Source organism: Benincasa hispida, chromosome 1 (assembly GCF_027475165.1).
Source record: "Benincasa hispida cultivar pf3 chromosome 1, pf3_genome.v1.1, whole genome shotgun sequence".
In the NCBI taxonomy this organism is placed as follows: Eukaryota; Viridiplantae; Streptophyta; class Magnoliopsida; order Cucurbitales; family Cucurbitaceae; genus Benincasa; species Benincasa hispida.
Window position 1 is genome coordinate 74892073 of NC_143478.1, and position 52587 is coordinate 74944659.

General features: G+C 32.8%; 2 protein-coding genes and 1 long non-coding RNA gene across 4 annotated transcripts; 2 read left to right on the top strand and 1 right to left on the bottom strand.

The window, feature by feature from the left end:
- The first annotated feature begins 20634 nt into the window (after nucleotides 1–20634).
- Nucleotides 20635–23444, top strand: LOC120070712 (ubiquitin-like protein ATG12). The gene is made up of 5 exons (XM_039022565.2): nucleotides 20635–20766; nucleotides 20984–21042; nucleotides 22262–22330; nucleotides 22427–22489; nucleotides 23079–23444. Exons 1-5 carry the CDS (start codon nucleotides 20730–20732, stop codon nucleotides 23136–23138), a joined length of 288 nt encoding a protein of 95 aa, XP_038878493.1. The 5' UTR covers nucleotides 20635–20729; the 3' UTR covers nucleotides 23139–23444.
- A 937-nt stretch (nucleotides 23445–24381) lies between these two features.
- Nucleotides 24382–25431, bottom strand: LOC120070704 (transcription factor MYB114-like). The gene is made up of 3 exons (XM_039022553.2): nucleotides 25110–25431; nucleotides 24873–25002; nucleotides 24382–24752 (listed from the first exon to the last, which is right to left on the bottom strand). Exons 1-3 carry the CDS (start codon nucleotides 25291–25293, stop codon nucleotides 24476–24478), a joined length of 591 nt encoding a protein of 196 aa, XP_038878481.1. The 5' UTR covers nucleotides 25294–25431; the 3' UTR covers nucleotides 24382–24475.
- A 14152-nt stretch (nucleotides 25432–39583) lies between these two features.
- Nucleotides 39584–42236, top strand: LOC120071974 (uncharacterized). 2 transcript variants are annotated; one of them, XR_016527156.1, is made up of 4 exons: nucleotides 39592–39883; nucleotides 40028–40122; nucleotides 41570–41746; nucleotides 41885–42236. It is a non-coding gene; the product is annotated as an uncharacterized LOC120071974 (long non-coding RNA). The 2 variants fall into 2 exon arrangements; XR_005480381.2 differs by having other exon boundaries at nucleotides 39584–39883; nucleotides 41570–42236.
- The last annotated feature ends 10351 nt before the right edge of the window (nucleotides 42237–52587 follow it).

The following is a 52587-nucleotide window of genomic DNA, read 5'->3' on the forward strand; positions in this document are numbered from 1 at the left end:
GCATTACTAACAAAGTGCATGAAGCTATCCAGCAACGAGTATAGAATGATGCTAACATGGTTGCCCTCATCGATGTATGACCTATTCATCTCCGCCACATTAGTGGTGATGGAAAAATAGGCAAACGCAACGAAAATGAGGATCAATTTTACTCTAATTTCACAAAAAAAACATACAACCCTAAATTAATTAATTAGGGGTTTTTTTTTTAAATATTACCTTTGAAGCTCCCGAAACTCTTCTATCCCCACATGAACACGAATCGGACAACCACTAGAGCTAATCTACTATCCTCTAGACTCAGAACCGGGTTGTGGGACCCGATGGATGAAGAACCCGAGACAGAGAAAGAGATGAAAATAGAAGATGGATTTTTGGGTTGGGTTTGGGTTTTCAATTTTTCTCAAAAAATAGCGATTTTTTCCAGCCCAAATTTAGAAACCAATTTTGGAAAATTTTCAAAAGTCTTTTCTCCAAATTGAAAGCTCAAATTTATAGAAAAAAGTCATGCAGAATTTGCATGAAACAAATTCATAAAAAACCCAACATCTCAAAATCCACTATCTAAGTGGGCTTGATGTCTCCACTATAAGCCAACACCTAGCTCACTATCTTGTTAGTGGAATTATCCAACAAAAGTTTGATTTTCCCACTAACTTTAGTCAAAGGGCAAACTAGTGATTTTTTCCGTGTTGACTAATTTTGACCTTCCAAGCATGAATCCGTATTCATCTTCTCGAAATTCAAATTACATTTGAATATAAGGTCGGTCAAAGTTTGACTTTTCAAAGTCAAAAGTCAACTCTTTGACTTTTTACATCTTTGACCATTTCCATTATTTCCGAGCTTCCGAATATGAACGTATTCATATTCTTGATATTTAAATCACATTTAAACATTAAAGTTGTATCCCTAAACTGAAAAACCGACCATTTTCTCTCTTTTCACCTAATTCGAACAATTCGAATTATTCTATCATACTGTTCTAAGTTTATTTCATATGAGCTAGTAGGGGAACCTAATGGACCTATAGATCATGGGCTCCAATGATCAGAGATTAGCTGGCTAAACTCTTTAGATGGAGCTAATCAACATTCATTAACTCACGTGTCATTTCACTATAGTCCCATAGTTGCACTCCCCTCACTATAGATATATTTGTGTCCATATGATATAACCATGATTAGTAAGCTAATCCTTCACAGGTTGTTCGTAATCTCAGTTGGATCATAAAAACCGTTTTACCCCTGAGACTATATTTTATTCCTTAAGTTCCACTGATCCTCTAATGAATAATTGGTTTAAGGTCCAACCTATAAACCGAACCCCTCTCGAGCCAAGGAGAGGGTAGAGCCCCTTGTTCAAGACCTAGATTCAGTACTAAAGGGAATAACCTATCTACTATCTCTATAACGGGTAGGAGTGAATTCCGTCTTGTACCCTATGTTCCCAGCTATCCACCTGATCTTACCCTTAAAATGGGAGGCTTATTGGGCCAGCGATAATGAGCTGCCCTCACCTATGCAGATCTAAGGATAATTTCGAGTGAATAGGAGTTCATAGTTAGCTTAGGAATAAAATTAAGTTACCTAGGTCATCAATTAACGAAATAGTCAGTTTTGTATATTAAACGACGTTTAAAACGTAAAAAGTGACTATTTCATGGTTCAGTCTTATGTAAACTCTTTACATAGGATGCCCCTATTTTTATGTCTCCACATGAATGGTTTAGGATCACATCGTTTGTACTAACTACAAAATGGGCCGCATCTATAATGTCCCCAGAATAAGGCGTCAACCTTATTCATATACTATAGACCATTTTGGCTATATATTTGAACTTGATCCACATTTAAGTCACTACATAAAGTTCAAACTTAAACTTAATAGCCTCGGTTCCTTAGTTTATTGGATTCATGAATATAGAATTTAAATTTACTAAAGATTTTCAATAACAGCTTTATTGAACAAGAATATGATATTAAAACTACGAGTTTTAGGACATAAAATCCAACAAGTGGACCATCATATTTAGCACATGTTCACGAATAGAGGTGCCTTCCTCCATTTTGAAGTAAAGATGCATTTCAGAGCTTCATGTTTGAGTTGCCCAGACGGTTGTCCGAACATTCCCCACAGGGATTCCATGATCTCATGCGCTGAGACCATAAGCTCATGCTTCTTGGCCAAAACATCATTAAGACTAGCCAAGATATAAGCTCGAGCCTTCTCGTTCGCCCGTGTCCAATGCTCATAAGCCTTCCGAACATTTCGAGTGGTGTTTTGAGGTGGAATAGGAGGACACTATTCCATAAGGACGAACCTTGGGTCATCGATGATTAAAATGTATAAACGATCGTGTTGCTTCACTAAACAATCAAGCATAAGTCTATACGATAGACACAAACCTCTCCCACTTGCTTAGTCATTAAATACGATCATTGTTTCCTCCTTCCCTTTACCCAATCCAACAGAGCCCACACCTCCTGCATTTTCACTCCAAGAATACCAAGGTCTCTGAGTGGTGGTGTCTAAGTTGCTGCTTATTCTGGAGAAGTCTGTTTGTGTGTCGAGCGACAGTGAGAGATTTGGGTAGATGATTGGTTTGGCATTGCAGCGGTAGCGAGAGGTGTTGATCCAAGCGAGAGCGAGAGATTGTTCCTTTGTATTTATTTGTTGGTAGCATGCCGTAATTTGTTCTAAAATACATAACTTGTATATATGTTTGTGAATGCTTGTAATTCTATCACAATGAATTTGGAACGATCTTACTTCTGCTCATAGGTTCTCTTTGATAAGAGTTCCTTAAATTGGTATCAGAGCCAGGTTCTGATATTCCAAATCCATTGATGTATAGAATAGCATTTACATTCTTTACATTCTTGGTGGGTGAAGCATGTCTGCATTCTGTTTAAGTGTTAAATAGTTTTGTGGATGCAGATTAATGGAGCTTCTGGGATGATGCCTCTGGTTATTTAATTCTTTTACATTTAAAATTAATTGTAAAGGCCCCTGTGTTTTTTGGCGTATTAACTTGCTATCAAGTCTGTAATTCAAAGTGTTTGAGATTGTGTGAGTCGCTCGTGATAAAGTTTCAAGGCAAGAAGTTACTCTGTACTTCGAGGATGAAGAGGACCAAACGTTGGTCAGATCGTTAAACGATGGGGTAAGCGACAGTTGAGTATGAGATACTCGGCAGCAAGGTGAACGCACGCGCACTAAACGATCGTGTAGCTCAGCAAGCTTCATCGCTTAGTCATTGAATACACGATTGCGGAGTAAATGTTACTTAAGCGCTTGCTCTATGATCGTCTAGACGATCATGCTTCACAGCAACGTCATTGTTTAAACGATCATTTATACTTGCGCATTTAATGTTAGTGCGCTAAATGATTGAGTGCCTCATGCTTCGTCGCATTGTAAATGGTACTCAATCGTAGTTAAATGATCATGGATACTTGGCCAGTTTACTAAACGATCAGGATGGCTTCACCCGGGCTGTTCAAGACCTGGTTTGCCAGTGAACCGGTTTGCTCAATGGAGTTATGTAATAGATAGAATTTGATTTTCGGTTTTGAGGCTGATCATCCTGGTCCATTAGTCTTTGGTGAATGTACATAAGATGTATGCTTGATTATATGTCATATGTATGCATATAGTTGAAATCCCACCTCAGGTTATACAATGGTCATACATCATCTCTATATACCTTTTACTTTTATCGTTTAGTAAAAGGTATACAATCATTTAGTGAATCTTGCTCAGGCGCGTGATTAATTAGTAAAAGCTACACGATCGTTTAGGAAACAACGTGTGTACATGATCGTTTAGTCAACACTTGAAGCTGTCGTGTAGGCTCTCGTCAGCTAAACGATGGGCAATGTACAACTTATCAAGGGATACAAAGATTCTTTTCAAAATGAAAACTATTTTCATTTTATCCTTTCAGTTATGAAAACTAAATGCAACCTCCCACTTTCACGCACGGTTATGGAGAAAACCACCAACAATTATCTCATAATTGTTTAATTACAAATAAATATAATAACTAACTTATCATATTATATTTATAACCTATAGTTTTAATATCACATCATATGCAACATTTAAACCATAGTTCTTTTCTCCTTTTCTTGATATAAATCATATTTATATCCATTTGCTCTAATTAATGTATCTCATACATCATGTCAATTATATCATATATAACTGAACCAGTTTAATCATATCATATATAATTAAACTCTCTCTTGTCAATTTAAACACTTCAAACTGACCCAAAAACTGATTCTCAACTTGAATCCATTGAGCTCTCAAGGTGAACCTGTAGTTTGAAGCTCCAACGGTACGTGAATAGCTAATTAAACACTTTAGCCACGAGATCCACCATCCATTAATTGTTGGACATTCCACTAAAGACCGACAACTACACTCGAATATAACCAATCAACAATATGATAATCTTTCACAGATGCTCGTAAGTACAGTTGAGCCAATTTATCGTTTTGCCCTTGTAGTTACATCTAACTTCTTAAGTACCACTGATCCCTCTAATGAATAATACATCATAGTCCTACTATGAGTAGACACCTCTCGGGCCATGAGAAGGTGTGTAGTGCCATATCGTTCAAGCCCCGAAATCAGCCCTTAAGGGAGCAATCTATCTACTTACCCCTACTTCAGGGAAGAAGTGAATTCCATCTTGTGTAGCTGAGTTCCCAGCTCCCGAATCAGGGGAATCTCCAAAGTGGTAGATTTGAATCGGAAATCTAGCCACTCGCACCCATGCAAATCAAAGGAACACCCTTAAAGGTAGGAGTTCCCAACTCACTCAGGATTGAGGTCATGTTACCTATGGTCATCCTAGTGAAGTGATGTCTCTATCATGAACGACGTTATATAACGAGACTAAACACTTCGTGGTCTGGTCCTATACAAACTCCTTTTATAGGACACCCTCGCCCGCATGTCTCCACATGAATGATCAGGATTAGACCATCTGTAGCACGTCACAACACTTGTAACTATCTACAAAGCGGGCCACATCCGTAGTGTCACTAGGATAAGGTTTCCCTTCTATATTCATATACTACAGACTATTTTGGTTATCACTTAAGGCATGATCCACCTATATGTCTCCACATACATGCTTAAGTTACAACGACAACCAGGGATCATAGTTTATTGGTTTATGGTAAAGTAAATAATAGCATCTCATGTTTCATAGACAACAGTGAAGAAAATATCTCATATTATTACATCACAAGCGTTTGTTCAATACAAGTGTTTACAAACTACAGAACCCAATGAGAGTTTAGAGCATCATCCCCAACAGAGTGGGGGTATCTTATACAAAGAGTTTGTAGAAGACCTGACCATGAAATGGTTAGTCTCATTATATAACACTATTAATAATAGAGACTTACATTTCACTAGGATGACTATAGGTGACATGACCTGAATCCTGAGTGACTTGTGAATTCCTACTCATGAAGGTGGTCTTTTGATTTGTATGGATAAGAGTGACTAGATTTCCAATTCAATATGCCAACCATTTTGGAGATTCGACTGATTGAGGAGTTGGGACTACAACTACACAAGACGAAATTCACTTATTCCCTGATGTCGGGGCAAGTAGATAAATTGCTCTCTTAAGTGTCGATTCTAGAACTTAACAATATGGCCACACCCTTTCTTGGCCCGAGAGGGACTTCGTCATGGTTGGACTATAACTCATTGTTCATTAGAGGAATCAGTGGTATTTAAGGAGTTAGATGTAACTATAGGACAAAACGATAATTTTGGCTCAGCTGTACTTACGAGCAATTTGTGAAGGGTCATCACATTGTTGAATGGTAATATCTAATGGACACAAAAATATATCTGTAGTGTGAAAAATGCAGTTTGTCGGTCTTTAGTGGAATGACCGGTAGTTAATAGAAGTTAGATAATTTAATTAAAGAGTTTAATTAATTATCCAAGTACCATTGGAGCTTCAATCTACAGGTCCATAAGGTCATCTTTGTAGTTCAATAGGGATTTAATTGAGAATTAATTTTGGATTAATTTGAATTGTTCCAATTAATCGAGGAAATTTAATTATATTTGATATAATTATTTAAATTAATTATATGTGATATAATTAATATAATGTATTAGATACATTAAAATATAAAGTACTTTCAGAGGAATTTGAATATGATTCAAATACTAATTATATGAATGAGATTCATATAATTAAATTTCATATAAATATTATTTGTGTTAAATACCATAAATAGTTGAGAGGAATTAAATATTTGAATATGATTCAAATGTTAATTATATAGATGAGATTTAAATAATTGAATTTAGTATAAATATGATTTATATTAAATGTCATGCATAGTTGAGGGAAAATAAAACTATAGGTTATGTGTTATATTTGATATAACATATAGTATATATATATAATAAGGTAGTTATTATATATATATATTATCAATTTAATTTAATTAAAGGGAGGGAGTTACAACTCCCTCTTCTAATTTCTCTCAAAACAGACGTGCAGTGTGAGGGTTGTTCAGGGAGAACAATTCTCCATCTTCTTCCTCTGAATTACAGTGAAGAGGTCTCTGAGAAAAACCTCTCATCCTCTTATCCCTCTTCCAAAGAATTGTACAGAGCCCACCACTCCTACCCAATTCTCATCCTTAGAGAATACAGAGGGTTCTCACGTGGTGATGTCTTGGTTTGGAGATCGGATTGTGATCATGGATCGAGGGATGACAGAGAAGATTGGCTTCAAGGATAAGTGCTACTTCTTCCTCTCTTCTTCTCTCTGGAAAAGCATGCTGTAATTTTTAATTTTTAATGCATAATCTTCTCTGTTTTGATTTTGTAATTTTATCAATTATGTGAAACAAAAAATGGGAACGATCTCCGCTTCCGCTAGGAAACCTTTGATGGTTTCCCTTCAAATTAAATATATACATTAAATTTGGTTTAATGTATACTTATTTAATTATTATGCAAATTAAAATTAAATAAGTGTTATTTAATTGGGTTAATTAATTAAATAAGTGTTATTTAACTAAATGGGCTAATTTATTAAATAAGTGTTATTTCATTAATTATAAAAAAAGAAAATATTAGGAAAAGGTTTAGCTCATCTCTATATAAAGATCTCCTTATGATCATTTGGGAATACACTAAAATAGACAACACAATACAAAATACCATAGAATTATTGTGCAGAATTTTTCCCTAAGCCATAAAGAAAATCCTCTCTATTCTCTAAAACATTTTTCTCCTCTCCCTCTCCCAATAGTTGAATACCATCTATCCCTCTATTGGAATCCCAGAAAATAACGAAGTTTCTCTCATGGTAGTGTTCGAGATTATTTAAGAAATTTTTTGTGATCAAGATCGTTGGAGATCCGTTCGTTGGAACTAGGAAAGGATTGTTCATGGCACTGGGAATTTACAAAGGTAAGAATTGTTCTAATCTTTTCTCTAATATATCCTAATTTACATGTTTATATTCTGTTTTAATTCAATGATTATGTAAAAATCGGATTGCGGGATGCAAAACATTCTAATAAAACGCTTCCACTGCAACATTCGATTTTCCCTTCATCTGAGTAAGCAAGCATCATAGGCAATCTTAGATATGTTGTTGATTACACTAGGCCTGGTATAGTTATGTTGTAGGATTACTATGTAGGTTTACAAGTAGACCCAGGATAGAGCGTTGGAATGCTGTAGAAAAGGTTATGAGATACTTGAAGAAAACCTAGAACCTAGGATTACATAATCAAAAGTATCCCGCTTTCCTGGAAGGGTACAACGATGCAAATTGGAACTCCCTCTGTGATGACTCAAAGGCCACTAGTGACTATGTTTTTAATATAGCAGGTGAAACTATCTCTTGAAAGTCTAAGAAATAGATTATTTTAGCCCATTCAACGATAGAGTCAGAAATGATAGCACTAGCAACAGTTAGTAAAGAAGTAGTCTGACTTAGAAGTCTAATATAAGAGATTCCTTTATGGGAAAAACTGGTACCAACCATATTTACCCATTGTGATAGTACTGGAGTAATAAAAAAAGTTCCGAACCTTTATTATAATGGAAAGAGACGAAAAATACATTGTAAGCATAATACCATTAGAGAGTTCCTCACTACTGGTGCAGTTAGAGTGAATCACATACAGATTGATGAAAACTTGGCAGGTCCTTTGACGAAAGGACTAATCAAAGAGAAGGTTTTCAAAACCTCAGAAAAAATGGGACTCATGTCTATAGAAAGATGAATCACTTGTGAGGAAAATCCAACCTGTAGGTTGAAGATCCTAAGAAACAGGTTCAAAGGGTAATAATTGATCATAAATGATATGAAGTGAATCATGGTAAAAATAATATAACATTTTTATCCTATGACCCAGAGTCTTAGCCTAATATCCTAAAGCGTATGAAAGGTTGAACTCAGTTCTTAATGAGATCTATACTTGATGTTAAGTGGAGTACCTAGCTACATGAGTACTCTTGATAAACTCACCTATGTGATTGTGGAAGTGGGGCCGCTTCCTATAAAATTTTAGGCAAATTCTCTAAAACATTCACTAAACTGGGATACATTTGCTAGGTCTTAAAGCACGGGCTTTCAAAATACATCCTAATAATGTTATGTGTGAGATGTTGTTAGAGACAGAGTTCAAAACCAAAAGTTACTCTAGTATTTCTAAATCATCTTCATTATATAAAGGTTCAAGTCATAAGACACATTTGCTTATGCACTGTTGGGGTTGATTTAAATCTTATAAGGTCCTATAGTTTGTATTTGTAATGTACAAACTATTTATTTATGTAATAAAATATTTGATGTTTTATTTCAAAATTAGTTGCATTAACCACAAATCAATAAACTAACATCCAGGTATCTTGTAGCTTAAACATGTATGTAGAGACATATGGGTGGATCATTTTCAAGTGATAACCTAAATGGTCTATAGTAGATGGATAAGACTGGATACCTTATCTTGGTAACACTATGAATATGGCCCGCTTTGTAGGTGTTACAATTGTTGTAAAGTGCTACAAATGATATGATCCTGACCATTCATGTGGGAACATGTGACCGAGGATATTCTACACAGAGGAGTTTGTATAAGACCGGACCACAAAATGTTTAGTCTCATTATATAACACCGTTCATAATAGAGACTTACATTTCACTAAGATAACCATAGGTAACATGACCTGAATCCTGAGTGAGTTGTGAACTCCTGCCTATGAGGGCGGTCTTTTGATTTGCATGGGTAGAGTAGCTAGATCGTCGATTCAACAAGCCTACCATTTTGAGGATTCATCTGATTCGAGAGTTGGGAATACAGTTACACAAGATGGAATTCACTCTTCAGGGTAAGTAGATAAATTGCTTCCTTACGTGCTAATTCCGAGGCTTGAATAATGTGGTACCACACCCTCTCCTGGCTTGAGAGGAATATGATCATAGTTGGACTATGATTTATTGTTCATTAGAAGGATAAGTGGTACTTAAGGAGTTAGATGTAACTACAAGGGCAAAACGTTAATTTTGGCCCAGCTGTACTTACGAGCAATTTGTGAAGGGTCATCGTACTGTTGATTGATTATATCCAATAGACACAGAAATATATCTGTAGTGCAAAGAGTGCAAATGTTGGTCTTTAGTGGAGTGCCCGACAGTTAACGGATGGTAAATAATTTAATTAAAGAGTTTAATTAATTATTCATGTATCGTTGGAGCTTCAAGCTACAGGTCCATGAGGTCCCCTCGGTAGCTCAATGGGATTAAATGAGTATCAATTTTTGGATTAATTTGAATTGTTCAAATTAATTGAAGGAATGATATAATTAATTAAATTTTAATTATATGTGATATAATTACTATAATGTATTTGTTACATTATAATATTAAGTATTTATGAGAGGAAATAAATATTTAAATATGATTCAAATATTAATTATATGAATTGGATTTATATAGTTAAATTTAATGTAAATGTGATTTATATTAAATTTAAATGCTATTAGTGAGAGAAAAGAAACTATAGGTCATATTGTATATGATACAATATTAAAACTATAAGTTATATGTTATATTTGATATAACATATAGTTTAACATATAAGTTAGTTATCATATAAATATATATTAAATTAAATTAAATAATTGATTATATTAATTTAAAATTAATTTAAATTAACTAGGGGAGGGAGTAACTCCCTCCCTTTTTTTTCCTCTCCACTTTTATGTGAGTGGGATTGGTGGTTTTGGGGTAATCTTCTTCTTCCTGTAAAAACTCTCACAAAAGAGTTATGTGAAAGAGACAACGTAGAGAAAACTCCCTACTCCTCACTTCTTCTTAAAAAATTCTTCCCTTCCCTTTCATTTAAATTCACTAGAGCTTACATCTCCTGGATTCTCACTTGAGAATACTGAGGTTTCCTATTGGTTGTGCTCATTTGGCCTTACAATTTGTACTTGTTTTTTCACAGAAGGGGTTTTAACGTGAAGTGTTGAGATCTTCAAAGGTAAGTCCTTCTGAACCTTTATGTATATATTGTAATTTCATAAGCATGTTGTATTTTGTATGATTAATTGCATAATTTCTCTTTGATTATTTTGAAAAATTGGTTTTGGGACGATCCATCGCTTCTGCTTATGATCTCTTCACTGAGATCCTTCAATTGGTATCAGAGCACAGTTGATGATCCCAAATTTTAATTTTTTTAATTGATTTTACAGTTTATGGTGGGTATGTGCAATTTGTAATTTCATGTGATGGTTGTTTAAGAATGTATGTTTTTGAAATTGTTGGATTTTTTTCGGGATTGGCACTATTTCACTACTTTAATTTACTTTTTGGTATATAAAGACCCATGTTTTGGGGCATATTCTATGCAATCGAGTCTGTATTTGTTAGTAATTGAGTTGTTTGTGGCTTTTTCGGTGTGGATCTGGAGAAACAGGACCAGTTTTGGCGGAGAATTGATGGAATTCACAGCAGTATAGTCGGGACTGTACCGCAGCGTTGCAACGCTGCAATGAAGAACAACGTTGTGTTCTTTCTGTAGCGTTGCAATGTTGATGCAGAAATAACCAACCAGTTCTGATCCGATTCAGTTTGTGGTTCACTTGGCAGCTGCGGTTCAGTTATTTCGATCGATTTGGGTTCGATTCAATGGCTAGTTGGTCTGGCTCGAGCAGTTCAAGGCCGATTCGCTTGTATTTGAACTGATTGAAATTTGTTCTTGTAATAGTTAGTAGTTTGGTTAATTAAATTAATATAAATGTCATATTAATTAATTATTGTTTAGTGTCCAATCTCGGTCCAATAATTTTTGTTTATTAATTATATATGTGATGTATATTTTAATTATATATATATATGTCATATAGTATGCCATATAGTATAAAATCCCACCATAGTTTGTGCATTTAATTTCATGCATCATTTTATATTATAAGTGTTATAATACATGTATATGCATGATTTAAATTATATTACATGCTCATGCATCATATAGTATAAATGTTATAATATATGCATGCATGCATTAATAGCATATCCATGCATCATTTATATTATAAATGTTATAATATATAGTTCAATGTATGTATGGATGTATGCTATTGCATGTTTCATTACTTTATTATATAAATGTTATATATGTTAGTAATGAAATAAAATTGCATGAAGCATGACACTACTTTAGGTTAATTTATAAATGTTATAATTTATTAAAGTTTGTCAAAGCATGCAATGTATGATTTAAATTTATTTCATTTGTTTATGATTGTTATAACAAAATGAAATTAGAAATTAAAATCAATCATTAAGAGTAGCATGCAAACCTTAGGTAATAATCATCTTTAAAATTGTTTTAAAAATATGATTGAGATAGACATAAGATCACGTTTCTAATGAGATTAGAAATCTTAGTTTGATTTTTTAATCGGTTTAATAGGATTAAATTGATTTTAATAAAAGATTAACATTGTAACAAATATATGTATAAGAGACCTTTTGTCTAAGGTGAGTTCTGTCTAGGTTGTGGTATTTAAGTTGATGGAAACGTAACACCCTTACCTGGGAACTTACTTGAAAAGGTGAATTAGATAGATTTGTTACATGCATGCAAGTTTGATTAAAGTTTATTAAAGATTTTAATAGCTCTTAATCAAAATTGTTTAACTATCCAAATATAAATATTGTTTTTGGGCAAACTAAACAAACATTTAGATAAAATCAGTAGCCAGATTTTTCTAAGTTAATTAACTCTAGGTAAAACACTCAGTGGGAGAAAAATGAAGTATATGATACTTCATTTTATCCTCTTTACGTTTCTCCTTAAAATTTACACCATGAGGTCTATGCTCGACCTCGAGGCACCATGGATGTCCCCTTACGGATGGCATTTGTATAGATCAATATCAAGGTGAATAGAGAGAGTGTTTATAATAAGTGGGAGCGAGACATGTGACAACACATCCCTCGGTATCTCTCATTAGGTTGAAGTAAAGTTTTGTGCATGGTCTCGTGGCACCGTGGGTGTCCCCCTAAAGGATGGCATTTTTGCATGATGCTTTAATTGATCTCTAGAAATGGATAGAGTTATTTTAGTTTCATGTCCCAATCGATTGTTCCCTATGATTAGCTTATTAGGGCGGAACTCTAGAACCTAAAATGAGGGACTACACTTACAAGAATTGTTAAGCAAGTTAACAAATTTTGGACCGAACAATGGTGACTGTTAGTTATAATGAAAAGATGTTGTTTCTGTCTAATGGTTGAGAATGTCTCATTTCAATGAAGGGGCACATGATCACCCTACGATGACTGTTGTCTTCCTCACTAAAACATCATTGCCAAATAGATGTCACTTAGGGTACACTAGACTATTTGCTAAAAATTGATCGGTTGTCTTAATGGTTTAATGTAAATAAACTAATTATAAATAATTTGTATGTTTCAGCAAATTTATTTCAATGGCTACCGCGACTTTAAATTTACTCGCCGCTGATAAATTAATCGGCGAAAACTACATATCATGGAAAAACACGATCAACATAATTTTAATAATCGATGACCTTTGTTTCGTCCTGATGGAGGACTATCCTCCCATTCCAATTCCCAATGTTGCTTGAAATGTTCGAGAAGCATACGAGCGATGAACAAGGGCAAACGAAAAGGCCCAAGCGTACATCTTGGCTAGTCTTTCAGAAGTCTTGGCCAAGATACATGAGTCCATGCTCACGGCCCATGAGATCATGGAGTCCTTAAAGGGAATGTTCGGACAATCTTTCGCACAACTCAGGTATGACGCTATCAAACACATCTTCAATGTTCGTATGCAAGAACAGGCATCTGTTCGAGAACAATTTCTCAACATGATGGTCCACTTCAACTGGCAGGGATGAATGAGTCCATCATCGATGAAGCCAACTAGGTTAGCTTCATTTTGGAATCTTTATCTCAAAGTTTTTATTTCCAGAGCAATGTTGCTTTGAATAGAATTGACTACAACCTAACCACCATCCTTAATGAGCTATAGACCTTCCAGCCCTTGATGAAAAGTAAGGGACAGAAGGGTGAAGCAAAATGACCTCTGGGACAAAGTATGTACCTTCTTCATCTGACAATAAAAGTAGTAGAAGAAGAAAGGGGGAAAAGGGAAAGCTAACCCACTGGCCATTGCTTAAAAGAAAGCTAAGGCTGCAAAGGAAATCTGTTTCCATTGCAACCAAGATGGACATTGGAAGAGGAACTGCCCCAAATACTTGGTAGAAAAGAAGAAGGCCAAGCAAGATAAATTTGATTTGCTTGTATTGGAAACATGTTTAATGGAGAATGATGATTATGTCTGGATTATAGATTCTGGTGCCACTAATCACGTTTGTTCTTCATTTCAGGGAATTAGTTCTTGGCGAAAACTTGATGATGGTGAGATGATGATGCGGATTGGAATTGGGCACGACGTCTTGACTGTGGCAGTGGGAGGTCTCCAATTGACTTTATAAAAAAAATTCATTTTACTAGAAAATATATATGTAGTTCCTGGTTTAAAGAGAAACTTAATTTTTGTAAAGTGGTCGCTAGAACAATCATATTGTATTATTTTTCTTATAAAAGTGTTTATTTCTAAGAATGGTGTCAATATTTGTTTAGCTAAACTAGAAAATAATTTATACGTGCTAAGGTTGTTAGCTACTAAAGCCCTCCATAACACTGAGATGTTTAAAACTACAATAACTCAATATAAAAGTCTTAAAATTTCTCCTAAAGAAAATTCTCAACTTTGGCACCTAAGACTAGGACACATTAATCTCAATATGATTAAGAGATTTGTGAAGAATGGAATTCTAAGCGAGTTAGAAGAAAATTCTTAACCTGTGTGTGAGTCGTGTCTTGAAGGCAAAATGACTAAAAAAACTCTTTACTGGAAAAGGTCATAGGGCCAACGAACCTTTAGAGCCAGTACATTTAGACCTATGTGGTACGATGAATGTAAAAACTAGGGGAGATTATGAATATTTCATCACTTTTATTGATGATTATTTAAGATATGGGTACATTTATTTAATGCAACATAAGTCTGAATCTTTTGAAAAGTTCAAAAATTCAAGGCTGAAGATGAAAATGCATTGAGTAAAACAATAAAGACATTTCGATCTGATCGAGGTGAAAAGTTTATAGATTTGACATTCCAAAACTATTTGATAGAACATGGAATTGTATCCCAACTCTCGGTACCTGGTACACCTCAGCAGAATGGTGTATCAGAAAAGAGAAATTGAACCCTGTTGGACATGGTTCGGTCTATGATGAGTTACGATTCCTTACCTGACTTGTTTTGTGGTTATGCAGTGGAGACTACAGCATATATTTTGAACTGCGTTCCATCCAAAAGTGTTACCAGAACACCTTTGGAGTTATGGAATAGTCATAAAGCTAGTTTACGTCATTTTAGAATCTAGGGTTGCCCAACACATGTGCTTAAGGCTAATTCTAAGAACCTGGAATCTCGTTCAAGATTGTGCCTATTTGTAGGCTATCCCAAAGGAACGAAAGGTGGTTACTTCTTCGACCCAAAAGAAAACAATGTGTTTGTATCAACAACTGCTACTTTTCTTGAAGAAGACCACATAAGGGAGCACAAGTCCCGCAGTAAGATTATGTTGAACCTTTAATAAGAGTTGTTGAAGAACCCAATACCTCAACAAGAGTTGTTGAAGTTGGATCATCTAGTAGGTCAAATCCACCTCAAGTGTTGAAGGAAACTCGATGCAGTGGGAGGGTTGCGAACCCATCTGTCTGTTGCATGGGTTTAATTGAAATCCTAGCTATGCTAGCTGATGAAGATATTGAGGATCCATTGTTTACAAGAAGTCTATGGAGGATGTTGACAAAGATGAGTGAATCAAAGCTATGGATCTCGAAATGGAGTCAATATACTTCAATTCAGTATGGGATCTTGTAGATCAACCCGATGAGGTAAAATATATAGGTTGCAAATGGATCTACAAGTGAAAATAAGATGCTGATGGGAAGGTGAAAACCTTCAAGTCTAGACTGATGACAAAGGATTATACCCAGGTTGAAGGAGTCGACTATGAGGAGACTTTCTCGCCTGCTGCCATGCTGAAGTCTATTAGAATCCTCCTATCCATTGCCTTATATTATGATTATGAGATTTGGAAAATGGACATCAAGACTGCCTTTCTTAATGGCAATCTTGAGGAGACCATTTATATGGAGCAGCCTGAGGGATTTATAACCCAAGGTCAAGAGCATAAAGTTTGCAGGCTTAGTCGGTCCATTTATGGACTGAAGCAAGCTTCTCCATCTTAGAACTTAAGGTTTGACACTGCGATCAAATCTTATGGCTTTGATCAAAATGTTGATGAGCTTTGTGTATACAAGAGAATCATTAACAGTTCCGTAGCTTTCTTAGTATTATATGTAGATGATATCCTACTCATTGGGAATGATGAAGGTCTAGTGACTGAAGTTAAAAACTGGCTAGAGACCAATACCAAATGAAAGATTTGGGAGAGGCTCAGTTTGTTCTAGGAATTCAGATCTTTAGAGATCGAAAGAATAAAACGCTAGCTCTGTCTCAAGCATCGTACATTGATAAAATGCTTGTCAAGTATTCGACGTAGAACTTCAAGATAGGCTTTCTACCTTTCAGGTACAGAGTTATATTGTGTAAGGAACCATGTCCTAAGATACTTCAAGAGGTTGAGGAAATGAGACGGATCCCCTATGCATTAAATATTGGCAGCCTGATGTGTGCGATGTTATGTACGAGACCTGACATCTCCTATGTGGTGGGGATAGTAAGTAGATATCAATCTTATCCAATATTTCATCATTGGACTGCCATTAAAAATATCCTCAAATATCTATGGAGAACAAGGGACAACATGCCCATGTATGGTTCTAAGGATCTGATCCTTACTGGATACACAGACTCTGATTTTCAGACTGATAAGAATTCTAGGAAATCCACATCAGGATCAGTATTCACTCTTAATGGAGAAGCAGTAGTCTGGAGGAGCATCAAGCAAGGGTGCGTTGCTGACTCCACTATGGAGACCGAGTATGTAGTAACTTATGAAGCTGCTAAGGAAGCTATTTGGCTCAGAAAATTCTTGATGGATCTAGAAATTGTTCCATACATTCAAAGCCCATCACATTTTATTGTGATAATAGTGATGTTATGGCTAATTCCCGAGAGCCTAGGAGTCATAAGTGTGAGAAACACATCGAGTCGAAGTATTATCTCATCCGAGAGATTGTACATCGAGGAGACGTGATCGTCAGACAAATAGCTTCGGAGCACAATGTTGTTGATTCGTTTACAAAGGCCCTCGCGACTAAGGTGTTTGAGGGTCATCTACAGAGTATGGGTCTATGGGATAGGCCACATTTAGACTAGGGCAAGTGGAAGATTTTGTACTAGGCGTTTCATACCCTAGTTTATTGCTTTATGTACTTTGTATTACAATTTGACATTTACAATGTATACTCCACTAGCTTTATGTCAAGTGGGAGATTTTTGTTGTTGATGCCCTAAATCTCATAGGGTCCTATAGTCTGTATTTGTAATGTACAAACTTTTTATTTATGTAATAAAATATTTGACGTTTTATTTCAAAATTAGTTACATTAACCACAAACCAATAAACTAAAATCTAAGATCATCTTGTAGCTTAAACATATATGTAGAAACATACGGGTGGATCATGTTTAAGTGGATAACCTAAATGGTCTGTAATAGATGGATAAGGCTAGAAACCTTATCTTGGTGACACTACGAGTATGATCTGCTTTGTAGGTATTACAATTATTGTAAAGTGCTACAAATGATCTGATCTTAATCATTCATGTGGGGCATGTGAGTAGGGATATTATATACAAATGAGTTTGTATAATACCAGACCATGAAATGTTTAGTCTCATTATATAACAGCATTCATAATAGAGACTTACATTTCACCAGGATGACCATAGGTAACATGACTTGAATCCTTAGTGAGTTGTGAACTCTTGCCTATGAAGGCGGTCATTTGATTAATATGGGTGAGAGTGGTCAGATCACCGACTCAACAAGTCTACCATTTCAGGGATTCGTCTGATTGCGGAGTTGGGAACACAGTTACACAAGATGGAATTCATTTCTTCCCAAATGTCGAGTCAAGTAGATAAATTGCTCTCTTAAAGGCTGATTCCGGGGCTTGAACAATATGGCGCCACACCCTTTCTTGGTCCGAGAGGGGTTTGATCATAGTTGGACTATAATTTATTATTCATTAGAGGGATCAGTGGTACTTAAGGAGTTAGATGTAACTACGGGGCAAAATGGTAATTTTGACCTAACTGTACTTATGAGCAATTTATGAAGAGTCATTGTACTGTTGATTGGTTATATCCAATGGACATAAAACTATATTTGTAGTGCGAAGAGTGCAACTTTCGATCTTTAGTGAGTGCCTGATAGTTAACGGATGGTAAATATTTTAATTAAAGAGTTTAATTAATTATTCACGTACCATTATAGCTTCAAGCTACAGGTCCATGAGGTTCTCTCAGTAGCTCAACGGGATTAAATGAGAATCAGTTTTTTGATTAATTTGAATTGTTCGAATTAATTGAGAAAATTAATTATATATGATATAATTAATTAAATTTTAATCATATGTGATATAATTACTATAATGTATTTGATACATTAAAATATTAAGTATTTATAAAAGGAAATAAATATTTGAATATGATTCAAATATTAATTATATGAATTGGATTCATATAATTAAATTTAATGTAAATGTGATTTATATTAAATGTCATTAGTGAAAGAAAAGAAACTATAAGTTATATTGTATATGATACAATATTAAACCTATAGGTTATATGTTATATTTGATATAACATATAGTTTAATATATATAAGTTAGTTATCATATTAATATATATTAAATTAAATTAAATAAATTAATTATATCAACAAATTAATTAAGGGAGGGAGTTAACTCCCTTTCCCTTTTTTCTCTCCCTACTTTTATGTGAGTGGAATGGATGGCTTTGGGGTAGTCTTCTTCTTCTTGTAAAAACTCTCACAGAAGAGTTCTGTGAAAGATATCCCCGAGAAAACTCCCTACTCCTCACTTCTTCTAAAAAAATTCTTCCTTTCTCTCTCATCCAAATTCACCAGAGTCCACACCTCTTGAATTCTCACCTGAGAATACCGAGGTTTCCTATTGGTTGTGCCCATTTGACCTTACAACTTGTACGTGTTTTTTCACAGAAGGAGTTTTAACATGAAGTATTGAGATCTTCAAGGATAAGTCCTTCTGAAACCTTTATTTATTATTATGTTTTCTTTTTTTAATTTCATAAGTATGTTGTATTTTGTATGATTAATTTCATAAGCTATCTTTGATTATTTTGTAAAATTTAATTCTAAAAAATTGGTTTTGGGACAATCCATTGCTTTCGCTCATGGACTCTTCACTGAGATCCTTTATGCACAATGTTGTACAGACTGATATTGTTTGATGAAAATATTTTATTGTGTTTTTAAAATTTTCAAGTGGTGGATTGTTGTAGAAAATTTCTTATTTTTTAAATGAAAGAAAAAGAAAAGTGGAGAATCCCACATTGGTTGGGAGAACAAGATGTCTTCATATTTACCTCTACCTTTTGTTTTGTAGATTTGGGCTCCAAAGGGTACCCAAGTTTTAGAAGGAATGAGGAGTTAGGCAAATGAGGATTTGATGGATTTTCCACACATGCGCGCCGCCACTGTCCGTCTAGTAGGGCATGGTGTGGCATGTGGGATTATAATTTTTTCTTTAATTAAGTTTTTAAATTCCTCTAGGCAAACCATCCATTTTTGCCTTTAACACGCGCACGTTACTCCATTTTGCACATTCACCGTTGGCCTTCAAGGCTTTTTAATAAACAGTGTTTCAGTTCTTGGAAAATAAATAATTTTGAAAATAATTGCAATTATTTTGTGTTTTCTTTCTCAACTGCATGTTTTTTCCTATGTTTTCCGAGCACAATCTAGAAGGTGTGAGTATTTTCGATTGATTTTTGGTGCAGTTCTGATCGAGACAGATTTAATATGAGCTGTTTTATTTTGGGGGCGGCGTGACATTCTTTTCGAACTGCTTGCGCAAAGGACAAAGTTGCGAAACGTCTTAAGAAGAGCGTGATCCATGACTCAAGCTTTCACAAATTTCTTTTTAGCAGGTTTTGTTTGCTTCTGCTAATTTCTGAGTTTCCGTTCTTATCACTTTTCGTCGGGCAACCATTCCAACATATCTTTAGAACTTAATGCGGTTGATTGACATGTTTAGGATGCTTTACGTCTAAATGTGTTGATTGATTAGGTATTTTGGATTTCCATTTTAGCATTATTAAATGTGTTAGCTAAGCATATATATGCAATAATAGAAGTATATTGCATGTATTCTACGATCAAGTGAGCAATTGGGGTACCTCGAAAACATAAGCTAGACTTTCAAACAATTGTTCTTTCACACACTTTCTTGTCTACATTTACTTTTCACACTCTTTACTTTTCAATCATATTCAAAAGCATATCAAAACCTTCCATTTTCGACTACTTTGGAACTTTAAGCATATTCTTTGAGCAACACTTTCGACTTTCTGTAGATCGACCAATACCACTTGTATTCCAAAAAATTAAGGAGTATGATATTTTTAATTGATCAACAGACTCGACAAACCTTACTCTCAATCATGGTAGCTAAAAGTTGAAATAGTAAACATTCTTAGCTATTCCTCATCTTAGAATTTTTTTTGAAACTCGGTAATTAGTTATGATTTGATACTAGTGTATATACAAGAGTAAAATGGAATTAAAATCTCAAAATTCCCTTTGATTGTCATAATTCCGAATAACAAAATGTTTTAGCCATATTTCATTACGGTTCTTTATTTTAGTCACTAGTCAGCATTTCTGTTTACCCTATTCGGGTCTTCTTGAAGGAATTTACAGGTTGGCAATGAACCAAAAATTTGAAGCCCAGTGGGCTTTTGGGCTTGCAAAGCCCAAACTCAGGCCTCGAACTGTACAAAATTGCCCAAACAAGATCTTTAGATCGAAATCAGAGACCGTACCCACAAGGAGGGGTGGCGATTCTGCAGTCCACGGCGGAGGAAAACGATGGCTTCTACAGAGTCGTCTAGTTCTGCTCGAAAAGGTGAGCTTTAGAGGACGTATGAACAAATCCATCTTCAATCACTGTTTATTTTTCCATGTTTGATGAATTGAACGTTCAAACTTTATTCAATCTTCAGACTTAGTTGATCTGATACGGAAGAAAAATTGTTTTACAATTTCTGTTTTACTACGGTGCTTTCATAATGACGCTTTCGATCAAGATTCATCGTGATTTATTTTGGTTTCGTTTCTGGCAGTGGTTGTCCTGCTGAGAGCTACTGGGGATGCTCCTATTCTCAAACAAACCAAGTTTAAGGTTTGTATTACGTCAATTTTCTTCAGTTCATGGATTTAAAGGTTGAAATTTGTATTGTACTGTTTAAAAAGTAAAATGGAAATCAATCTTGATCCTTGTGGAAACTTTTGATCATTTGATTAGGATCATAAAACTGAAATATAACCGACTGATTCTAGTAATCGTGTATGCATATGTAGGTAAGATTGTGTGTGTGTTGTGTGTGTGAGCGAGCGAGCGAGCGAGCTAGATGGACTAGGCTAATAGGTGAAGTAGACGATTAATCCAAGAGCCAAATGAATGAAGCTTAAACTTTGTTGTTACATAAGTATTAGATCTCATGGATGCAATGCCACATCCTTATCCCATATAAAGTTCACATTGCCATCAAGATATGATTTTTGTTGAGAATGTGGCCAAAGTCCCACATTGCCTAGATAAGGGGAAGACCATGAGTATATAACTGAGAACAACCATTTCCAATCGTATGAGGCATTTTGGGTGAACTAAAAAACGAAGTTATCGGAGTTTAAGCCCAAACTGGACAATATCATATTATTGTGAAGATATGTGGAGTGTCGTTGTCCCAAATAATTTTCATGTGTTGTGTAGGAGGGTGCAACAGTCGCTGCAAAACCTTGAGCTTGAGCTCGGGCGGAGCGGCCGTCGGTGCAAATCCTAGTGGTAGTAGCAAATATTCAAAAAAATAATTTTCATGTGGCTAATAGCAGAAACTTTGTAAGAGTTTTTGTAGGATGTTTGGGATCTTGTTAGATTTTCTATTGCTCTTTGGGCATCACATCGGTGGAATCACATTTTACTTGATTGGAGCCCCTTCTTATATAGCTTGCTCTCCTTTTTATGAGCTTCTTGTTTGACTTTTTTCCCCTCCATTTTTTCCTCAATGAAAGTTCAGTTTTGCATCCCAAAAAAAAAAAAAAAAAAAATTATTGATTATAACAACTTGAAGAAATTTTCATGGGGTAGATGATGACCAAATAATATGATTAATTTGGGGAGGTGGGTATTATCTCTGCTATGCAGTGAATGTTTTTCTGTACAAGACTCTGCTATTTATAAAATCTGGAGCAAACTTATGGAATCACCGGTCTCAGAATGTATGGTTTTACAAAATTTTATACAGCAGCTCATCTATTAAAGTTTATCCTTTTGGAATTTGGTTTTCTATATTTATAAGTTCACGGAAAATGTTCATTCACATATTGCATACATTTGACAGATGCCCGGAACAGACAAATTTATTAAAGTTATTGATTATATACGCCGGTCAATTCAACGGGACACCTTGGTATTCATCTGACTTCTGGAATAGTCTCTCTTCCATTTGCCAATTGATTTGAAATTAATGACACTTCTCTATGCTAATTGTTTATATTCTTTGAAGTTTGTGTTTGTCAACAGTGCATTCTCACCAGGTCCAGATGAGACAGTTATTGATCTATATAATGTGAGTTGATATTGACTCATTTTTTCTCTTTATGTTCAAGTTGCGTTTGCACACTGTTTTCATTAACTTTTAGAAGAAGAAAAGGCGGGGAGGGATGTGTGTGTGTGTGTTGGGGGAGTGAATCGGTTGGAATCTATCTTAAAAAGTATCTATGTATTGGCCGGTCAAAAAGTGTCATCTTAACTGGGGGTATATTCATTGAAGGTGTAGTGTAGCCTTCTGATGTTGATGTTGGTCATGAATCATTCTTGAAAATACCCATCATTGTATATTCTTATGAGGTGAAGGAAAAAGACTTAAGCAATCAAAATTTGAAAACTTTCTGAAGCATGATATCCATAAGATCTCTTAGATTATCTGAAAATTAAATATAACATCAAATCAGATGAGTCCCTTCAATGTTTTTTCATCACCCTTCTCTGAGGGTTGGGTATGGATAAAATTATTCCTGACCTCATAGCAATTTCTCAATGTTTCTTTACCTAAGTATAAATGTATGGTTTTTCATATCCACATGCGTTTAAAGTTTTCTCAAGTCCTGATGGCTAGGTATCTTGTTGATTATTCTTTTTTGTGTGCCTATTTGCAGAACTTTGGAATTGATGGGAAATTGGTTGTAAATTATGCCTGCTCGATGGCTTGGGGCTAATTTTCAGCATGGTAATGCTTAGTGCTGAGGCTGTAAATAGTATATTGTACAATTCATTCTAGTACTGTGATTTTAAACTCATCCATTACAAACTGTAGTGTTAGAGTTTCCTCCATATTAGCTGCTTTCCCTGACGGAGAAACAAATCAGTCAAGTTCTAGAGTCATGCTTGTCAAGGTCTAGAGTTCTGTAATTAATTAATTATTTATTTGATAGACCTCTTTAATTAATTGTTTTAACGTTGAATATTGAAGCTAAAGGATATATTGTTCCAAATAGTGATATGGAAACCCAAATTCTTGATTACCCTACTCAGTTCCATATTTTTCTTTTTACATCATTACAGTTATTGAGACCAATACAAGTCCTCATAAGTGCCATATTTTGTCTGATGAAAGAGATCAGTTTGTGTGTCAGTTTGAGATTACATTACTTCGTGTTTACTGTTTAGCCTTCATAACTATTCTGGTACTCCACGTTTATCATGCCGGATAAATACAAATTATCTTTTTGTTTCTTTTTTCTCCATGATAAGAACTAGCTGGGAACATATAATTCTAATAGTAAGCTCCAAAGGGGCCAATTTAATGGTTTAGGTTGGAGGAAACATAAAAATACAATGAGTTGAGCGATGGTCTGGGTGTTATGTATATTAAGTACATTAGTACTTAAACTTTGCTGTAAATTTGTACACATCTGTTTTGTTTGGGTAAAATCCAAGATTGACAAGATATAGACGCTGACCAAGACCATATCAGGCTGAGTGTTATGTGGTGGAGGAATGCTGGTCTGCACTATTTGTCTGATTCTGACCATCTGAAAATTTGGACTAAACTCGTGACAGAAAGTGAACATTTTGTTTTTCTTGTCTATCAGAATGATTCTTTTCATATCCCCACCACAGCATCGGATTATGAGGCAAAATCTAGAAACTCTCTTAATGAGTGCACTAGCAAACTCCCTCTCTCTCTCTCTCTCTCTCTCTCTCTCTCTCTCAACTTGGAGGATTACTATATGTAGCACAAGATCTCTCTCTGTCTCTCTGTCTCTCTGTCTCTCTCTCTAAATTTAGGAGATTACCATATTCGCACTAGATGTCTCTTGCTGATTCCCTAGAGAAGTGTAAAGTATTACAATCTTTGGAATATGATTTCGTTAGTCGATGATAGCCGGTAGAGTAGATAGCACAAGATGAAGTTAGTAGGAATCTGTTCATCTGCAACCAAATATTTGGCTAAGGCTATGAGTGAAACGATTAAATTTTAGATAAATCAGTAACGATTTGCATGAGAGTGCACCAACAACCTAAGCTTATAGTTGCTGCTTATGATACCCAATTACAGGAATTTACTCATCCACTCTAAATCAGGTCCCTCATTGGAAAAATCAAACAAGTTATCGACATCATACTCCAAGTTTGAGCTGTTTTCACATTCTTGAGATGTTTCCTCTTCTCTCGACTCTGTGTCTACTTTTCTTTTACACCCTTTTCTTTTGAGAATTTCACTTTCTTTTTCACTCTGTTGGTTCATTTTCTTGCTCAAATGAGAATTCCAGTAGTTCTTTATCTCGTTATCTGTTCGCCCTGGCAGTCTCCCAGCGATCAAAGACCACCTGAGAAGATCAATCAGGCACCACCGGCCCCAACCCAGAAAACCAAAACTCTTCAGCTTATGAAACAGAAGTTAATAAAACCAAGAAAACTGCAGAGTGAAAAGGAAAAGAAAATGTGACCTGTTGCCAAGAAGTTTATGGAGCCGGAGAATCAAATCTTCTTCTTGATCTGATATATTGCCTCTCTTAATGTTAGGTCTGAGATAATTGAGCCATCTTAGTCTGCAACTCTTCCCACACCGATTGAGACCTGCAAAATTCAGAAACCCATTAAGCTTAAATTTGCTTTGCATCTCTCTAAAGAAGTTGGAATTATAGGAAAAGTGGAAAGAAAAAGGAGTGAAACTTGAAAGGCACCTGCTTTGGCTGCAATGGACTTCCACCTTTTTGCACCATGAATGGCAATAACTTCAGCCAATTTTTGATCTTCTTCTGCAGTCCAAGCGCCTTTATTGACTCCTCCATTTCTCATATTTTCAGCCTCATTTATGTCTCCTTCAACTTGTTTCACTTTTCTTTTCACAGACTCTTCTTCAGTCATTGGAACTTTAAAGAGATAGAGATAGAAAGAAGGAAAGAGAGAGATTATGGTTTAGAAGAGTGCTTTATTTCTCCTCTTAGAGGTGTGAAAATATAACAGAGATCTCAGCAAGCAATTAGAGATATATATGAAGAAATTGGAATAATTTTTGGGTTGGCAGTCTTTCAGGAAAAGGACACTCTGATCATGAGGTCGATGATTGAGTGAGATATAAAGTCTGCTTCTAAATAGTTGCACACTGTTTTACAACTCAACAAACAACAGCTAGCAAAATATCCTGTTTAAGAAAAAAAGGCTTATTATTATTATCATCATCATCATTATTATTATTATTTCCTCCATATCATTCTATGCATAAAAAAGTCCAAGACTCTGGATTTAACAAGCATCTATCTATCTATCTATATATTCTTGATTGATTTTCTTTGATTGTAATGGATGTTTTACTAATGGAAATATAATCTCAGGAGAAGATGAATACCAAAAATATAGTTGTGAATAAAAATTTCTTGAGATATAACCGTAATGTGAATATGCTTTTCATGGTGATTTGTTTTTCTTCGAAATTTTAAAATTGAGTTGGAAATCATATTCTATAACATTATTTACATAATGATAGCATCAAAACCCTACTAATTTAGATTATATCAAAACCCAAAATGAAATTTTAGAATCACACTCTCCCTCCCTTCATCGTTAATCCAATGGATTAAGCTGTTTTCCTCTAAATATTGAAGTCTAATTAGTGTTCGTTCTATTTTAGTTTTTATATTTTTAATTATTCAATTTTGATCTCTATACTTATAATAAATCTTACATAGTCATTCAGTACTAATTTGTATTGAGTTTGATTAAATAATAATAATAATAATAATTTTAATGCAAAAAAAGACATGAATATATTTTCAAAATTATAAAGGAACAATTAATAGAGACATCAAAATATCAACACACTACAAAGACTATTTAAAAAAAAAATTAAAATAAATAAACTAAAATTAAATACTTAAAAATACAAAGACAAAAAATATATCCACTAAAATGGTATCTTAATCCATTTTATTGTATGAGTTATATTATTCTTAAATTTTTCTTGTACTGTATGATGAACAATGAATGTTGTTTTTCTAAAATTTTTAAAATAGTGTTGTGTTGTACTCAATGGATCTTGTTGTTATATTTTGAATAAATGAAAGTCAAGAACTCATGAAAATCACAAAAAAAAAAAAAAGAGTTTTTTTTTTTAGAGAGAGAAAGACCTCGAATTGAGTGAAGAATCTACAATAATGGAAAGGAGAAGAGAAAGGTAAGAAGGAGATTATTTAAGAGAGAGAGAGAGAAAAATGGGTAATGGCTACAAGAAGGACAAAGTGAAAAAAAAAAAAAGCATAGAACAGAAAAGTATGTCTTGAAATAATACAACTTTTTCAGAGCCATAGAAAGCAGAGAAAAATCATAAACTCTTTTTTTTCATTTTTCTTTTTATGATCAGTATGCAATGCATGAATATCCATTTTCATTGGTTTCAAACTTTCATATTCCTATTTTCTCTGTCCAAACCTGACTTAACAACTACTGTGTTTTTTTTTTTTTGTTTTTTTGTTTTTTTTTAAACATTAAATATTTTTTAATATTATTTTTTTAAAAAATACCTGTACTTTCTATCAAAACATTAATACAAAAGGAAACTGTTAAACAAAAAGCAAAATTAGGTTTAAAGTAAGTTTACTTTAAGTTGGGATTAGGTAGTGAAAAATTAAACCATATCTATTTTCCATGCATAACTTTTACGTACTTTTAGTTTTAATTAATTATTCATGAAGTCTAAATTTGTTTAATATCATAATGTAGCTTGGACCTTGAAAAATTATCAAATTTGAAGTATTGTAAGGAGGATTTTATCATTAATGTACTGGAACATATTAACAAACTTAGAACTTGTCATAAATAAAATTTCCGTCACTACATGAATTTTGACCTTTTTTTAAGGCAAGAATTCATTGAAAAAGTTAAAAATTGTTGGTATAATTCATAAGGTTTTCGTGACGAAAATCATGGAAGGTTCTATTATAAGAATTTTGGACTTTTTTTGATATTTTTTCAATTTAAAGATATTGTTAGAAAAAATCAATAATGGTGACGCATTAACCACAAGTTTCAATATTTCCTACTTTTGTTGATGCTAAAAATTTACCGTCGACAAAAGTAGTGTATTTGCTAACAATTTTTCATAATTGTCAATAAAAACACTACTTTTGCTGATAGTAAGGACTTCAGCGTTGGCTCAAATGGTGATTTTGCCAACCATTATAAAAATTGTAGATAATAATATGACATTTGCATATACTTATGAAAAAAGTGGACAATTTTTTTGTCTTATGGACACCATCGGTTAAAGTTAACTTTTTTCAACGTTTCGTGTTTTGTCATCAACAAAGAGTCTTCCAACAATGTTTTATCGAGAAACTACATTGCCATTTTTTTTTAAGTTTACATTTTATGGTGCTTTTGTGTGGCAAAAAAGGATTGAATTTTTGAAGTGTCTGTCAACAAATAAATCTTTTGTTGACACACTTTTAGTCCATGTCAACAAAAGTGTATACAAATTAATCAAGTTTTTAAAAAATTATGGACTAAATGTTTTCTTGTGAAGTAATAAAATAACCTTTTTTATCTTTAGAAAATCACATCATAATTGCGGACAAAAAAATCTAACCTTTTGACACAAAACAAAAATCCGTAAAAATTTTATCATTTTGAATTATATTCGAGTCGGTAAAAACACAATTGGTCTATCGATGATATATATATTATTTTACTTTTGAAATACATATTGAGAACGAACAAGAGGCTTGGTTTAAAATGTGGACCTAGATCTTAATTTGTAAATATTGTGAGGAAAAAAAAGAAAAAAGAAAAGCATTATGTATTGATTATATATTAAAATCCGAAAATGAGATTCAAAATAATAATTAAAAAAAAAAAAAAAAACACCAAATTCAAAGCGAGGTGGTTTGACTGTGTCGTGAAGAATCCTTCTTCCAACTTTTGGTTAATGTGATATTCCTTTAAAGCTGAAACATAAATTCGGATCTCAAACCTTAGATTTTATCTGTTTGTCTTTTTACATTAATGCACACCTTCCATAGATCCACCTCTATTTTTATTTCTTTCTTGTTTTTTTAAATCATATCATACTCTCTTTTTTAAATACATCATATCACACTCTTCCTTAAATTTTAGTGCCCTTATTTGAATTATCTGTCACCGAGCTTAGCTCAACGATAATTAGTTTGATCTTCCTTCTTAAAAGTTAAAAGTTTGATCCTCCATCTCCATAGTTATTATACTAAAAAAATTGAATTAACCACTCCAATTTATCTATTTTAGTTCGTTAAAATGCCTTGAATTTATTTGTAGTTATTTAAGATTATGTAGTGCAATATATAAACTCTTTGACCCTAAATGTGTCATTTGTGTATTCAGAAAACATTCTCTCTAAATAACCATGTATATATGTTGATTCTTTATATGTTTTTCATATTATTTAATTGTCGATTTCATAACTAGAGCTTTATTTAAAAATGTCTATTTTAGTTGTTAAACTTATTAAACATAAGTATTTTTGTCCTTACTCTTTTAAAAAATTAATAGTGTAGCTTTGAATTTGTGTACTAACATCTTATATATGGACATAATTTCAAGTCAAATAAAGTTAGAAATGAAGGCCAAAATGATTGTTTTTTCTTTTTAGTTTAGAAACGAAAATAAACATTTAAAAGTTCAAGGATCAATATAGAAGAAACTTAAAAAGTTTAGAGACTAGAGCATACATTTTTTAACATTTGAGCTATGCTTAGATTGACAACTTAATTACAATTTTTTTTAATTAAATTATATATGGGATGGGAGATTCGAACTTTAATTTTGATCTTGTTAGTCAATAGTACATGTTTGATGAGAATTAAGCTATAACCTAAAAGAGCCTTAGATTACACCGTTCTAGATCTTATTAGTGACATAAATCATTTTGCTGAGAAACAGAAATTGTAGATAGCTAAGAAAGGCAAAAAGAAGATGAATGTCTTTCCTTCCATTTATAAATTTGGGCTGACAGCCAATTTAATGGAGCACAGAGAGGGTGATGGGGGCAAGGAAAGACTCAATTATTTTTCATTTTCACTACATTTTGCCCAAATCAAACACAATCTCAAACATATAATTAAGGAAGGGATTTCTTTTACTTAATTTAACTGAAAAAAACTGATATTGATAATTAAAGAAAGGAAAAAAAAACCATCTTTTTATAGTTATGGTAGTTTGGAAAATGACTAAGCACATTTGGTATGATTGAATTGGTAGAAACTTAAAATTCATAGGTCTGATTTCTCTGGATTTTCTTTCCTTCTCATAAATGATTCAAAATATGTGTTAAATTATATATATCTATTGGTTAATGAATCTATAATTTGCAATCAAGATCAACTCAACATAATGCAATGTCAATTGACATATATTTTTCTTTTCTTAGTTGGAGATTCAAATTTTCTTACCTCATATTTGTAATACTCAAAAATGAAAATTGATATCAAGTATTCATATAATACAATAATGTTTATAGATTTGGTGCATGATTTGAACACAATTATACATAAATCGTGTCGCAATATTTTGATTATTAATCCAAAATTTACCAGAACTTTGTCCTATTAGATGTGAGAGATTGTATTAAAGTAATTTAAACAAATTTCAAATTCAAATTAAAAAAAAAAAACCCAAATCCCATAAAACAAAAGATATTTTAAAAAACAAAATCAAAATTAAAGAAAAACAAATAAAAAATATTCTTAATTGATTAATGAAATTGGCATGTAGTTGAACTCAAAAGCCCATTTACATGCACTCTCAACAACACCAATTCAGAAGAAAAAGTATAAATATATGGGTCTCATTCTAGTAATAAGGTAACTCCACTCTTTTAATTCAACTAGACATTATTCTCTCCGGTGACCACTGTCGGCCATCCTCCGGCCACCAACTCTGGAACCCCACTAGTGAACATTTTTTTTCTAGGTCATTCCAAAGAGACTCTCAGTTTAATTACAATAATAATTTTTAAAATATACTTGATTTTTTTTAAAAAAAAATATTATTATCATTAGATTATTTTTTAATTCTCTATTCCCTTCTTTGTTTAAAATGATTGTTTCTTTCATTTTATATTTTATATTTTTCTTAGTTGAAAATCGATTACCTATCTATTGAGATCTCAAGTAATGTCAATATACTAATAATATAGTGGAAAATGTAAATATACATTGCATATATCATGGTTTATTTTTTGGCATGTTTGCAAATATACTAAAAAATATTAATATACATCGAATATATTATTTAGTATATAAGATAATATATTAAACAAATTGTATTGTTCATGCACTTATCAAATATACACTAATTTATTTATACAAGATTCAAATATAAAGTGCTATATATATCAAATATATCTCATTTTCTCTTTCAAAACTTCTCTCTGATTTTTGCTTTCATTTATGAAGCAACAATTTTGGGAGTTTTAGAGATATATTTTCCTAGAGATATATTTTCCTTACTTATATAGGTTCTTAAAAGAAAATTGTTTTGGAAAGTTCAAAACCACAAGAAACTTCCCTTACATGTTGAAAGCTAAAAAAGTAATATGGGCTATATTTTTTTTAATGTAAAATAATAGCTCACTAAACTACAAATGATATATTTGTTTAGGCTAATGTATAGAAAATCCTAATTTAACTTAACATTTTCATTTTTTCGTTGGTCAATTTAACTAGCTCGAAGATTTAGAATTATTTTTTTTTTAAATATAAAGGATTAAAATGTCAGTAATAACTTAACACAAAATAAAAACTAAAACTAAAACTTTATGATTTTTTTTAATTTCCTTAAATGTAATTGGGTCATACTTTTATATAAAATAATAGCCCATTAGATTACAATTGTATAATTAGGTATATTTATTTAGGCTATATATATAGAAAGTCCTGATTTAATTTAACATTTTTCATTTTTTTGGTTGGTCAATTTAACTAATTCGAAGATTTAGAATTATTTTTTAAACTTAAAGTATTAAAATGTTGGTAATAACTTAGCGCCAAATAAAAATTTGAACTCAAACTTTATTTTTTTTATTCCTCAAATGTAATTTGATTAAAAGAATTATAATTTTTTAATAATTGAATTTAAGATTAAAATCTTAATTAATTCAATTTGAAGTTAGCATGTTACGGTAAAAAATCGAACATTTTCCGATGAAATTCTAAAGAATTTTTACTTCAGAGTAGTTTCAAAACCTTTTTATGAAAGGTAAGGGCAATATTTCAACTTTTATTTTAAAAGACAAAGTTCAGGGTTTTTTTTTTATTATTATTTTTAATTTAGCTAAAATATTTTATCTTTAATGAATTATTATTATTATTTTATATATAGACACGCTATATATATACACACACACCCCATATCTTTCACATTTTTTTTTGACGTCTATTCCACATTTAATTATTTCTTCATATAATGTTTTCTAATATTTATATAACAATATCTAGAAAAATATACAACTATTATAAATATTAAAAAATAAATAGATGTCAATTGCTTGTCCTAAAAGCGATGTGTCAATCGTCATGTTATCTATGTGTTTGTAGTTATTCATGCTTGATGTCCATGTAAGACTACATTCTACTTATCACTTTGTCTATAAATAGTGGCATTTGGTGGATAAGTCACACACATTAGTGAGAAATCCACTTCAAATTTTCACTAAATTTTCATAATTTTAGTTATTTTATTTTATTATTATATTTATTTATTTTATTATTATATTATATTTTCTCCATATCCATTGTGCTTCGTTGTGTTTCTCAATTTCACAACACGTTATCAGCCCGAGCTCCTATTGAAGGTAGATCGATTTTTTCCTCTTTATTATAATTAATAAATTAAATGTTATTTTTCATTATTTAGTATATATTAAATTAAAAACAATATTTGTAATAGTGTTGTCACCACAAACCTTACAAAATTGGAATTCGTAGCCCTTGACATTATTGGCAATAATTATTTATCATGGGTGTTAGATGTCGACATTCACCTGAATGCTATGAATTTGAGAGAAACAATTAAAAAAGGAAATACGACATCTAGTTAGGACAAAGCAAAAACTCTAATTTTCTTTCGTCATCATCTTCACAAGGGATTCAAAATGGGGTATCTTACAATAAAAGATCCCCGTATCTTGTGGAAAAATTTGAAAGAAATGTATGCTCATCAAAAAATAGTTATTCTTCCTAAAGCTCATTATGAGTGGATGTATTTAAGGCTACAAGATTTTTAAATTAGTAAGATTTTAAAATTTCACATTTGCTATATGGGTTTAACTGAAATCCTAGCTATGATAGCTGATGGTGAGGTTGAGGATCCATTGTCTTACAAGAAGGCAATGAAGGATGTTGGCAAAAATGAATGGATCAAAGCCATGAATCTCAAAATGGAGTCTATGTACTTCAATTCCGTATGGGATCTTGTAGATCAACCTGATGGGTTAAACCTATAGGTTGTAAATGGATCTACATGAGGAAACAGGATGCTGATGGGAAGGTGCAAACCTTCAAGGCTAGACTGGTGGGAAAGAGTTATACCTAGGTAGAGGGAGTCGACTATGAGAAGACGTTCTCGCCTGTTGCCATGCTAAAGTCTATCCGGATCCTCCTATCCATTACCTCATATTATGACTATGAGATATGACAAATGGATGTCAAAACTGCTTTTTGAATGGAAATCTTGAGGAGATCATATATATGGTGCAGCCCAAGGGATTCATAATCCAAGGTCAAGAGCAAAAGGTTTGCAAGCTTAATCGGTCCATTTATGGACTGAAACAGGCATCTCGATCTTGGAATATAAGATTTGATATTGCGATCAAATCTTATGGCTTTGATCAAAATGTTGATGAGCCTTGTGTATACAAGAAGATCATCAATAGTTCAGTAGTTTTTCTAGGTGTTGGGATGTCCTAAAAACTCGCAGTTTGTAATTCGTGTTAAATATTCTATTTATCAATAAAATATTATTGAGTATTTTATTCAATAAAGTTGTTGATATTGCATTCTATTATAAAAATCCAATAAACAAATTCATGGCTATAGTATGAATACTTTAACTTTATGTAGTGACATAAATAAGATCAAGTTATAGTATATAGCCTAAATGGTTTATAAGTATATGGATGAAATTGAGTATCTCATCCTGATAACACTATTGGATGCGACTCATTTTGTATGCTGATACAAATGATGTGATCTATAGATCATTCATGTAGAGACAAGTGAGTGGAGGCATCCTATGCAATGAGTTTGCATAAAGACTGGACCTCGAAATAGTTAATTTTTCTTATAACGACGACCATTTACTGTTAAAAATGACTATTTCATACTAAAATAGCCTAGGATAACTCGATTTTAATCCTGAGCTAACTAGGAACTCTTGTTTATTTGGGATTATTCTTTGATCTGCATAGGTGAGAGTAGTTCAACAGTACTACTCAATAAGCCTCCCATTTTGGGGATAAGACCGGATAAATAGCTGGGGACATAGCCTTGCAAGATGGAATTCACTCCTACCTGTCTTAGGGTTAGCAGATAGGTTGTTCAAGTGCTAATTCATGGTCTTGAACAACGGTCTCTACCCTCTCGTGGTAGAGAGGGACATGATACATAAGTGGTATTATGAATCAGTTGTTCAATAGAGGGTTAGTGGGAGCTTAAGGAACAAGATGCATTTACAGGGGTAAAATGGTAATTTGACCCAGCTGTAAATACGAACGACTTGTCAAGGATTAACTTACCGATTATGGTTAAAATGGATAGAAATATATCTACATTGAGAAGAGTGCAACTATCGAGCTATAGTGGTATGCCTTGATAGTTAACGAATAGTGGTTAATTCAGTTTTAAAGAGTTTAACCAATTAATTATAAATCGTTGGAATTCATGATATGTAGGTCAATTAGGTCCCTCTACAAGCTCATAAATTGGATTAATAAATTGAGTATGTTTGGATGAAATTAGGGTTATGAATTTGAAACATTCAAATTCAATTTTTAGGGTTTCAATTAATCGTATTCGATATGATTGAAACGTTTAATTTTATCGAAAATTGAATGAAATTGGAGAATCAATTAATATTTAAATTATGATTTAAATATTAATAATAAGAAATTGAATCATATTGGTAGAATTGGTGTTTTATTAATTTAATATTAAGATATTAAATTTATAATAGTTTAATTTAATGAAAAGGTTTAATTAAAAATTAAATTTAGTTATATTTAAATTAATTATTTTGAATTAATTTTATAAAACTAAATTATTTAAATAAAATTGTTTTATTTAGAGAAAATCATTTCAAATCTTGATTGAGTTAGTAGACTTTTCTAACAATTTTTGGGAAAAATCCACTAAACTCAAATGGGGTGATATATCACCCAATTCCACTTATCTCTTCAATGATAACCCCAAGTAGGAGCTGTCCTACATGCGAGCATTCTCCATGCATGAATTGAGTCTTTATACTGAACTTACATGCTGAGATTTGAGAGAGATCTCTGAAGTTTTTAATAGAAAGACTGCTGTTTGAATACCTTTAACAACCCACCTAAGTTCATCTAAAATTTAGCTCAATTTGAGTGTTTCCACCACACATTCCTTATTGAGTTTAGTAGAGAAGACCTTAGTGGTGGTCTACTTGAAGGTTCAAGCTCAGATTTATGGAGATCCAACTGAATTCGTAGAGAGTTCTTCAAAGATATTGTACAACACAAACCTTCTTATGAACTTTACTTGTGTAACATGTTTAAAACTTAAATTAAGTTTAGTTAGAGTGCTTATTGATTCTGATTTCTTCCGTTGCATGTTATATTACTCCTTCAATATGTAGATGATATTCTACTCATTGGGAATGATGTAGGTTTGCTGACTACAATTAAGAACTGGCTAGCGACCCAATTCCAAATGAAAGTTTTGCGAGATGCTCAGTTTTTTTTAGGTATTCAGATCTTTCGAGATCGAAAGAACAAAATGCTAGCACTGTCTCAGACGTCGTATATTGACAAGATGCTTATCAAATATTCGATGCAGAACTCCAAGAGGGGCTTATTACCTTTCAGGCACAAAGTTACATTGTCTAAGGAACAGTGTCCTAAGACACCTTAAGAAGTTGAGAATATGAGATGGATCCTCTATGCATCTGCCGTGGACAGTTTGATGTATGCGATGTTATGTACTATACTTGACATCTGCTATACAGTGGAGGTAGTCAGTAAATATCAGTCTAATTCAAAATTAGATCACTGGACAGTCGTTAAGAACATCCTCAAGTATCAAACGAGGGACTACATGCTTGTGTATGGTTCTAAGAATTTGATCCTTATAGGATACATAGACTCTGATTTTCAGACTGATAGGGATTCTAGAAAATCCACATCAGGATCAGTGTTCACTCTTAACGGAGGGGTAGTAGTATGACAAAGCACCAAGCAGAGGTGCATCGCGGACTCCACCATGGAGACTGAGTATGTAGCGGTTTGTGAAGCTGCTAAAGAAGCCGTTTGGCTCAGAAAATTTTTGACTGATCTGGAAGTTGTTTCAGACATGTCAAAGCCCATCACACTTTATTGTGATAATAATGGTGCTGTGGTTAATTCCCAAGAGTCTAGGAGTCATAAGCACGACAAGCACATAGAGCGGAAGTATCATCTCATCTAAGAGATTGTGCATCAAGGGGACGTGATTGTCACGAAGATAGCTTCGGAGCACAACGTTGCTGATCCGTTTACGAAGGCCCTCACGACTACAGTGTTTGAGAGTCACTTGCAGAGTATGGGTCTATGAGATAGACCATGGCTGGACTAGGGCAAGTGGAAGATATTGTACTGGGCGTGTTATGCCCTAGTTTATTGTTTTGTGTACTTGTATTTTATTATATGTACACCCTACTAGCTTTGAGATTGATGCCCTAAATCTCGTAGTCCTATAGTTTGTAAACTTTGTATGGAAAAACTCTTATGTGATTAATAATATATGATATTTTATTCACTTTATCTATAAAATATGTGATATTTTAGTTACATTAACCACAAACCAATAAACTAACATCCAAGGTTATCATTGTAACTTAAACCTGTATATGGAGACATACAAGTGGATCATGTTTAAGTGATAACCTAAATAGTCTGTAGTAGATGGATAAGGCTGGGTATCTTATCCTGACACTATGAGTATAGCTCGCTTTGTAGGTGTTACAATTGTTGTAATGTGCTACAAATGATGTGATCTTGATCATTCATGTATTAGACATGCGAGCGGCGATACTCGATACAAAGAAGTTTGTATAAGACCGGATCACAAAATTTTAGTATCATTATCTAACACCGTTCATAATAGAGACTTACATTTCACCAGGATGACCATATGTAACATGGCCTGAATCCTGAGTGAGTTGTGAATTCCTCCCTATGAGGGCGATCCTTTAATTTGTATGGGTGAGAGTGGCCAGATCGTCGACTCAATAAACCTACGATTTTGTGGATTTTCTAATTGGGAAGTTGGAAACACAACTACACAAGATGAAATTCACTCCTTCCCTGAGGCAGTGGTAAGTAGATAAATTGCTTCCTTAAAAGCTGATTTCGGATCTTGAACAATGTGGTACCACACCATCTCCTAGCCCGAAAGGGGTTTAGTCATAGTTCCAATGGCTCCACCACAACGCATTAAAATAGGTCCTCAAAGGAGATTATGAATATATGTTGGATATGATTCTCCATCAATTATGAAATATCTTGAACCCTTGACGGATGATGTATTTACTACACGATTTACTAATTGTCATTTTAATGAGACAAAATTTTCAACATTAGGGGGAGGAATTAAGAAATTAAAAAAAGAAATTACATGGAATGCATCATTATTGTCTCATTTAAATCCCCGTACAGATCAATGTGAACTTGAAGTTTAGAAAATAACTCATTTGCAAAATATAACAAATCAATTACTAAATGCATTTATAAATACAAAGAAAGTAATTAAGTCACATATACCACTTATAAATGTTCCAACTGATATCCGAACACAACAATTCGTCACCAATGAGTCTGGAACACGGCGGAAACGTAGTAGACCAGTGGGTTCCAAAGATAAATTATTCTCGAAAACGAAAAATAATTAAAGTAAAAAGACTTGGTTGAGGATATAAATACCCATGAAGAAATTCTCGACATGATTAGTGAGAAAGGTAAAATACCTAAAGATAATAATGAGATTTCAATAAACTATGTCGTGATAGAAAAAATATAGAATTGACTAATGTAGTTATTGATAACATTTTTGCGTATATTATTGTTTTTGATATTATATCTGAAAATAAGGGTTTTGAACCAAAATTGATTGAAGAATGCTGACATAGAAAAGATTGGCTACAGTGGAAAGAAGCAATCGAGGCAGAATTAAACTCACTTTCAAAATGATAGATTTTTGGACCAGTAGTCCGAACACCAGAAGGTATCAAACTTGTGGGATACACATGGGTATTTATGAGAAAAAGAAATGAAATAATAAGGTCACAAGACAGAAAGCAAGACTAGTTGCACAAGGTTTTCAAAAGACTTGGTATTGATTATGAGGAAACATTTCTCCAGTGATGGATGCAATTACACTAAGATAATTAATTGGTCTGATTGTGTATGAAAGTATGGATATGCATCTTATGAATGTAGATATAGTCACAACATATTTAATTATATTCATCTCTTGATAATGGTATTTATATGAGAATCCCAGAAGAATTTATGGTATCTGAAACATATACGTCAAATTCCTGGGAATTATATTCTATAAAGTTACAGAGATTACTATATAGACTGAAACAATCAGAACAGATGTGGTACAATCGCCTAAGTGGATATTTATTGAAAGAAGAATAATAAAATAATCCAATATACCTGTGTGTTTTTATAAAGAAATCACAATCATAATTTGCTATTATAACTGTAAATGTTGATGACTTGAATATAATTGGAACTTCTGAAGAGCTTTCACAAATAATAGAATATCTTAAGAAAGAATTTGAGATAAAAGATCTCGAAAAAATAAAATTTTACCTTGGTTTGCAAATCAAGCATTTAGCAGATGAAATATTTATTCATCAGTCAACTTATATAGGAATTTTTTTTTAAAAGATGTTATATGGACAAAGCACATCTATTACATATTTCAATGGAAGTCTGTTCATTGAATATAAAGAAAGATATATTTTGACTTCGAGACGATAATGAAGAATTTCTGGTCCTGAAGTACCATATCTTAGTGCAATTGATGCACTTATGTATCTTGCTAATAATACAAGACCAGATATTGCATTTTCAGTAAATTTATTAGCTAGATAAAGTTCTTCTTCTCCTACAAAAAGATATTAGAACGAAATTAAGCATATACTCTGTTATCTTCGAGGAACAATTAATATGGGTTTGTTTTATGAAATAAATCAAACTTTGACCTAGTATGTTATGCAGATTCTGGATATTTATTTGATCCACACAAAGCTAGATCTCAAATAGGTTATCTATTCACATGTGGAGGAACTGCTATATCATGGCGATTGATGAAACAGACCATAATGGTCACTTCCTCAAATCTTGTCTTCTAATGAAAGTCTTCCATCAATATTATACGAAGACAACACAACTTGCATAATCCAAATCAAAGGAGGATATATTAAAGGAGATAGAACAAAACATATCTCATTGAAGCTTTTATACACTCATGATCTTGAAGAAAATGGAGACATCACTGTATAAAAAATTTGTTTGAAGGATAACTTGACATACTTATTTACAAAGGCATTACCAGTTGCAACTTTTGAAAAATTGGTGCACAACATTAGAATGCGGAGACTCAGAGATCTTAAGTGATGTTTTCATGAGGGAGAGTAAATCACTACAAGAAAAACCACCTTCTTGAAGTTTTCAATTTTAAATATTTGATGCTTTTATGAAAAAATATCAAGAAATAGGTGATTTTAAAGAAAAAAACGTCAAGAATTGATTTTAAAAAGTAGGGGTTGTGCATTTTTTCCAGGAAAATACAGTACTTGATGTTTTTAAAATGTCAAGTTCAATTAATGGTTTCTTAATGTTTTAAAAACGTCAAGAACATAAGGTAGCATTGCAACTACATATTTTGATGGAAAAATGGAAAACACCCGCGCCTCATGCACGCGCATGCAATGCTCTCAATAGCATTGCAATGCTATGAGTTTTCTTCTCAGAACTTAATTTTCGTTCTCCCTCTCAAACGAACCCGATTGATCACATTTTCATTCTCCCACTTTGTTGCTGCCCTAGCTTCCTTCTCAAACGAAGTCAATCAGCTCCCTCCCATGGAAGCATTCACGCTGCCGCCACTCTTTCCTCCCTGTTGCCCAAGCTTTTGTTTCATCTCAAGCTTTCTTGACGCCGTAGCTTCGCATCAGCTTCATCTCCAAGGTTTCGTTTTCTTACGTGAAGCGTTCAGCCCAATCTTTGATTTTTTTTTTTTTTTTTTTTTTTGTATTTCAGAGATTCGTTTGGTATTTTAGGGTTTGGAGATTCGTATTTAGGAAACTTAACCTTCCTTTTTTTGTATTCCAGAAGTTCATTAGGGTTCAAAGGATATTTGCATTTCGTCGATAACAAAGTTTGCATCCCTCTATTTTCGCTTAAGGTTACTGTCCATCTGTACTAAGGTGAGTTTTATCTTGTATTTGCCCTCTTTTTACTCTTTGCTTCACTTTCATTTCACAATTTTGCACAATTTTCTCTCAAAATTGTGAGAAAATTTTGGCATGAATTTCAACATTTTAAGTTAACCATCTTCTTGAGACAACTAGTTTCGTTGACACATAACTTGGTTTGTTGGTATTGTGTGTTATGTTCTGTTCTAAAGAAACACAAACAAATATTTGGTCAATCTGAGTAGTAGCTTTCCAAATGTTTAATGCATATTATTATCTGTTTTTTTGTTGCTTAAAGTTATATGTTTGAAGTGTGAAGAGCAATGATTAATGGTTTTTATTTGTATGTTGTGCGGACGTTTAGGAGTGAAGCTTGAGGTTTTTTTTTTTCTGTTGAGTTTCTACTATTGTGGAAACAAATATTTGACAGAGGAGTTGGGGAATTTTAATTTGGGGGTTAAGAAAAAGGTTCTAGCTAAGTAATTTCTATCATTTTGATATTATTTGAGATTTATGTTAAGGTACAAGTAGTGTAATGATGAATTGGAATCCAAGACATATTGTGCAATGACTATGAGCGAAAAGGCACATCATGGTTCCATTGGCTATATCATAAATGTAGGTTTTGTGGATCATACAACACTCGGTAATCAAGAATGATACCACATCTGTTGATTGCCCCTCTTCCAATCTGTGAGAGATTTCTTTTACAATGACAAAAAAGTATATATATTCACGATTTTTATTGTGTTCACTTGTACATATTTATATCAATCCCTCTCCACTAGGAAACTGGTTTTTTGTTACATCTAATATACACAACAATTTGGGTATGTTTATTATTGCTTTGATGCACTTTGTACTCTGATGTAGTATGATCCTCAATTGCAAGTTTCCTTTCAACCCTCAAATGCATGTTATTTGCAGCACAATCATGTAATGATGTCATGTTCTCACCAATTTCTCTCTTTCCCCCTCTAAGTGAAAGAATATGAGGCCTTCAGGATAAACTATCATGTTTGCCACTCACATAGATTGCTTACTTTTCAGCCATTCTATAAGAAAAACCCCGTTTTGATTGGACTTCGGTCTGAATATCTGTTTTCTGTTGAAAATCCTACAAATCTTTAAAGCTTAGGATGTGTTGTTCTCTCCCTAACCCGAGCTTTGCCTTTTCTTAGTTGAGGATGGATATGTGTGCAATGAGTTCACATTTAGCCTAGGTGCTGGAATAACAATAAGAATGAGTTTAGTTAACAGATTAGGATCATGAAACTTGGGAATAGGGAATTCGGTGGGGGGGTTGACCGCACATTTTCAGGTTCAATTTTTCGTGCTTATATGAAAATCTTATCATCTATACCTCACTGATGTACATTTTCACTTCCCACATTTTTGTGTTATTCATTTTAAGGCAATAGAATCACATGTTCTCAACATTGTATTATTTGATTGGCAGATCCTTGAGGTCTTTTACAATGCCCACAAAGCTGTACTTCATCCAACAGGTCCACTTCTTGATCAAGAAACTCAGACTCTAAAGCCTAGGTGTGTCCGGACGTTGAAACGAATATTTATTCTTTATGATCATGATAAAGACGGTGCTTTGAGTGATGAGGAGTTGAATCATTTTCAGGTCTTCCTGTCCGTCCACAATTTTTTTGGCAAACACCTTATAAATTTTTTATTATTTGTAATATTTGTGCCTGCAATGGCTGACTTGACTCTATGGAGCTCTTATTATTGTTATTTTTTTTGTTAATCTTGTAATCAGGTTAAATGTTTCAATGCTCCTTTACAACCTTCTGAAATTGTGGGGGTTAAGAGGGTTGTGCAAGAAAAACTTACTGAAGGAGTGAATGATCATGGGCTCACTTTGACAAGGTTCCTCTTTCTTCATGCTTTATTGATTGAGAAGGGGCGTTTAGAGATAACATGGACTGTGCTCAGGAAGTTTGGATACAATAATGATATCAAACTTGCGGATGAACTTGTGTGGTCAACTGTTTTGCATCCACTATTTGTTGTTGAACTAGTAGAAATTTAGTTTTCTTTGTTGTTGAAGTCATGATAAAGAAGTGAAGTTTTTATAAAGAGATATTGGTGAAAATTTGGTTGATATATAAGATGGAAAATACTTGTATTGTTTATTTGATTGATGACGTATGTCATATATATACCAAATGTGTTTGTTGGATCAAAATACAAGAGCAATTATAGGTAAAAACGTCAACATTATAGATTTTTCTAAAAAGCTCACAAGCAAATTTCTTGACGTTTTTTCCTTGTCAAGATTATACATATTCTTGACATGTTTAACATGTCAAAAACTCCCATATTCTTGACATTTCTAATATGTCAAGTAGGATATATCTTGACGTTTTTTCATTATCAAGTTAACAAAATCTCTTGACGTTTTTTCCTTGTCAAGAACGCTCAAATTTTTGATATTTCAAATATGTCAAGTGTCAGTGTTTTTTGAAGTTTTTTAAATTTTAAGTGTTACTTTTCTTGACGTTTTTAAAACGTAAAAAAAATCGATATTGTTGACATGGCTTCCTTGACATTTTTTAAAACGTCAAGAAAAGTCATTCTTGACATTTAAAAAATGCAAGAAACACTATTTTTGTAGTGATGAATATATTATATTCTTTTAGGAGTATATAATATGGAATATGTACTCTTTTTCCTCACGTAGGTTTTTTTTCCATTGAGTTTTTCCTAGTAAGATTTTAACAAGACATATTTCATATATATATGGGCATCTAAGGAGGAGTATTATATTTTTATAGAAAGAACTGAAGACAAGAAAATAAAGATTGCCGGCAGTTGAAACGATGTCGACTTATTTCTGTTATGTGTTGTAACCACCAGAGCTTTATCGTTGACCATTGCGCCGGTGTATATAAAGAAAAACGAATGTGAGAATAATGTAAGAGAGAATAAGAAAAAGTGAGAGAGCAAGACATTCGTTCTATAATAACTTTGAAGAAAAGTAATAAAAGAGACCCGCCCAATTTTCATAGTGGACGTAGGCCTTTGGCCGAACCACTTAAATTTTTATTTTCTTTATTTCTAACTCTACGACCGTATAACATTTACTAAAGTATCGTTTACACGATTGTGTAGTTCCTATCACATTGTGTACACGATTGTTTAGCTCCGCATCCAATTGTCTATACGATCGTCTAGCTCTTTAGTTGTCGTCTATACGATTGTTTAGCTCCAATCAACTGTTGTCTACAAGATCGTCTAGTACTTCATTCTATCGTTTACATAATTGAACTATTGTTTAGTTCTTGGAGCTTCGTCTACACGATTGAGCTGCCATCAGGTAAACGATAGAAGAGTTTCAAGCTTCAAGCATACAACCTCCCCTGACTCTTGAATTGTGCTTGACCGTTAAATCTGAGTAATTTATGATTGTGAACGAGAAGATCATAGTCATTTGGGACAACAAATATTATAAAAATAAATAGATGCACATTGCTTAGGGTCCTAAAAGTCATGTGTCAATCTTCATGTTGTCCATATACTTTGTAGTTATTCATGCTTGGTGTCCATGTAAGACCATATCTTACTTACCACTTTACCTATAAATAGTGACATTTGATGAATCTTAAAATCACATACATTGGTGAGAAGTCTACTTTAAGTTTCTACTAAAATTTCATAATTTTAGTTATTTTATTTTATTTTATTATTATATTATATTATATTTATTTTATTATTATATTATATTTTCTCTATATCCATTATGCTCCTCAATTTCACAACGAACTCTAATTTATGAGATTTTGGTTTGGTAGCATTTATCTCATTAAGTGTCCAAACCCAATATTCAACCCATGAGGTTTAGAAAAATAGTTTATTTATTCATACAATAAATTTTTCGTTAATTACCCGACGAAAAGTTGATGTGACATTTTTATATTAAAAATAATATTTAATTTTTAAAAACTAATGTTTATATTTTTTTCCCCTTCCATCTTTATCCCCTCCTCGATTGATCGCTGCCACCAACACCATAATGGTCACACAAAATTTAGTACTAATTTATTTTTCACCTCCATAGCCAATTTTTCTTAGCCGACATTGCGTTCTTTTTTAAAATATCTTTTTCCATAGATTTGGACATTCTAGTATTAATCTTAAATTTATTCTTCAATCAACTCGACATAGTTTTTTTTCAATATAAAAATTATAGAGATGAAAGATCAAATTTTCAACAATTCGAGCATAGTTTAACTGTTTAAAAGAATACTCTAAAAATTGGAGTTTCAAATTCACACAAACGTTCTCTAAAAAGAAAAAAATGGGAAGAAAAATAATGAATGCATGAAAAAAGAAAAAGGAGAGGAAAATAACAAAATAATAATAAGAAGAAGAAAAAGTGACAAAATTAAGTTTACGAAGTTTTATCTCAAAACTATCTAAATTCAAAATACCAAATTATTAAAATAATAAATTAAAAAAAAAACAAATCATTCTTCTAAATTAGTTTATTTTAAATTTAACTATATTAAAATAATTAAGATGTCCAGTTTCAACTAATATAAAATCTAACGATTGCTTAAATGCAAGAAAATATTTCACAAACTTAAAGATTTATAAATCTACACTTCATTCCTAGGTTTCCTAAGCCTGCACTCCAAACTTAGGCTTTTTAAACCCAAACTTCCAAAACCTACCCTCCAAATATAGTTTTCTTAAACTTGCTATCTAAACCTTATAACTTAACCCCAGGCCTAACATTACAAACCTACGCACCAAACGTCCTTAAGAGATTTAAGATGACCTTGATCTTAGACAAGTCAGCTTCACTGCAACAATTTTGAGTTTCCATCTCACCTTATTCTCCTTTTTCTTACTCTCTCGTCTCAACTGCAACCGACTCCTTCCTCCATCTCTGTTCCCAATTTTCTTCCTCTCTTATTCTTTTTCTTTCCCATTGATAAGTTTTGGTTTCTCTAACTCTTTGATGTATTCTACTTTTATAATTTTCTCATCGACTTTCTTTTTTACTTTTTTATTCCATTCTTATGATTTTTACTCCTCTAATTCTTCTCTTCATGTATCAATTTGAGATTTTTTTCGGGTTTCATCAGTTTCTTCGATTTTTTGTTGCTCACCAAGCTTTGTTCACACCTAAAAGCAAAAAAGATTTTGGAAGGATTCTTGAAATTGTATGCTTTAATCTAAAATTTATGAGTCCACATGTGTTTATAATAAGTTTGTTCATGCTTTATACGTGATTACAATAAGTTTCTTTTGAAATATGTGTTTGATGTTGAGAACTTTCAATTTTTTCTTAATAGAAAAATTATAGAATGTCGTGCGTTTTTGTACAAAGAGTTTGTATAAGATTGGACCACAAAATGATTAGTCTCTTTATAACACCCTTAATTGAAGAGACTTACATTTCACTATGATGACCACGGATGATTTGACCTTAATCTGGGAGAGTTGTGAACTCTAGCCTATAAAGGTGATTCTTTGATCTGGATGGGTGAGAATGACACTACAACAAATATTATCTATAATAGCATTAAAAAATGTTATCGTAGACTTTTCATAGCGTTTTTTAAATGCTGTCATAACCCATATTATTGAAAGTCCTTGACTTTCTTTAGCATTTTTTCACTGCTATAAAAAAGCTATAAAATTCCATTTTTTATAGCGCAAATATAATGCTATAAAACTTTTCATAGAGTAAGAAAAAAATGCTGTAGAAAGTTTTTTGTTGCATTTTTATAGCATCATAACAACGCTATAAAATACATTCAATAGCATTTTTAATAGCATTGTAAAACCACTATAAAAGCATTTCCATGGCGTTTTAAAGATGTTATCATAGTTGATGTTATTGAATGTCCTCGACTTTCCATAGCTTTTTTGTATGGCTATAAATAATGCTATAGAAAATTGATATTCAATAGTTTTAATTTAATGTTATGGAAACATTTCATAGCTTTTAATAGCATTTTTTTCATTGTAGTACCAAAAAGCTATAAATAACCCATTTTCTATAGCATAATTTTAATGTTATAAAAACTTTCTATAGCTTTTTTATACAACAAAAAATGCTATGCTTAATCTTTAATAGCACTTTTTAATGACATTATTTCTTTTTTAGATTTTATTGCTATTGAAACATTTGTACAAGTTACTTCAAATATTATTGTAAAATCAAAATTATTTTTATCTACAAACTTAGAATGTATTTAAATCAAATTATAAGCATATATATATATATATATATATATATATATATATGAAGTCGTTTGCCCATATTATTATCTAAATAAAGAAGAATACAGTTCACATTTCATACACATCTAATAATTATAAACAAAATCTTCAAGAATTCAATGTAAGAAGTGAGGAAACCAGTCTCGTGAAGCCAAAATTTAGACCTATAATCATGAATACCAATCATATATGGGATCTACTAACTAGTCTCGTTATGACATTGAACTCATCACAAAACCACCTTTCATAAATAGAACTCAACTCTTTAATCGAGTGTTTCTTCCAAAAATGATTGCAGTGGTGACTCCTTGAAGCCTACATATCGAAGAAACCAAGGCTCAGAAACAAACTCCATCCTATCTCATCCCCAAATCCAAATCAAAACTAAAATCTACAAGAAAAAAATAGTCGCAAAACTTTATACCTGTTACATATCAGTGTCTACTTTGATACAAAATCAATTGGACTTATCTTGAAGAGAAGTGGACTCAAAAGGCAATCCAATCAGAAGTTTCACCTGTTGACAATTGTGGTTTCTTTTGATAGGATAAACAAGCACACAACGGAAGTAAATAGAATCAATAAACACTATAATTACATTTAATTTGAGTTTTAAAAGCATGCAAAAAAGTTTTTCACGATAAAATGGTTTCTAAAAGACAAACCTTTGAACAATCCTTCAAATCCAAGTTGTTCTCCTCATAATTGACCTTCAAATTAGTAGTAGACCACCAAGAGTGTCTTCTTTACTATTCTCAGCCTTGGATTTGAGTGATGTAACTCAATATTTCAGTCAATTGAGTGTAGAAGATGGAGAGGGGTTAAAAAAATGAAATTATGTAGAATTTCTATTAAATTCCAACAACCATCCCTTCAATCTAAGAAAAATGATGCTTTTATGCATCTCACACATGCATAACTAAGTCTTCATCCACTTTGACACTTCAAAGAGCATTAGGAAAAGTGCTAGGTGTTTCAATTTGGAGTTGAAAAATGGAACTCCATAAAATTTCCAAAATTGGAAATTTCCACTAACCAAATTATTTTTTCAATTTTCTTTTAGTTAATTCAAAATTAAATAAAATCCAAAATTCAATTTCTAAAATTGAATTTGAAAAAAATTAATTTGATTCTATTTAATTAAAAAAAACTTAATTAATTAAATAATAATTTAATATCAAATATTCATGTAATCAATATTTAAAATCAATATTTAAATATTTTGAACCCTCCAATTTTGTTTAATTTCGATAAATTAAACGTTAATTATATTGAATATAATTATACAAACCCTAATTACAATTTAAACACTTCAAATTGAAAATCCTAAATTCAATTTGAACATTTCGAATTGAAATTCAATTTGAACACTTAAAATTGTAATTATTTCAAATTCACTCAATTTACTAATCCAAGGTGTTCAGGTTTTACGAGCTAGTAGAGGAACCTTATGGACCTACAAATCATGAGCTCCAATGATTTGAGATTAATTGGCTAAAACTCTTTAGACAGAATTAATCAATATTCGTTAACTATCAAGTCACACCACTATAGCTCGATAGTTGCACTCTCCTCATTGTAGATATATTTGTGTCCACTTTATTGAACCATAATTAGTAAGTCGATCCTTCACAGATTGTTTGTAATAACGGTTGGGTCAAATGTTGTTTTATCCCCGAAATTACATCTTGCTCCTTAAGTTCTACTGATCCTCTAATGAATAATTTGTTTGTGATCCAATCACTAAACCGAATCCCTCTCGGGCCAATGAGAGGGTGAGGCTCCTTGTTCAATACCTGATTCAACACTTAAGAGAACAACCTTTCTCCTATCCCTAAATCGGGTAGGCGTGAATTCCATCATGCACCCTATGTTTCCAGTTATCTACTCGGTCTTACTCCTGAAATGGAAGGTTTATTAAGCCAGCGCTGTTGAGTCATTTATGCAAATCTAAGGATAATCTCAAATAAAAAGGAGTTCATAATTAGCTCAGGATTAAGATCGAGTTACCTAAGTCATCTATGCGACATGGTTAGTCTTAAACCATAAACAACATTATAAAGTAAAAGTAACTTATTTCTTGGTCCAATCTTATGCAAACTCATTGCATAGGACGCCACTTTATTTGTAGCACCTTACAACAAATTGTAATAACTACAGAGTGGGATGCATCCGATAGTGTTACCAGAATAAGGCACCTAACCTTATTCGTATACTATAGATCGTTTTGGCTATTTACTTGAACTTGATTTATCTTTATGTCTCCACATAAAGTTCAAGTACTCAATAATAGCCATGAATCTTAGTTTATTAGATTTAGTCTTTACAAGTGCAATCTACATATTCAACAATAACTTTATTGAATAAATGTCAAATAACATATTTATTGAAAAATAGAAAATATTTAACCTCACAAACTGTGAGTTTTAGGACATACACCCCAACAAACTCCCACTTAGACTAAAACTCTAGTGGATAAATATATACAAATATATACAATATTGAGTTCAATGGGAGAATAAATACAATAAACAACTAGGACTACAAGATAGTTAGAACTAGGGTAAGTGAGAAAAATAATGAGTATCTGATACCCTAGTTTATTGGAAAGACTAAATCCAATAAACTAAGATCCATGGCTATTATATAAATACTTGAAATTTATGTGGAGACATAAAGATGAATCAAGTTTTTGTAAATAGCCAAAACGGTCTATAATATACGAATAAGTTTGGGTGCCTTATTCTGGTAACACTATCGGATGTGGCCCACTTTGTAGTTGTTACAATCTATTGTAAGGTGATACAAATGAAGTGATCCTGATTCGTTCATGTATTGACATGAGAAATGGGGGCGTTCTATGCAATGAGTTTGCATAAAATCGGACCAAGAAATAAGTTACTTTTATTTTATAACGTTGTTTACTGTTTAAGACTGACCATTTCGCATAGATGATCTAGGTAACTCGATCTTAATCCTGAGCTAACTATGAACTCCTGTTTATTTGAGATTATCCTTAGATTTTCATAGGTGAGGGTTAGCCCAATAGCACCGGCTCAATAAGCCTCCCATTTCAGGGGTAAAACCGAGTAGATAGCTGGAGAAATAGGGTGCAAGGTGGAATTCACGCTACCCGATTTAGGGATAGGAAAAAAGTTGTTCTCTTAAGTACTGAATCCAGGTCTTGAACAAGGGGCCTCACCCTCTCATTGGTTCGAGGGGGATTCGATTTAGTAATTGGATCACAAACTAATTGTTTATTAGAGGATTAGTGGAACTTAAGGAGCAAGATGTAATTTCCAGGGTAAAACAACATTTGACCTAGCCCTTATTACAAACAACCTATGAAGGGTCGACTTACTAATTATGGTTAAATCAAGTGGACACAAATATATCTAAAATGAGGAGAGTGCAACTATCGAGCTATAGTAGTGTGACTCGGTAGCAGTCTAAAGAGTTTAGCCAATTAATCTTAAATTGTTGGAACTCATGATCTATAGGTCCATAAGCTACCTCTACTAGCTAGTAAAACATGAACATCTTCGATTAGTAAAATGAGTGAATTTGAAATAATCACAATTTTAAGTATTCAAATTGCAATGTTCAAATTGAATTTAGGGTTTTTAATTTAATGTGTTCAAATTGCAATTAGAGTTTGTATTCAATATAATTAATGTTTAATTTATCGAAATTAAACGAAATTGGAGAGTTTAAAATATTAAAATATAGATTAGATGGATAGGATTCATGTTTAAAATTAGGTGTTTGATTAATTTAATATTTGATATTAAATTATTATTTAATTAATAAAAATTAATTTTTAATTTTTAAAATTCAGTTTTAGAAATTGAGTTTTGAATTTTATTTAATTTTGAGTTAATTAAAAGAAAATTGAAAAACAATTTAGTTAGTGAAAATTTCCAATTTTGGAAATTTTAATGGAATTCCATTTTTCAACTACAAATTGAAACACCTAGCACTCTTCCTAATGCACTTTAAAGTATCAAAGTGGCTGAAGGCTTAGTGGATGCATGTGTGAGATGTATAAAAGCATAATTTTTCCTAGATTGAAGGGATGGCTGCTAGAGTTCAATAGAAATTCTGTAGAATTTAATTTTTTTAAATCCTTTCCATCTCCTACACTCAATTGACTGATTGAGTTCAACCACTCAAATCCAAGGTTGAGAATAGTAGAAAGACACTCTTGGTGGTTTACTGCTTATTTGAAGGTCAATTACGAGGAGAGCAGCTTGGATTTGGACGATTCTTCAAAGTTTTGTCTTCTAGAAAACCTTTTATCTTGGAAAACTGTTTTGCATGCTTTTAGAACTCAAATTAAACGTAATTAGAGTGCTTATTGATTCCGATTGCTTTCGTTGCATGCTTGTTTATCCTATCATTTGGTATCAGAGCATGATTTAAGCACTCAATTAATGTTAATTTGAGTTTGGTGGGTGAATTTCTATGATTGCATATTTGGGGACTGATATGGTGCTTCAATCAATTTTGGTATTAGTTTTCTCTTTTATTCCTAAGTTAAATTTGAAATTGGCTATTGTTCGATGAGCTTATATGTGTGCTCTAGAGTCTATAATTTATTTGGAGTCAATAGAGTCGAAATTAGGTTGTAATTGAAGCTTGAAGCAAGCAAGGTTTGTAGCAAAAATCTGGATTAGAGCTACTGCCCTTGCAGCATCACGACACTATTCAGAGAGCGTAACGACGCTCTTCATCTTTCAGCCCATGGCGTCGTAACGCTGGGATGAGTGTTGCAACGTTGTTCATCCCAGCCCAGTAACGCGCGCGTTCGTGAGCCGGTTCGCATGGGAAAGGTCTTATTCAACTGTTTTTCAAGGATTTTGGTCTGGTTTAACCATCCTTGGTCTAGTTCAGCATCTTCTGAAGGCCTAGAGGTCCAGTTCAGGCAGCTCGGGTTGGTTTGTGAAGTCCAAAACACTTTTGGAGCAGATTTTGACTTGTTTTGTAATAATTTAGTTATTATTACTTAGTTGGGATGCCAAAGTTGAACCATATCAGTGTTGTTTAAATATTTATGCATGTGATGTATGTTATATTTAAATTAAAACATGTATGTGAAGGAACTCTTATACAAGAGAACCGTTGAGCGAAAGAAAGATCGTTCCATAACCATTGTGAAAGGACAAAATATTTACAAACATACAAGAACAATTATGCATCATAGAGTAAATTACAACATGCTTTTCATTTAAAACCAAAGGGAATCGAATGACATACCTTTGAAGAACTCTTCTTCAAGTATTCCCTCGATCTACACCAGTCATGCATCCTAGCAAACTCGATCACGAGCACGAACGCAATGAACAACCAACGCAACTCATGAACTGTCAGATCCTTGAACCCAATCGAGTAAAAATCGATCCTCGACCCTCGAACAAAAACACTCGACACCACCACTCGGTTGCCTTGGTATTCTTAATGTGAGAATCCAGAAGGTGTGGGCTCTGTGTGGATTTGGTAGAGAGAAGGAGAAACTCAACGATCGAGTAAACGACCGAGTAAGTGGGAGAATGTCTAAGTCTATCGTATAGATTGGATACTTGATCGTCTAGTAGACGAGAAGATGTCGTCTAGTAAACTCGATGCCTCGTCGTTCACTCTCTCAAAGGCTATCGTCTAGCTTTTTTCTTTCCCTCGATCGAATGAGATGTGATCATAAAAATTGAAAATAATTTTCATTTTTATTCTTCAGTTATTAAAAACTGATGGTAACTTCCCACTCAAACGACTTAAGGAGAAAATGTAACCAACCATCAACAATTATCTTATAATTGTTTTATTATAAATAAATATAATAACTAATTTATCATATTATATTTATAACCTATATTTTTAATATCACATCATATGTAATATTTAAACCATAGTACTTTTTCTCCTTTATGAAATTTAATATAAATCATATTTATATTAATTCCTCCAATTAATGTTCTAATACATCAAATCAATTATATCACATATAATTGAATCAATTTAATTATATAATATATAATCAAATTCCTTATTGTTAATTTGAACATTTCAAACTAACCCAAAAACTGATTCTCAACTTTAATCCTTTAAGCTACCAAGGAGACCTTATAGACTTGTAGCTTGAAGCTTCAACGATACCTGAATAATTGACTAAACTCTTTAATCATGATATCCAGCATCCGTTAACTGTCGGACACTCCACTGAAGACCGAC

Coding starts and splice junctions, on each gene's coding strand:
- LOC120070712 (XM_039022565.2), top strand. CDS start 20,730: ATGGCTTCTACAGAGTCGTCTAGTTCTGCTCGAAAAG. Junction 20,767..20,983: donor GTCTAGTTCTGCTCGAAAAG/GTGAGCTTTAGA, acceptor CGTTTCTGGCAG/TGGTTGTCCTGCTGAGAGCT. Junction 21,043..22,261: donor TCAAACAAACCAAGTTTAAG/GTTTGTATTACG, acceptor TACATTTGACAG/ATGCCCGGAACAGACAAATT.
- LOC120070704 (XM_039022553.2), bottom strand. CDS start 25,293: ATGACTGAAGAAGAGTCTGTGAAAAGAAAAGTGAAACAAGTTGAAGGA. Junction 25,003..25,109: donor GTCCATTGCAGCCAAAGCAG/GTGCCTTTCAAG, acceptor TGAATTTTGCAG/GTCTCAATCGGTGTGGGAAG. Junction 24,753..24,872: donor CATAAACTTCTTGGCAACAG/GTCACATTTTCT, acceptor TGATCTTCTCAG/GTGGTCTTTGATCGCTGGGA.